Consider the following 72,089-nt stretch of genomic DNA (forward strand, 5'->3'; position numbering starts at 1 on the left):
AACATGTTATTTTTTAAGAAGCAACTTTCTGCTGTAATAGTTATTTCAATCGTCACAACTGTAGAATTGTGGGTCAGAACCACCTCATGAGGTTGCCAAGCACGAACTCAAAATTCAAAAAGTCAAAGTTTCGTGTGTTTTAATGCACTGCAGCTGTTTCGAGCTATTTTTTCCATAACCGTGTCCGGCATTTTCTGGATGACAAGTTTCAACATCGATGGATTGGGGATGTATTTTTTCTGGTCCAAGACCATCTTGTATTCAGAGATTATTACTACCTAAATAACCCACGAGGTTGGATAAGGGATTTTATTTCAAGAGTTACTCATGAAATGCAAAGAAATTTCTGACGGGATATTAAATATCGACTTGATACCTACAAAGCCTTGAGTACCACAGTACACAATTTTAGTTTTTCTATATGTGTGTACTAACATACATTTTAAATTATGTAAATAAATATTGATCTATTAGTGTGTTAGTTAATTTTGGACCTTTGGACCTCTCTTTGTTGCCATACCATTGTGATTTTAGTAATACTTTAAATAAATAAAACACCCTACTAATCTTAACATTTCATAATGTGTTAATTATACAAATATTTGATTGGAGGTAAATAAATTAACAATATAAAAAGGAAAGAAATAAAATTCATTATTTATATGCATGGTTACATTTATAGGGAAGAATGAATTGGTTTTCATTTAATGAAACACTGTTTTAAATATTTTTAAAAGGTAAAAGAGTACATAAAGGCTATTGGAAAGGGTTTGATCAAAACAAAAGCTTTGTTCTGATTTCTGATCAAGGAATAAAAGATACTTTAAAACATCATGTAACAGTGGAAAGTCGTTTTGTCCATTAAGAAATGACTTCCACTACCGTAACCAATGCTTGCTTTTTATTGGAACCATAAGAGGGAATGCCGGCTGTTTGAAATATTGGCTTTTTACATTTTTCCTTTCACATGGAGTTGGTTTATTTCCTTTTATTATGATTGATATTATCAGAGTAACGTAAAAATGTCTTTAAAATAAAATAAAAGTATTGTATATTTAACATTTAAGATTACATATATTGAAATATATCTAATGGGGACTCCCTTAGATAATTTTCTCTTTTATTAATGGTATTTTTAAGTTAGACAATCACCAAAAAATCTTTAACCTTACATAGCTAACGTTTGCTCTAAAAGGCTTTTGGTACTCAGACGTTGGAGCAATATTAAGCAATGAAATTTTGAGGAGCTAAGAGTATTGAACACAACTTTGCACCAATTTTGACATAAATCAAATCGTGTGATTATTCAGGTAAAGTTACCCTTAACATTGTTACCATTAATAAAATTACATATTTTATCAATTACTTTTGATAGTAAAAATAAAATCAGGCAATTATAAAATATTTCTAGAGCAATATAGCAATTTATTTTGCGTTCAGTAAATAAACTAAAATGAAATCTTTACCATTGTTTGAATGATAGTGAGTGAATTGGCGTTTGACCATCATGGAGATATATATATATATATATATTTATGCTCAATTTTGATATGCGGAAATCTTTCACTTTTTCTCAATCGTAAACATTTACATTTGGACAAATATATATGCATTTGGATATTTCATTCAATAGTGAATTTTTCATTTAAAATCGAGTCTGTAAAATGAAATTGCTCTAAGTCATTTTAATACTGTTTTGAATGGATTAATGGGAAAAGCTGCATGAATAGAAATAAAAAATATTTGCAATATAATATAATATTTTATTCTATACTAACCATTCCAACTAATTGCATTTATATTTAATTAGTAAGTAATAATACAGTATGAAGTGTGACTTACACCAATTTTCCTTCAACAATTACGTTGTGTAATATACTATAACACATTGTTGTTGTAGGGTGATCCCCAAGTTCTACAACACATCTTTACAAAATCTTTTGTTAGTTTAACTGCACTTATTTTTCTAGTTTGAATACTAACTAATTGTATACATTAGGAAAGCTAAAAAGTTGTGTACTACACTTATATTGCAAGTAACTTTAGACTAACATTAAAATTTAAAACTATACTCGAGCAATACTTGCAACTACCTATACCATCTTGAAAACTTTCGTTAATTGTTTAGTGGTTTCCATACTTCTTAAATCCCCTTTTATATCGAAATAATACAATATTCTTATTAAAAAGGGCTAACATTTGTCGATACGAAATTTCCCATATAAAAATTGTAATTCCTTTATAAAAAGCTTATTACGCGAAATCTCAGATTTTTAGTAGGCTTGGTATTGAAAAATGTGACAAGATAAAATCCGCAAAATACTCAAAAGACGCCAAGATGATCGTGTTGGAGGTTTTATACCAACCCCTTCCATAACCAAACTATCTAACTAGCGACGCCCTTGATGGGCATCCGACTGTCTAATCACAAGGCTAGAGAAATTAAATGTTCACTGAATAATCCCTATGGAATTCCGTTATCAAATTCGACTTCCATATATATACCGTTGTACCACTGCAACATTCCTACACTAGCGGCCTATTTCTTGCGAAATTGATCTATTAGTTTATTAGTTTTACGTATATTTTGAAAATTTATCAAATTCTTAAATATTTTCGTACATATTTCCTCCTTTCAAACTTTAGTAATAAAATTTTAATTTGCTTACGTAACAAATGTTACAGTTAGCATGAAACAGTAAGTGTAGTAGTAAAACAGAATCAGTAAAAATAGAGAGTGAACGCATTTAAACGAACTCAAATATATTATTATATATCGAAAAATAATCAATTTATGGTAATTATTAAATTTGATTAGGTTACTGATTCAGTGCTAATAACTGGGATTTTGTCGGACTGATTTTCAGACTGAAATAACCCACTCTGGATTATTGGTACGTATGGAATATCCAACTTATTCTTCGAGGAAATTTGACTTCACGAGGAGCTCAGTAAAGAGGTTCCTTAGACATTGGTCTATATTTGTAATATTCAAAACATAAGGGAAATCACAAACTAAAGAAACTTTTCGTTTAGTGTTTTAAAGACTTCACCATAATATGCCTATCTTGACTATTGGGTTTAGCGTTGAGCAAAGATACAGGTTTACCGATAGCATGGTTCTTTCTTGTAGTTAGTTATTGATTGAGTTGAACAAATTTGTGTGTGTGTTAAATTTCATTTACAAATTAAGCCAAAGTGTTTGCAACTCTCTCAAATTTTAGTAATTATTATCAAATAAACAGCCATTTTCTTAAAAAAACGGCCTGAAGAAACGTTTGACTAGTATAATACAATAATGTATCGCATGAGGGAGTTTAAAAACTTATAATTTGTATCTAACATTAACAAGAACATAAATTCTTTCTCAGAAGAAATATAACCTGTATACACTAACATTCTATGAGCATCTTGATTTAATCAAAATTAACGTTTTTATTTACTAAAATAAACAAAACTTATAGAGATATGCTAAAGAATAAAACGTATAAGATATGGTAAAAGAATCCATAAATATTCAATTTTTATCATATTTTCTCGATTTTTTAAAAAAGGCAGACTTAGTATTGGCGTCATAAATATAATTCACTAGAAGTATAAATGCACATACACGTTCAAATGCAACGAAATTACGTGCGGAGCTACGGATAACTGTAAACAAATTTCACGGCAAAAAATCCAACTCAACTTATCACACTGAAATATTTTAGACTGGAAGTAAATTGCATGACCTACAGTAATCACTGATAGATGTTTGTTTTTTTCTATATTGTTTCTTCATATCGACGCCAAAAAGGTCGATTAACCTATATAACTGGAAGTATCTTATACAAAGTAAATATAAACGGTTGTAGGTTGGCTCAAGTAGATTTCCGAGACCTTATATGTTTATATTTACTTGATCAGGGCATCAGAGCATACACACTGAACAGTGGGATCAGAACTGTCATTAATTGAACTGGTAATCCACAATATTACACGCAAAAATCTTGAAATACCAACAAAAATTATAAGAGTATTAAATATTGAATGGCTTATTCGAGGAAAGTGAATAAATGGTATCAGATCAGTGTCTATTTCATGTTTGAAAAAGATTATAGGGCTTCATTATGTTACACCATTAATACTTTGACTAAGAAGACTACGCCCTTCGATTTTGATTATCGTGTCCCAGGTCGTGGATAACTGCTAGTCATAATATAATATATTAATATTTTATAAGGTCTGTCTTAAACCTTTCTGAAATACCAATTTTGTATACAGTTCAACTAAACCTTTTGTTGTAAATAGTTCATCAAAAACAATTTTAATCCTATTTTTCTTCCTATTTTCTCCCTTTTTTGTAATTAAATTTTCTATGTGATTATAATGTGTGTTTAAAATATAACCGATGATTATTTAAAACAATCTTAAAATGCTAAATATCTTTTTTAATTACTTATGAAGCATTGTATAGTTTTCATTCACTAGTATAGTGAAACTAGTTCGGTCTATTAACGTCAGAGATCTTACCTTTTGTAGACCATTAAAGGTTTTCAAAGGGTAAAGACGATCAATATGGAATGTATGATGTGTCAGATTGAAACAATAATCTGTTAACGGGACGTTTACCTTTTTCTAGACCCATACATTTGTTCGTGTGAATAATAGGGAAAAGCTTCATTAATCTGGTTATTTATGTTGAACTGTCTACACATAGTTAGCCCCTGTGTTAAGTATTATTGCGTTAAATAACTTGTTTTTTATTGCTTAACTAGCAGTTACACACGGCTTCGCACGCGATTCCTACAGAAAAATTGGGACATAGGAGGCATATTTCTTTTTGAACGTCGTTATTGCCTTTCTGAGATAAATAGTAGTCAAAGATACTCCAAGCTCATCTGTTAAATCTGTTAAAGATTTAAATTTTAAAACAGTCTCAATATGCACATGTGAAATAACTGGAAATTTTCTCCAATATTCTACTATTTTTGTATATAATTGAACTATATTAGCCCAGCGTGGACAGGAGTCAAACTGTCGAATTCATTAGCGCACATACGATGTAATAAATGATGGCGCTCAATGTAATTTTGAAATGAAAATAGGCATATTGTAGGTACATATTATTACAGTCTAATGATTATGAGCTTCAGATGTTAAGCGAAATTGCGTACGGTTTTTATTTTAGGCTTTGCGCGTGTATCACTTCTGGATCGAATTAGTTATATCTCCGATGACATGATTGAGCTTGCTTTGTTGTCTCGATAGAGAGAATATGTACGCACGGAGTTCTAAAAACCAATTACTTTAAATGATGTAAACATATATTTCTTTGTCGCATTATATATGTTTACAAAGAACAGCTGATTAAATTTGAACAGGCTCTTTCACTTAATAACATATGTTTGCTGCAGTGCATTTCTTACGGGTATTTCCGTAACTTTTAGAGACCAGTGGGGGCGGAATCCTGACCACGAGAACTGGATAAAAAGTATCCTATGTCCTTATCCCAGTTCTTAGCTACCTCCCTACCAATTTTCAGCCAAATCGGTTCAGCCGTTCTTGAGTTGTAAATAGTGTAACTAACACGACTTTCTTTTATATAAATAGATATGAAAAGGCTACTTTTATTGAACAATAATTATGTATATATTTTTCTGGGCAATTTATACTCTATATTTGCCTTTATTTTACTACACTGTATATACTACATTAATTCTATATCTCTTTCTGCGGCCTAGTGCCTACAATACCATTCCTTACTGGATTAAAATATTCACGTACAGTGACAGACCAATGAACCATTGTTTCACGAATCAGCTGTTTACTGTACACTCACCAACCAATCACAACGGTTGACATCAAATTGCCCACCTTGCAAGCGACTGCACGCTTGCTCAGTGTACGCTCAGTCCCGCCTGGGGCACTTATATAGCACTCTAGCCATTGCTGACCATACTTACTCACACGTGACTTTATGCCCCATGTGTTACTCTCTCACTTAAATATTAGTTTATCTCTATTTGTTGTACATTTACATTAACATTAAAGTCAGCGCTCTGGATTAGCAATCTCTACCAGAACGTCTCTGTTCCCGGACACCCGCGTCTACCGTGCTCTACAGGACTGGCCACAGTGTTATGAACTATTCGTTCGCGGTCGTATTGTGCGTGAGTGAATCCGTGAAGGACATCTTCCGTCTTCACGCCTGCCTACAAGACAGCAGCCTATTTCCACACTTCCTGATCACAACCTGGCCCTCAACAACAGCAGACTACGGTTACCCCTCATGAAAACAAAGGTAACTGTTTATTTTCTGCACTTTATTTGAATATGCACTGTTCATAAACTCATTATGTGTAACCTGGTGAACTCTTGTTAAAATCAGTGTGTTCGGCGCCTTCACTGCCTAGTGTGAAGTGGTCCTTCTTAATCGAGCCTCTAAAATCTTATTTCATGGTTCTCATAACCAAAATCCTTTCTTTTCACCCTGTATGTTTTAACGATAAATATTTTCTATTATTTAAGTTGTAAACTCCACATTACAGGGTTATATTTATATTAGTATAAAATATAGTCAACTAAAATCTTTTTTTTAGTTACTTTATTGCCATACCGTGTTTATGTATTCAACTGTCATCAGTCTACCTGAAAGACGTGTATGGCAATAAAATAATTATAAAATGTCTTCTGAACAGTAGTTCACTATTCATTGCGTAATAAATAGAAACACATACATACATACACAGACAAATACATTATTTTTCTGCATGTACACTTTGTATCAGATAATTCATATACTTAATGTTTTAGTTAAACATCTCGCGTAATATATTACATTCTAATCAACAAAGGCCTTATTATAAGCCTTTCGCAATAGGTTAGTTAATACATTGTAAAAAAACTCATAATTTACACAGCAATAAAACCCAACGGACAAATAAAGCTGCCCTTATCCTGGACTGCAGCTTCCATAATCCTGCCTGTCCTCGCGCGGAACAAGTGAATACAAGACACACAGTCCTGGATTACTGAGGGTCCACATTAATGATACTAATGAATCATAAATCACGAGAGGTTATAATGCTAGGTCTCTTCATATCAGCAGACTACATGTTACTATGATTCAATTTATGACAAAAATAAAGTGCAATGTCTTTCATATTAATGGATAGAACTTTTTGTTGATAAAAAAACATCAGGGTGTAACATATATTATTTTTTATGATTAAAAGTATATATATATATATATATATATAAATAAATATATATATATATATATATAAATAAATATATATATATATATATAAATATATATATATATATATATATATATTTGGATAACACATAATGAAAATTTCATTTATACATATAAGACGAGATATAGGAATAAATTTAAATTGGGAACATTTTCGTAAATCAAATACATGCCTTATAACGAATTTAATCATTTTAACAACTATCAAATAATGTTACATTACTTTTTAAATTGATTGATGGTCTTCCTGAGGGGCTGAAAACTTTCACTTCTATCTGAATGTATGTATGCTTCAATGTAAACACGACGTCTCTTAAAAATGAAAATGAAATGAGGATTAAACTTCATTTCTGTAAAATCTTAAAATACCAGAGTAAATTACAATATTAACATATAATTTTTACAGATTTTCTTGATCGTGGCAAAAAGGAAAAGACAACATGATTCACTTCAACTAGAATCGCTTCTACATGTGGGGAGCTTACGAAAAAGCGGGTGAAGCCATGTGGCGAAAAAATACTTAATTTTTATTGTGTTGTATACTATTTTGTACTTTATTATATAATAGAATTGTAATACTAAAAAATTGTAAAATTATGTATATACCTTTTAGTAAATTGTATATACGTTTTACACTGCCACCGTTAATAATAATAATACTAGTATAGTAACAGTACGCATACGTTTTACATTATATTAATCGTATGGTTACCAAGGTATAGCGAAACTTGCCAGATCAGATAGTATCTATATTTATCTAAATTTTCCAAAAGATTGCGTTGGAAAAACAATAAGTGTTTTAAAAGTAGCCATAAATAATATTTGGTTTCAAATTGTTCACGATAGTTCTGAGAAACAAGTATCTGCACATAAAGTTCGACATTGAAAAAATTAATTAGAAAATTACGTCACACAAAATCGAGTTTAACACAGAAACAAAATTAAAGGAATTTGGAAATTTCAAATAAAGTAACTTTAAAATCTATTTAATAGATTATTAGTATATAAGGTCAATTTATATTACTTTTTCAAAATGTATTTCTTTGTCTGCTAACAAAATATTCCATATAAGAGTTAATTTAAAACCTGTTTTGAAAAGTTTATTTTATTTCCTGTTGAATTTAAATTTACACTACTGTACAATTATGCATAAAGATCTATATATTTATACTGTTGCAAAAGAGGAAACTAGAATTGGAATTAGAAGTTGTAATTAAAACACTGAAATAAGAGCTACATCCATTGTTTAACATATAATTATCCTGAAAACTTTTAAATGTCTACCTAATAGGTTTTATATACATATATATATGTGTGTGTGTGTGTGTGTGTGTGTGTGTGTGTGTGTGTGTGTGTGTGTGTGTGTGTGTGTACGTTAGGAAAATATAAGGGATTACGCTTGTGTGCCAGTGTGGTCTATAAGCCTCCGAACGTCCCTTATTTATTCTTTACTACTCTTTTCCATATCGTATTTATTGAATTTCTGTGTGAAGTCGAAGGGGTGATTTTTATGGGCCACTGTATTTCTCATCTTCTTGGAAACAATAAGCCGGAATTTAAGTATTTTATAAATCTCTTGGAATTTATAAACCTTGTTAAGATCGTCTACGAGCCAACCTGTGAAACGGATAATACCTCAGCCTAGATTGATCATCGTTAATAGTTCCCTGAGCAACATTTTACAAATATTCCTCAGTCTTTTAACAAAAACTGAGTTTCATGAAGATAATCCATTCATATGGATATACAAAGTGGTGCTGCTGATATAAGAACTACACTTTAAATCCCCACCGTCCTAAAAATGTGATATTTGACACACATGTTTAGCTTATTATGGAAAAAAATAAACTGAGGGAGACGGTCATACATTAGACTGGATGTAGATAATAATGCCCAGAGGTTTTTGAATTTTTACTGAAGTAGACGTTTCTTGGCTATCTATGTATATGCTTTTTTGATTATGGAACAAGAATAAAAACTTTACTATGGCACCGAGGGTACTTAAGACCGGGGGGGACTAAAATATTTAGAATTAGCCTTTTTCTAATTGAAGTGAACTGTTTAGTTGTATATATATATATTTCCTTGATTGGGCAAATATCGTAAATGCTCTTAATGCAGAAATACTTTAAAGCATCAAGAATTTTGGAAGAGCTGAACCTAGAAAATAGTTGAATAAATTAGGCTTCTCATACAGGTATATTAATTATTTTCACCATGAAACAAATTAAACTACACCGATACGAGTGAAATGTGATTGATTCAAACCTAAAATGCTTCTTCAATCGATGAACTTGAAATAATATTCATTTGCAATTCCGTTGCCTTTAACCTTTTAAAAATACCTCGCAATAATGTATGCATTAAAATATTTACTTTTCCTGAACTTTTTTATGATTCTATCATGTTATATCATAATTGCTCTCTCTCTCTCTAATATTATATGGAATTAGTAATCCTCCAATTTGGTCTAAAATAGTTATAGTGTTACTAAACTTGTTAGGGATATTCATTTATATATTACTGAGTGTTACAGAAAAATGTTTGTATCCATAAATTCGATTCAGTGCCGATTGAATCCTAATTAAAATATCATCACGTATTTAAAAGGGTATTAGGTATTCCATTTAAAAGGATATTTCTCCGAAGTACCTTTCATCCCACAGGAAATTGCTTCACCACCGCATGACACTGCTAGTATGTAAGTAAATGTTTGATTCAATTTGAAACTGAAACAGTTAATATAAGATAGGTACTTAAATCGTTCCTTAATATGTATTTTATCATGTTAAGTTTCAATTATTATGGTTGCTGCTAAGGTTATGGCAACTTTTATTCAGAAATTCTAAATTAATTAAAATAGCGTGTAATCGATAACATAACATTTCCATTTCAGAGTTTCCATTAACAAATTAATCAACTCATGCTAATTGATTGAACGATAAATCAACATCATCCATGTAGCACTCATGTATATACTGTATATGTACATGACGGCGGACACCATAAAACTGAATTTTGCGTTAGTTACATATGATTTCGTCACATTCTACGTAAAACTATGGGTTATTATTAGTTATTGTCATTTACACATCTACGTATCTCAACTTATGAGTCCACAATTCCATTATCGGGTTAGTAGGCAGCTCCAAAAAGTAACAGGCGTCTTGTAACGTCCTATCGTTCTTGGGGTTATATGGGGTAACTTTAATACCTCAACGGTGTGTTTAATTGTTGTGTATTTTGACTGAATAAAATTATTTTTCGTAATTTAAAAGTAAATTAAACAGGTAATGGCAAGATTTTCTATTCATATGAGATAAATCAAATATCTTCCTAACACGATGAAGTTTCTTTTAACGAGGAATTGCATCTTATGCGCAGTAACTCTGTGGTTTTTGTTGACGCCAAAAACTCAATAAAGATATATCACTTGGCTCGTGATGACCGTCATTTAAATTGATCGGGCATTCATCTTCCACTGAACGTAGTGCCTTTGGTGGTCAGCTCTGTGCTAAGTAGGAAGTCCTTTGACCCCTACTTCAACAAATACCGCAGCTATAGACATTGACCCTTTCAGCGAATGTTGTACCCCCAGTGGTCAGCTCTTTACAACCTTCTCTATCTCCTACTTTGTCGGAAAACGCAGTTACAGACCGTCATCTCTCAAAAGATTAGCCCATGTGTAAATCGTTCAGTTGGCACGAGGTTCAGTGAGCTCTGATCTGTGGTTGAGGATTTTGACTTTGATTTCCTGGTATTCTCAGAAACATGGCTCACCCCTTATAGGTATTAAGGTTGTCACTGTATGCAGGGCTATTCATTTTGGCGTTTTAATCGGATGAACGACTCTGGCTTGCTTTCAACTGAAGGCGGGGTTGCCATTTACTTCAAGGAAAGATTCGAAATGAAACCAACCTATCTTGATCACGTGAATAATAGACTGGAAAAGATAGGAACGATAGGAAAAGATCAGGGGTTACGCTTGTATGTCTGCGTGGTCTACCAGCTTTGGAAAGTCCCTTACTTGTTCTTTACTACTCTGTTTCATGTCCTATTTATTGAAATTCCCTGTGAAGTCGAAGAGGTGATTTTGACGGGCCACTGTATTTTTGACCTTCATGGAAACCATAAGCCGGAGTTTAAGTATTTTAGAAATCTCTAGGAATTTATAAACCTTGTTCAGATAGTCAACGAGCCAACCTGTGTAACGGGTAATACCACAGCCTAGATTGATCATATAATCGTTTATTATTACATGACTAACAATTCTGTTGGTGTGGTTGATTCGTCACAGATTTTGGATTGCCCTGGTAATCGTATCCCTGACCGCAAACTGATTTAATGTGAATTTCCTTGTCCTTGTGTGAAGAACAAAGAAAACATTTATTTTTAAATAATGCGTCTAATACGCATAAACATCAATTAATACAATATTTTAATGCTTCTAATTTTGTACTTGTAAATGCAGTACAATAGAGTATAGCAGTAAACTCAATTATGCCTTAGAAAGGCAAAAATGTGGTTTTTGCGGCAAAGTGAAAATGCAGTGACTCAAAATCGTTGTAAGCAACGTTGCGCGCAGGATATCTAAAAGTAGGCAATGGCATTTACATATCGGTGTATATTTCCCCGTATGACATTACCTGTAACTTTTTAGCTTGGAAGGCGATAATACTGAGAGCGCGGAAAGGATTGTACAGTATATTAAAAGAGCGCTATTTGAGAGAAGGTGCCGAATAAATTTCAGTTTCCGCAGGTGAGAGAGAGGGAGATTAAGAGAATTATCAACATTATCTCCACAGCAGACATTGGCAATGTGGGAATTCCAATCAACATGGCCAGAGCAGTTAGTCTGATCTGTATCGGGGGCCATCACCTATAAAAATTTATCTCACCCTCTCTTCTGGGCAACTCCCATCTGACTAGAAAAAGGCCTGATCCTCCCTCTCATATAAGTGTTCCTGAGCTTAGTCCAATTTCATTTTGCTCATTGTTCAAAAGGTATTGTAGATAGGAAAACCTTCTTATCCCATGGAAATGCTGCAGTACCACTGCTCGAGATGACCAGGCTCAGGCTAGATATGCGGAAGAATAGGTTTGGTTACGTTGGTCCCCTGATATAAAACAGTTTCAGCCATAGCGTGTGGATACGCCTTAATCCAAAAACAGTCTTTTACTGGCTTTTGAGGAAAAGTGTTTAGCTCCTGAATAATTCTTTTCTTTAACTATTTTTTATTAGCTATTTGTATTAACTATTGTAACTATTGTATATAACTATTGTATTAACTATATTTCATCACTCTGTGAACGTATATGTATGTGCCTTTATTTTAAAAATGAATAACATAATTTATCTTATCAATCAACGCATTGTGAATCAGCCGTTCTCTAGCAAGTACCTGCAACTTCGAACGCAATATTTGAAATGGAATGACGTAGCCTTCTTAGTGAAAGCATAAAGCATTATTGTGATGTAATATGATTGCCTCTATGAAAGGATATAAATATAATAAGATACATAAATATTATTTTATATAAATATATTTATAAATGTATATATATATATATATATATATATATATATATATATATATATATATATATATATATATATATATATATATATACATATACAGGGTGTACATAAAGTCCTGCACGGGTATAATATTTTATGTACACCCTGTATATTGCATGTTAATAATTATTTTTTTAATTTAACTTATTAACGTCCATCCAACAATCTTAATCTTTTAGCAAAACTTAAAATACAGATACTTGCAAAGAAATGTAAATTTGCCAAAGTTGATAGTAAGGTAGAATAAAATAAACTATAATTTTAAAAAACTACGTAAAAACATTTATTGTCTGGATTACTATCAATTGAATGTTGTAAAATACTCAATGAGGGTTTTGGGTTTCGTTATTTTGATATATTTGCATAGTTGCCATGCATTTACTTTAACCTTTAAACATTGTAAAAATTCTTACAATAAAATTTAATAAATATGCTTTATCATGCTATACTCGGCTGGTTTTAAAGACTAAACATTGCAAGTTTTTCTTATATTTACAAAAATTTTCAAAAATAAAACCTTTCATGCATAATTGGAAATCATAGTATGTTATATTCAACGCTACTTTTTTTGGTAATTTTAATATTCAAATTTGTTATTTTTCCTCTAACATGACCTTGCCGTCTTATAATTCCAATTGTAATAATATAATTTATCTTCAGTTATTATTATATACTGCTTTAGTATAGTTTAAAACGGCCTATAATCTAAACTAAGCTATGTTTTGCTCTATTCTTAGATCGAATCTCAGTAATCGACACCTTGGAAGGCGTAGGGTGAAATCCGTGGGATAAAGAGGCTTAGCAGAGGGTAAATGTGTGTGGGTGGGGGAGTGGGAGTGAAATGGCCCTATCATCACATCAGGCTGTATTGTATATCGGGTGAGTCCTATTGGAATGTAACTGCCATAGGTAATCTAACCCAACATCAATGAGTCCCATTCAATATTCAGTTATAGTATACCTACAGGTTTAGGTTTGTTGTACTACAAACTACCATTGGGCCTAGTTTCAGTTACTATATATCAATACCAATTTTCATTTATTCTGATACTCCGTCATTACTTAATATTTTAGGATATTAGGATTACTATCTCATAATAATTCTAATTCATAAAAAACCTATACAATTAGTTACATCAAATAATACGTAACCTTTTCAATATATTATTAGTTTTTTTTTTCTAAGAACAAAATCAGTAGAAAAATTTCATCAAACTTTTATCTACCTTTTCTACTAAGAAATATTTATTCAAAAGAAGTGTAGTTATAATTAATTCCTTAATTAAAATTAATAGAAGGTACAAAAGTGAATTCGGTTATAAGTGAGCAGACTAAACTATGCTATACACAAACCAATTTATGATTTTTCTAAGAATAAATAATACATTTGGCTAGCGTGTGTGTGCTTATTTTTGTCTTTTTTATATTTTACATTCCTGTTGATATCTTCCTGCCATCGTTTAAAAGTTGATAGGAAGAAGTTGTGATATTGAAATAGAGTCTAACAAACAGAGACTTTTTGACGAGCCCTGATAAATAGCTTTGTAACCGACGTTTTACTCTTGTGGATAATCCACAAAATCTCTTTCAAAACGCAAAAACAATATTTAAAAATTGAAGGTGATATTTATAATCTCTATAAGATAAAGCAGTATAGGTTAGATACTAGTAACGGTATACTTAACATTTTGACAGCCAAATGGCCATGATGTAAGGAAATCATCCTCTCTTTTATAAAATATACACCTTGTATTTGCATAAACAATACAATACAATTGTAGTTTTTATTTTTAGTGCAATGATTTTTTAATTTTGATTTAGTACATGTATTAAGTGTTCAATTAATTATAACCACATGCAACATGGAGGAATACGTTTTTATAGTTTGTAGTAGTCTATATATTTTATTTACTTTTGACAACAATCTAAGGAAACTTTTCTTTGCTCTGAGTCCTAAAAGGCTTATTTTACAAGCATTGCTAAGTTACGTACAGTTTTAGAAAAAGTGATGCTAGGAGACGATTGAATCCATGATGCTTTTATGCTTTCTTTTGGAGTGACAATATACTCATTATGGTAAGGTTGGGGGTAGTGGCCATCTACTGCATGATCCTATTATGAGAAGCAGCGATCTCTAGATCTCAGACCCGTTGGAAGAAAATGAGGCTAGGCCTGTTTCTGCCTCTTGCAGTCTATTTGGGTAGGAGACATAACTCCGTCAAGTTTATGCTAGGCACAGCATTTTATCACTATGGGAACTCAATCCATTCCAACAGTCATCTTTTGCAAATAAACTAGGCATATCGATCAAATTTTTTACTCCGATACGCCTTCATTCGCCCCACTATTGTATATCGTAAGGGTTGCCCATGTATATGTGACGCATAAGGTTTTGATTTAGCAATTGTAAGTTTAACTATAAGGTATAAACTAACCAGACGCCAACCCTTTTGGGAAAAATAGAATGGATATTTATTAGTATCGTAATGTAATAGACACGTGTGATTTATTTTTACTACAATGTAAAAGACACTTTACAAAAGTGCCAAAATTAACCCTAATGTACTATTAAATTACAAATATTTTGTAACAAAAAATGTATTATTCGATAGACTATTAAACACTATAAATTGTTCACGTATAAAATTAAATACAACAATTTAGTCACTAACGTAGTTAAATACATATGGCAATTTGGGTTGAATTATTTATTTACTTCATTTACCTTAACCTACACGTACATGATAATGAATTCGTTGAGTTCTAAATGTACATTGTACAAACAAATTCTATAAAACATTTTAAAATATCTATTATTGTATATGTATATTAAATACTTTTCGAGGCTACATTTCTAATATGTTTACTTTAATCAGTATTATGTTAAAGTGTAGAAAAGACACGTAGCGGTTTGTAACATTTTATATTATTTAATGCATGTGTAAATATATTAAGGTATCGAAAACAGTTTAAGTCTAAAAAACCACTTATGCAATCTACAACTGTCCTATCCCTGTATAGTCACAGATGAGAACCTCAATATAATTTCTTTTTTAGCATTACTCTTTTCTAATAATGATCGTACTTCTACTTTTTGTCCAAAAGATCCATTGTAATGTATTATTCCATGTGAAATTAATGGCTCTAATAAATCCTATGTATACATATAACGTACATACGGTAAGAAGGGTTGATTCTATCTGAAAGTTGAGTGCATCATTAGCGAAGTGTGAAATGGATCTGAAATCAAAAATTAAGGTTACTTTTCTTCCTGTTATGTGCGTATTTATTAAGGTATAATTTATTTTTTAGTTATATTTGAGGTCAGTTATTATATTGAGGAAGAGATCAGACTACATATATCGAAACGTAGTAATGAAAATTATTTGTATCACTGTATGATGGCAAATATCAGAAAAAAGATTTAATTTGCTATAAACTATCTATGTTCAAAATTTCATTTTACGATATTTGCTTATTGTTGTGAATGATTTATATGTACAAGTATATTTAAGTAAATAAATAAAAATATGGTAATTTTTAATTCAACATGTATTTTTATACCAGAGACGTATTTAAATAGGAACAGAAAAATTAATATCTTATTAGGAAAAATTGTAACTTAGATTTGCAAAAAGCTTTAAGATCTAGTTAAGTGAATTTAAGTGAAAAGAATATATAGAGAAACACAACAAACTGTAACGTTCAGCTTTTTGGAAAAATATACAGCCCTATTTTTTTTTTCTTAATCTACATCCTGATTAGCAGTTAATTTTAATTTATTTTTTTTCCTTCTTTTCCAGGGTAAGTTTTTAGATGTTACTATAGAACATTTTTAGAAAACGAACAATTACTGATGAATTTTATCACTGTACAGTGGAAAATGTCCGGAAAATCATGTTTCCTTCACAATAACTCTCTTGTCACAATAAGTTGTCATGTTTCTCTAGTTTTGACGTATTATTGTTCATTATTTAGATGTGTATAGTACTAAAAACAAAGATACAAATTATACAAAGAGATAAATTTGATTTTCCATCTTTTAATATATTATTAAACATGTATATAAATAGGTATACTAGATCATACTGAATCATAACATTTACATTCAATCAACTCTTCTCACCATAGGTACACTATACCGAGTGGATGGTATTATCAATAACTAATATTAAGGTCTTTAAAAGAATTATTTGCTCAATTTATATACAGTCAAATAAGAGGAGCACAGAGCAAGAAATGCCACAATCATAACGTAATAGAGAAATACATAACCATATTTCATCTTTCAATATTCATCCTAATTAGTGGGTTTTTCCTATTGTTTTCCTTTGCAGGATGAGATTGTAGATTTTACAATTGCAAATAAATATCCTTATTATATATAAGAATATTTATTTTCAATATTTTTTTTTCTCTTTCTCTAGGAGTTATCACGTCTTCTTATTTAGCTATTAACTACGTTAATTGTTATTGTTTTATCAATGCTCATTCTATTTTAGATTATTTGTACTTTGTACCAAAATAATTAGATTTGATATTATCCAGTATGTTACTAAGATTAAGAAAAAAGTTATAAAAATGTGATTGGAAGCAATAAAACCAATGATATATGAGGATTGAAGGTAATTGGGATGGTGAAAGTGCTTTAAATAAATTTTAAACAGGAATTTTCCTAAAATAGAATTTTGAGATACGGTATTGCTGGAGTTTTGCATTTTCATTCCAAATAGAAAAGAAATAATCAAGGCAGTTAAAGAGCTGAAATCCCAAAAAGCATCTAGAATTTGTGTCTCCATTAATATCCTCAAGTGTAATACTAAGAATGTAACATGTACATTTTGTTGATGCTATTTAAATAGTCTTGAGAAGAAGGAGATACCAAAACAATAAAAAAAATTTAATTATATAAATTCCAATAAAGGATACTTTCTTTAATGTGAAAATTATACAGGTATAATTCTGCTTTCTGAAAAAAGTATACTATTAACAAGAATCATTACACATTTCTTTAAGTAGAGAGTAGATAAGAAGGATCAAGCAGGTTTCCAGAAGACCTTCAATTGAAAAATATCTTTCAATTTATCATTGCACTACATACTTTTATATTATACACATTACTACATTCTGAACACCTTACTTTATAGTCACATATTAATAACATATTTATTTCCAAATTTATCATAAGGCTATGGAAATATTTTGGTTATATATTGAAAAATTAGTAAAATCTCAAATTCTTAAACATTCTATGATTAATTTCAGATTCAGTTAAAAACGGCAGTTAATTTCAAAATGTATAATGAAATCTCTTTAAGTCGTTGTTAATGCTCAGTATTATACATATTTTACAAACAGTAAAAGTAATTTTTGTAGCAGAGTAGTATTATTAGGCCTACTTTGATACCGAATATTATACTATGTTGCAAAGGAATTTATTGAATAGGAAAACTAGAAGCACGTACAGTTATCCTTAGAGGAAAAGTGAGTCCAGGATCATAGAGCCTTAGAAATGTAAGAGGGGAGAAGAGGCTTTTATTACTAGTATTGGATAAAGTGATTCCCACAATGTCTTTAAAATTATATTCGTACATAAAAACAATCACGTCATTATAATATTGATTTTAGAGGGCTATAGAATATATTTATTGCTGTCTAAGAACAAATATACAACAAAACTATCTAAGCGATTTTATTATAAATAATTAAAATAATCTAGTGTAATTCTAAATTCCATCAATACTACACGAGAATCTTAAGGCTTTAAACAGGATCGAAACTTCAAACTAATATATAAAGGCTATTTGAAGCTTTTAATATATCTAATTCGTTGAGCTTTAGAAAACTCTTTGGACTGCAAAAATCCATTTCTATCTCTATACATCTGAATGTCTGTGCCTTGTTTATATACCGAGCTGGCCTATAAACTTTAAATTGTGTATACGGCTTTATTTTTATATGAGTAGCACAGAGGTCAATGATAGTGCATGTCACTCAATGTAATTTGGCTAAGCGTAAGCGAATTATTTTACATGTGTCCTTTGGGTACCAATAATGGGAACGATAAAACATCAGAGTACATGAATCTGTAAAAAAACTTAACACACCCACAGGAGATTCAAACATGTGAAATTTTAAAATATATAGCCTAACTACCCTATGAAACCACTGTATTGGAAGTAAGTTTGTAGAATTTTAATATTTATACACGTATTAAAACAATATAATAATTAAAGTTGTGTATTATAACAACTGTCGAATTAAAACTTCTTTATGTTATGTTATGTCAATTTTTATAAGTTTACTAGCGGGCCCGGCGCGCTTTTGCTGCGCATTTCAATAATTTTTTGCAAAAGTTGCCCGCGGCTTCGCACGCAATTTCCCGTTGAAAACAGTACACTATATTCACTTATTCTTTTTCTATCACATTCTAAACATTGCTGAGATAATTGATAGTCGTTCCATCGTGAGCCTCTTGGGCGTATTATGAAGGTATGTACCATATTCCTGCCTCTATCTAGCTGTTACCCACGGCTTCGCACGCAAATCTTAAGAACCGAAGTCCTTATATTACTTAGTAAATTTTTTTTTTTACTATAATAAATTTTAGATTAAATTAGTTATATCTCCGATGCCACGATTGAGCTTGCTTTGTTGTCTCGATCGAGAGAATATGTACACACGGAGTTTTGAGAACCATACTTCTGTCAAAAAAAACAACTAAGGTTGATTTTATAACATTCTTTATATTTGTAGCCAACGTAAGATAGTAATTATGATATCTGCATTGCTCTTCTGATCAAGCATGAGCATGGTTTATATTAAATAAATATTGCAGTTAAAGGTGAATTTTTACGTCAAATTTGAATTGTATTATCTGGATAGTAAAGTCTATGTTTAACAGTGATTGCAGAAACAGTTTAAACAAAATTTGTCGTTTCTCTTAAGCTTACTCTATGCTTTAAAACTATAAGTGTAATATATGTTTACAAAGAACAGTGATTAAAAATTTGAAAAGACGTTAACATAAGTTTGCTGCAATGCATTTCTTATGGGTATTTCTGTAACCAGTGGGGCGGAATCCTGAATCGGGAAAGGGATGGGCATAGCTTATAAACCTTCTCCGTGGAAAAATACATATACGTACAAATTTTCATCATGATCGGTCCAATAGTTCACGATTCCATAAAGGACAAACATACAAACATTCATTTTTATATATATATAGATTTGTCTGTATAGTTTTCATAGCACATCTCGTAAACGAAAAGGGGTATAGATGCAATCTCTGCGAAGTCTATTGCGACACGTAGTGTGGCATACCTTGTAGGGGTTTTCCTCTGAAAGTACACTCTTTGTACAATTGATTACGTTTTCGTAGTTTTAACATAATTTTATTGGTTTTCATACACAGTAATCGATAAGGTTCATTGAACAGCAAGTGAAAGTTCAACTAAAACGAATCTATTAAGACATTCCATAACCTTTTTTAACATTTTCACTATCTTGTTTCTCCCATGTTTTTTGTTGCCCTCTGTTCGGTTTGAGTTGTTATTTAATGCATGCAGGTTTACTGTGACCTATTCTTTAGATCAGTTATTAATAGTTTCTATAGGTCTATATTCTAAGTATAATTAAGTGCTTGTCACACTTAGTGATGAATGAGTTTACACACTGCATTATTTACTTGATTCTTAACAGGTAAATCACAATGCTTTTGAATGATTTCTATATTAATTATGTATTATTAGGTTAGTTTATTTACCTAAGGAAGATGGCATATTGCTGATATCGAAACGTAGAGTTTCGGACGGTTGGTATCAATGAACGCTGGCAAATCTCTAAAAATCCTGTGAACATTCACAATCATTCCGTCTTAAGAAACGTATTGAAAACAAATAATTAGTTTATAATGTTCTATAAATACTGAAAAATATGTTATGCTGTTTAATAGACTTTTATATGGCATTGTGAGCTGAGTATATAAATCAATCTTTACATTAAGTAATATTTTCTTCCTTTAATGATTGTAAAATTCAAAAGGCAATGAAGGAGCGATATTTAAATCACATTTAACCTTCATATTACGGTTGAAAAAACTATAAGATATTGAAGTTCCTAGTATATATATATATATATACTAATAATTTTAATTTTATAATTTTGTAGTTTTAAATTTTTATAGTAAGAGTTGTGACTTTCGTATTTAAATACTTAGAATTTTGAATATTAGTTTAATATTTTTATTTTGTAACATATATTTTAAATTTAGCAAGTCACAGTTTTGGGATTTGTTTTGCTATACTCTTATTTACTTTAAAATATCTAAAATCTGCTTTGAGCTATAAAAATATAAAATAGAAAGCACTCTTCCGTCAGTGTGATAACGTAAGGATAAGGATATTCTGCTTAAACAAGAATTCTACTTCGATAATCCAGGACCTAAAATGAAAATCACTTGAAAGGGTTCGTAGTTAGATGGGAATAGAAGCATATCAAGTAGATCCTTAAAACAACCTTTGCTACATGCTGAAATTATTTTACTACGAAATATTACTGCATTGAGTAGTATGCTTTTTATGTCAATTATATTCCTTTATGCTTTGCTATTGTATTAGGGATTTTAGTGATGAGATAATCATACAAACGTTATGATAATGTGAAATAGAATTTTTTCTGGAACTGTCGCTGGAAAATCGATGTATAATTTGCTCCTTCAACTATTATTCAAGAATATGTGAAAATAAAAGTCTAGAAGAATTCTTAATCATTGTAATTTGTATAGAATGATTATGTTTCTTTGGTTTTCAAGGTACAGGTCATCCTAATTTATTGTGATAAGAAACTGTACAGATCATATCACTTAGCAAATACCGTACTTTTGGATCGACTATTTTTTATGTTCTTAATAAGTTTACTAAACGATGAAATTTTGAAAGGCTTACTCAGGTTTAAACTTTTATGAAAATAATGAAAGAGATTCTAGAAACTTTTTATATACAAATACTATACATGACATATCAGTACTATCTGATAAGTGTAGCATACCACCTTTATGACTAATGGTTGGTTATAAGTCTGCTTAAAAAGTGGAAAATGTCAAGTGGAGTGTAATATGAATGTAGTAATTGATAAGGTGGTATTTAAAGTAATGGGTATAGTGTATGTGTTTGACATTTAACAGCACGTTCTGTATGATCTACGCTTGTAATCATTAACGCACATAAACTAGATTTACCACGTACGTGGCGGCAGGTTACAGTTGTTCTATTTCTGCCGCTTTATATTTTAAATTTATAAAAATAAGTAGTACATAAGTGCTTACATGCATTGAAGGATTGACACAATTGTAAGTTATATATGAATGAGTTATATTAAATGTATTATGTTCAAATTGTGCTTCCTACATTTTGAATGAGTACTATTGATTTCAGGTGCATATTCCCTCCAAAAGGAATGCTCCTATATTTTATAATATCTCAAAGCACATTATTCCAAAATTCCAACTGTACTATACTCCGGACAGATTACTTCGTTTTCATTTCAATTTTGAATTGAAAGTCTACTATTGCTAAATTCTATCTTGTACTGTACGTATGGAATTTTGGAATTGATATGTAATAGGAACTTATCAAGGGCCTACAAAAGCAAAGCACAACAGAATGCATTAATTTTATTTTAATATTTGACGTGGTACGAGGAGAAAATCAAACCATTATAACATCCTTAGCCTTATCCTACTGACAAATGTAATATTTATGTACATTGTTTTTTGTTCTCTTAGGTCAAGAAGCTCATTAATTGAACTATAAGAACCTTAGTGCTGTTTCCGGAGTGACAGGATATTCAGGATGGGTAAGAATAGGGGGTAGGGGCCGCCTCCTATCGAGATCCATAAGGAAGAAATAATTCACTAAATCTCAAAGTCATGTCTCCCTGGAAGAAGGGGAGCCTAGCTCTGAACCTAGTTGAGGCAAAGTAGGCAGGGTATGGCCAGCCCTTGTTGAGGCTTGCAAGAACCTCTGAGGTTAGGGACGAACCCCACCTACTCCAACAGTCATCTCCCGCAGTAGACTAGACCTATCGAATCGCCCTTGAACTCCAGAATTTCGACATTTATTTAGTAAAAATAGAAATAAACTGTAAATGGAAATAAATTAAATAAACTATGTTAAAATATTGATAAAATTGTAAACGAATTTTAAACCTAGAAAATAGTTTCGAAAATTATTTAATTTCAATACTATATTACAATATTGATATTACGGAAAATTTTAGAAAATATTTAATTGTTATTGATTTATTATTACCCAAGAACCTGATTAATCCTATCATTTGACTTATTTCTCGTAGGTCTTATGCGCTGCTACAAGTTGAGGGAAGGTACCGCACTCTGCCTGATCCATGTAACATTACAGGTATGTGGGATAACAGAAACTATATAATTTTCATTTCATCTTGCAAGACGGGGAAGTGACGACAGTGTTAGCTTCAAGCAGTCAAAGATGGTGGAGGAGGTACTTATGGTGCCTCACCTACATCAACTTCCGCATTCCAACTTTCCAAATTAATAGTAATTTATCGATCAAGCGTTTTTTCCGAATACCTTAAAATTTCTGATTTGTGATATGTGTAAAGTTATACGTCCCATTTTTGCTGCACCGTTACAGTGACGTTATTTCTTTTTTAAATATATTAAATGTTTGGTAACGTAGATTGCTAACCAGAAATTATGTTACCGGTTCCGTAATACACAAATTATTGCCTGCGGGGTTTCATGAATAATGAACTTTACTTGGAGGAATAATATTACCTCTGGAGTTAAAGGGATTGAGTGCGTCAAATCTTCATCTATCTATTCTTAGCGAGGAAGTTGATCGGATTGTAAAGGTCTTCTGTTGCACATATAATTTCCACTTTTATTCTTCCCGGGTACCATTGTGTATTAATTTGTTTATTATTCTATGTGTCCACAAAATTATACTTTATAGTAACATTATACACTTACCATAACATCCATTCCAAGGTGATTAGACACAATAATTGTATAGATATGCAAATCTGATATTTACAGTTGAAATAGGAGGTTCAAAGCCTCCTAATTAACCGATATCTCGTATTTTGGATAAATTCAGTTTATATTCTTGTTATCATTTATTAATCATCCATTATCACATTATCATTTCTGCGGTTGTTATTTGGTTTTAATCTTGTAATCTTATTGTCAAACACTTGCTTTGTTGTAGCTATGAAGTATTTGTTTTTTCTTATATTACGAGCATACAAAAGTTGCATTTCATGTTGTCATTACGTTGTTTTTCCATACGAAGATTTACGTTACTTTTTATGTTGATGAGTACACATTCATGCTGCTGATTGCGTCTCGATCTCCACACACAGGCTATGCCCATGTGGAGATCATTTCCTGTTTTTGCATGTATGTTGAGATCGTTGTAACTATGAGAGAGGAAATAAATAAATATTCATTTATTCATTCATTCATTCATAAATAAATGAATTTAACTTAAAAATTGAAAGATTTAAATATAATAACAAAAAGGTCACGTCGCCTTGAGTCGAGGCGTTCTTTTAGAACGTATTTCTCCTTTTAGCAAGTCTTATACAAAAGACTTCGCTATAAGATTACTTTATCGAATTGAAGCACAAGTACTCCAATCAGGCTAATATATAGCCGTCGCTGATTTGAGAAACACATAATAATATAAATGGCTTTAATTACAATACGTAATTGCCCTGAAAAAAAGACTAAAACTAAGGAAACTAAAACCTGAGATCAACTACAGTAAAGGCACCACCTACAAGGTAACTGAGCTATGTCACATTCATCGTAAAATAATTACTGAAAGTGGTAATTATTTTCTTACCAACTAGAAATCTCAAATTACTAATTCAATGTGATTATTTAAGTCCATGTTGACTATCTTTAGTAATTTAGTAAATGGAGCGTTCTTTATAGACGGTGTTTTAAATGCAAATAAAGCACTTGTATGTAACCATTAATAGTAAAGCGTCATAACTTATCATCGTATTTAATGGTATTTAAGGTTTTTGACCTAACCATCACTGAAGAGAGTAAGGGAGTTTAATACAGTTGCCAATTGAATGTGTATTGAGCAATATAATACGTAAACCACATTGAAATCAACCCTATATGCAGACTAATAAGTTTAATAATTTATTCTCTAAAAAATTGATTGATATGGGTAAATCATGCCAACTCGTTTATTAAAATATTCACAAACACGATGTTGTGTTTAATGTTGAGGTGGTTGGTTTAACAGCTTCAGCACCGTGAGCTTTTGTTAATTAAAAAAGTTAAGTTTTGTTAGTTTAAATTAATGATATCACATATTTTGTCTTTTAATGGAATTGTGTATGCACATATACTGTTAAAAAATTAAATGAAATATAGAGTGCCCAAAATTTATCTACAGTATATATTTATAGAGTAATATAAAACAAATATATATATATATATATATATATATATATATATATATATATATATATATATATATATATATATATAAGTTTTGTGTTTTTATATGCTAGTCGTTAATGCTAGTTTTAAACATATGAGATTGAATTATATCGCAACTCATTGCGATTAAGGACTCGACGGAGCTATCCGGAAATCGTGTATGTTATCCGTCCGTCTTAGGCAGAGTAATACTATAATCCCAAAATGAGTATAGAATATATAGAAACTTTTTTGTTTGTTGTTGTTGTTGTTTGTTTGTAACCAATATCTGAAAATTATTAGTATGTTAAGAATTATCGCGTTTCAAATCTGTTGCTTCCCGTCTTACAGAAGTATCTACGAATATCAACTTAATAAATTGTCTAGATTTATCACCTACTGAATTATATCTAAAACAATAAACCACAGAATAATTTATGTATTTCTCATAACTACTTGGATAAGTGTTTTCATTCTTTGTCTGAAGTTTGTTTTTGACGATGGAAGGATTTTGAAGGATACAGGACACTTCAAGATGTGCAATTTGATCCCTTCTTCAAGGGAATAACTAACCTAACACATAAATACGATGTAGGATAAAATAAACAAATCATACCAGATTGTTGTGATACTCATAACTTAGATGTTTAATATGATCATAATTAGAACAACCATGTTGTGTTTTAACTCCACGCGCACAAACTCTAAAATATGCATTTAATAAAAAAAAAACACAACACATATGTTTTGTTTATTTATAGCGATTATATAATCTAATAATCAATTCTGTTAGAATTTTATAGATATCAATAAATCAATCACAAGTGAAAAATTTTAGATAAATATATATTATTTATTACATTTTTTATTGCGCTAAAGCATAAATTTTTAAGAAAAGTCTATATTCTATTATGCATAGTACATAAATAATGTTTTAAAAATGAACACAAACTCATTTAGCAATAAATAATTGTATAAAAAACGAGAATTAGATTTCATTATTTTACACACAAAATATAATTCATTACTTTAATTTATCCAATACATGAAACTACAAAGTAAAATTCAATTAGATTTAATTGCAATCACGAAGTTTTTGTGTGGCTCAGGTTGAAAATATAACAAACCAGTGTTCTGCAATAATGCCAATTTAATTAGTTAATGTATTTTTTTTGTTATTTTAACTACCGTTATGTATGAAGTGGAAAATTGGTAGTTTACTAATATTCATAAAAAATATATAACAATTTCCTTTTAAATATTTCATTGATCTATATATAGTTACTGAAATAAAATCCACCTAAATCATATCTAACCTGCTGGAGGAGGTAGCCTACTTATGGTGCCTCACCTACATCAACCTCCGCATTCCAACTTTCCAAAATAAAAGTAATTTATCAATCAAGACTTTTGTCTGAATATCTTAAAATTTCTGATTTGTGATATATGTATAGTTATACGTCCAATTTTTCTGCACCGTTACACTGACGTTATATAAGTTTTTAAATATATTAAATGTTTGCTAACGTAGATTGATAAACTGAAATTATGTTTCCGGTTCCGTAATACACTAATTATTGCCTGTGGAGTGTCATGAATAATGAACTTTACTTGTAGGAATAATATTACCTCTGGAGTTACAGGGATTGAATGCGTCGAATCTTCATCTAACTATTCTTTGCGAGGGAGTTGATCGGATTGAAAACGTCTTGTACTGCACATATCATTGCAACTTTTATTATTCCCAGGTACCATTATGTATTACATTTGTTTAATATTGTATGCGTCCATATAATTATAGTTTATAAATATTGAGAGATCAATAAAAAAAGAACAATAAGGTCACGTCGTCTTGAGTCTATGCGTTGTTGTAGAACGTGTTTCTCCTTTTAGCACGTCTTACACTAAAGACTTCGCTATGCATTAATTTAGAGAATTGAAGCACAAGTGCTCCAATGAGGCTAATAAATAACGTCGCTGATTTGAGAAACGGAAATTAATATAAATGGCTTTAAATACAATATGAGAATGCCCTGAAAAAAGAATAAAACTAAGGAAACTAAAACTTACGATCAAATACAGTAAAGACACCACCTACAAGGTAAACGAAATATATCACATTCATCGAAGTGTTTGTGTGGCTCAGGTTTAAAGTATAACAAACCAGTGTTCTGCAATAATGCCAATTTAATCAGTTAATGTATTTTTGTTGTTATTTTGACTACCGTTATGTATGAAGTGGAAAATTGGTAGTTTACTAATATTTATAAAAATATATATAACAATTTCCTTTTAAATATTTCATTGATCTATATAGTTACTGAAGTAAAATCCGCCTAAATCATATCTAACCTGGCGGAAACATAGCAGAAACTTAGTGCAATACCTATATACAAAATCGATCAATGTGCATGTCTATTTAATACTCCTATATACTGATTTCCAAAAATTTAATATTTTAATTTAGTTAGAGATTCGTCCTAAGATTCTAATTCAACGCATATATATTGTACTGAAGCTCACCCATGAAGCAAAGTGTAATACATTATCTTACGAACATTATATGAAAGCAATTTTAAATGTTAGATTCAATAATGAATGCCTCCTTAAACTACATCCTTTAGTCATTATATATATACAATAACTAATATATTAATAAACTAATATAGATTTTCTTTAAATGCCTATTTTAAAACAGAGAATATAATGTATTAGCCATAAAATTTCAAGTGGTAAAGTTAAGAAAAAAGTAAGCAATTTTTAAAAGTTTTCACTATAAATTAACTAAACAATTCGAATAAATACAAACGATTATATTTAAAAGTATATTTACAAATCCTTTAATGTGTAAAATGAAGTGTGTAACGATATGCAAATGACAAAAATTTTCCTTCCCAAAACAATGTCAGAATTTCAGATACTATGGAAATACTAAAATGGTATTCAAAAATTTTGCCCAAATTTGTTAACATGAACTTGTTACCGTCATTTGGTAAGATGTATCAAGATTGTTTCTCGGTAACATAACTATCGATCATCTTGCAAACATCTATGCGTACAGTTTAACGTCACAGTCTGGATTGGCTGCTTTGACTACAATGTGTACCAGTTAGCTAATACAAAATTAGTGTGATTAACTAACATGAACTTTACACATATTAGTTACAATCAATTATGGCTGTCTTCAAATGAAATAACTGGCAGTAAAGCATCATTTTATCAACCATCCTAGTCAATATTATACTAAATTTTAATAACATAATTTCATTTGTTATCTGTTTACTAAATTAAAGACTTTGTTAATTTTAAATATTTAACTAGGATATTTTACTCTAAGAGAGTTGAAGCTTAGATCTTCAAACAAGTACGCTGTAACAGAGTGACATCTGGAACTTAATTTTTATGTTTTAAATGTCTAAAGATGTTGATAAAGCTTCAGTAGAAGTATCTACTCGTTTGCTTGCACAGACAGCCAGGAAAGTAGAACAGGAGTGGTGCCTCTGAGCCATAGCAGACAAAATAGTTAGTGGATGGCATAGTTTTTAACACATTTTCAGATTAATGTTGTGATATAACACAAAAGAAAATTTCGGAGAAACACTCCCATTACTCAGCAAGAGTTGCTTGATAACGAACGGACAGGAAGCTCAACCTACTGTGGTAGATAATGTCCATAGAAGAAGATAGATAGTATCAGGCCTCAAAATATTGTGATTCTTTATTCAATGTGACGAGGGAAAGTGTCTTAATACAATTATAACAGTTCTTAACATTCAGTCCAAACAACTTACGGACACTTTAATATATCGCGGTTGTTTTAAGTAATTTATTGGTCTATGGTAATCAAGCAACAACAAAATTATTTGATTCCTTAGTATATATGTATGAAATGTAATAATCCTGAGAAGGTAAATTTACAGTTTATACTCTTTCTGATATGTTTATACCTTATTCTAAATCTGCATTCAATGAAAGATAAGCAGAGGGCAAACTTTAACCAAAACCTACCACGTGTATCAAAGTTTTTATCCTTTTTTCATACATTTCTAAGTAATGGTATTTACATTCCTGTCGTACTTAGTAATTTCTTCTGTTTAACCTAGCGTAATTTTTAAATATCTAGTACATTTTTATAAAACAGTTATAAAACATTATAATATTAAAATTTCCAACTATTTAAAGGAATGGCGCTAAATGTGTATTTTCAATCCCTTAGGTGACAATTTTAATTCTATGAATGTTGTGTTTTTAGGACATTTGGCAACTACGTAAACTAATTAAAATTTGCAGATTTTTAATCTGGTAGAATTACATGTACCATCCTTGATTTAGATGTTAGAAATTGAAGTGTATTTATAACTATTGACATCATATTTATTATATAAATTATTTAATTATAATAATAACATGTACAACGTGTTTGTTTATGTCAAATTTCTAAATATAGTTTCATAATTTAGTGATACAATGTTAAATACGAGATGGATGTAATGGAATTTTTATTTTGTATGTAAAGTCAATCTTGAATAAAAAAATTAAGATAGAGTATACATATACTGATAGAATGAAATTTTAATCCATTTGCTGATACAAAGAAAAATTTAAATTTGTTAAAAAATCTTCTAGAACAATGTAAATATTACTTACAATAAAACTTTTACCCAAAAATAATACATTTACAAAATCTTCGCATGTATGAATTTTATAAATACATGGATAATTTATATAAGAATAAGCCCTTGCAACCGCTTATTCATTGGAAATATATATTTTTCTGAACCTTTATATTAGTTCACATTTATTAACGCTACTGTACCGTATATCCTATTTTCATGTTTAAAATAGTAATAATAATACATTTTGATAGAAATGTAAGGAAACTCCAACTAAAATATAGTGTAGATTGGAGTAAACATATTCGACATTAGATCTGAAAAGCTGAATCAAGGGTATCCGGCTAGAGATGTGAATGCACAGCGCGGCACTGCGTCATATTGAAGTTCCGTATGATATATCACCCAGAATCTAGGTACTGGTTCGTTGTTTTTGCCATTGCTTATTTCACGCGATACAGTTGTAATATAGTTGAATAATGTCCTAAGGGTAATTTCCCTGTACATTTAGATTGGTTGAAATCTTTAAGTTCTGTATCAAACTATGCATACAAATTTACTGTTTCACAATATAATAATTTTGTATAGCTGAGGAACTCAAAAACATTATTAGTAGTTTGAAAGTATTTATTTTTACGTATAATTCACATATATCATAACAATTTTTAAGTTCTCTATAAATTACTAGATAGAGTAACTTTACATGTCCATACAAACTATGTGAAAGCCTTTTATTTTGAAACCTATGTACTTTTTGGGTCTTAAATGGGGAATAAAAATATTTGTATATCAAATCGTTTTTTATGACTTGTGTTGAGCGTTATTTTACGAAGGCTTATAAAAGGAACAGGTTTAAAAACTATAATTTTTTCTAAAATTCAAATTCAAAATATCAGCTCTTGAATTAGTAATAATTAGAAGCATTATAAAACAGTTAATATTGTTCTTAGGGTAGTATGTGGAACTATACTAAAAAAATTATTAAAATATGTTATTTATAAAAGGAATAAAATATGTTATTTTAAACGTCCTAATATTACTTTATGAATTAATTATTTTGCAATGAAAATTTAATAAAACATGTTAGATTGTATTTTTTTCTGTATGGTAAAACCCATTATTTGCTACACGGAGCAACAGTATCCTTAGGTGCTTAAACGCATTTCCAACCACGTATTTGCCAAATCTTTCGTCTCACTGAAGGGAAAAACATAACTTTTGTTCTTAATGATGACAATTACTATTTCAAATCGCATTTATTTTTACATACCACCTGATATTATCTTGGTAAATGGAATAAGAATAGTTCAAACAAAGAATGTGTTTTAATCATTAGCTGTTTTATATTAACCGAAAAAAGTCATAGGATTAAACTTTCTAATTTAAAAATGTGTTTAAAATCCAAAAAGGTACATATAAGTGTAAGAGCCGTTCATTAATACCAAATAGGTGTTTATAATAATAATTTGAAACTCATAAAACCACCCCGTGAAAATAAAAAACCCATTTAATAAGTAAAATATTTATTTAGTTTTAAGTGACTGTCCAATTATTGTTGAAGCAGATTTTATTTATATCAATAGGATCCTAAACATACTTGTCTAGCTAAAGTTTTTCTGCACTTGCTAGCTTGTAAAGGCTTGTAAACGTTGTACTGTCCATTTTCAACCGGATAACTAAATACATACAAACACTAGATATTATACTACTACTACTAGATACATGATTTTCTCGGAAAGGGTTCTTGACGTTAAGATGAACAAAAAAGATGATATAATAAATTAAATTGGAAGAAGCGTTGACTACCGATAATCTAATTCAAGTAATTACGAACTTGTTAAGAGGTAAATGATAAATGGAAAGGACGACAGTACCATAGTTGTAGCTGACAACAATTGGTGTCAGCATTTTCTTTGTTGTTTAGGACTCAGTTCTCGTCCATGGTCACAGAAAGAATCCTCATAACAATACCTAGTGTGTCACGTAAGGATAGGGTCTTGAACTAGAGTTGAGGAGCAATCTTTTATGAATTATCCTTATACCCGCTATACCAATGGCGTAGTGTAGCGGGTACAACGGTTATCGCAAGAAAATCGGATCAAGCAACGCCGAGCGTGGCTGCTACTTGGATGGGTGACCGCTAAGCGATCCTGTTCTTGCAAGCAGCCCGCCTGCGCGGCCATTGGTGGTGGTTCGGAAGTCACCTTTAAGCCCTTGGTCCCCAGGCTGTGTTAGAGAGGGCTTCCCCTAACTTCGCCTAATAAAATAAGAATACTTCAATTTACTTTAATTTTACTTTATACCTAGCTCGATACATTTCTAAAGGAGTTTAATTAGAATGTTGAAAAGTTGAAAAACAGACCATTGTAAACAGTATAATTTGTATTTTGATCTGTAAAAAAGTGTCTCTAGTTAGATTGGTCTTATTAATAACATTATTGTAGACCTACGCCATAGTTTTAGTTTGGTAATATTGGTAAAGAAAAAACAAAAAATAAACGAATCACTAAATAGAGTTTATTGTAAAGACAACTTTTCAGTATCATATTTTTTTAAGTAATTTTGTTACATGTTTACATGTAAATATCAAATAAGGAGACGGAAAAGTGGGAGAATATTTGCATATTAAAATATTAGACAAGTTGTAAGGATGCCACTAACCTATGTTAGTGGCATCGGTACCTATGTACCGATAAAGCTATTTCAATTTTAGTGAGTTTTACTACACTTTTTTATTCATAGGAACTCGCATAGCTTGCTGGTGGTTCTGTCGTTACTTTTTCGCTATTCAGTCACAAATTTCCTTCTTATATATTTTTTAATTTAGCTACTTATTTTTATATCAACCGATTTTGTTTTTCATTTGAAATTTAATAAACCTGTTGCCTTGTACTTTTGTAAAAGTACTCATACTAGTTTCACAAAATGTTTAACTGAAGCCCAGGCTGGGCTCCGCCACGTGTATATTTGAAAGGACCATGTTGACGGACGAACGTGTTAGCGGTGGAGGAACATGAATAGCTTTTTACGCGCCCTGGTGAGAATAATATTCAATTCTTGAAACCAAATGTAATGAATAGTATGAATTTATTCGTAAAAATTTTTATTTGTATTTTAATTTGATACGACCTTGACTATTGCAAATAGATGTGGTCCATTTGCAGTTTTAAATATTTTTACGTATGATTACGTTATTACGCACAGAAAGCGTTCTGTAAAAATGAACATCTTGATATTTTCTTTGTATATCCAAACCGTGACTGCTTATTTAGTAGCAATAAATTTAGCATTGTATCAATTATTTATTGCAGTTTCAGAATAAGAAATTATCTATTTGCTTGTAAATTGGCCGTTTTAAGACACCATTTTACATTTAAATAGGAATTAAAAATAATCAGGCAATTTAATTTTTTAATTAATTGTAATAAAGTGCAATTTTATCCAAAAACAATTATTAACTGTTACATGATCTCAACCGAGAAACAATAACTTAATTACCTGGAAAGACCTATTTATAGATTTATTCTTATCAAAATGACAAAGTTATATAGAGAGTAGATGATGATACAATGCAATAAATGGGATATACATAATTTAATATTACACAAACACGTGCAATCTGTGTATATACATTTAAAAAAATAAACCTTCATTATTCAAATATATTCCTTGTCTTAGGGTAAGTTGTAATATACGCTAACTTACCACGTAGCTTCCACGATCATTTTAATGTTACTTCCATTACTAGAGATTTTAAAAAGCGTTTTAATTAGAGCAGTAGATTGCATCATTTAGGTTTTTAATGCTTACATTAAAAATAGGACACTCTTATCAGGTTTCAAAACAAAGACTGGCCACTTCACTCTGCATGTTTTTTTCTTACTTTACGAATTGGAAGCTCTTCTACAAACTTCTACAAACAAAAGTGCCATGAGCCGTAGATGCCTTAATTGATTAGATTAATTTAAGATATTAAAATGGGATCCGCCACTATCTTTTTACCGATTTTGTAATTTTGTAAACTTTTTCCAAAAAGTGGATTTTTTGGTTAAGTATATAGTTCTGAACATGTGGGTGAAATTTTAACTCAATATGAAAATTTTTTCATGCATTTTTTAAACTAAAATGTAAAACAGTGCACCTCTCTGTTTTAGCAGTTTTTCAATCACGTTTTGGTGTATTCACCAATTATTATTATTTTCTTTACTGTAAATTTATTTTGATGAAATAGAACCATTGTAACAAAGTATAAAGCACATTTTGACAAAAAAAAAAATAAAAATATTCATGTTTTTATATGTACATTATGTATTTTACATAAAAATAATAAAAAGTGGTGAACAATTTGTGAATCAAAAGTTGCATCACGGCTGGTTGCTTCTTGAGTTTATAATCATTGTTTATTGTTATTGGAGGTTATGTTTAACTGTTAGTAAACAGAGTGACAACTAATAACAGCTAACTAAAGCTTATATAGTTTTTATTCAGTGAATTTTGAGTGGTGCTTTAGGTTTTTTGACTTAGGCTAGGCATACCTTTTTTGCTTACTTTGTGCTCATATGGTAAGTAAATATGGGAAGAGTAAAATTAGGCAAGAAAATCAGAAGCAATTTGAAAAGAAAGTCAGTTTCTTCAAGGATTTGTCTACAGATGATCTTCTAAAAAGATGCTCCTCAGGAAAAACTCAAAACGCAAACGAGTCCCTACATGGAGTTATATGGAAAAAACTCCAAAATAATTTTTACTGCCAAAAGGAAGCTTGATGCCTTGGTGGCAGAGGGAATTAGCTTGTACAATGAGGGACATGCCTTGACAATGACCAAGCTCTTTTCTAAGGCTGGTATTTCACCGGGGAGTAACACAGTGCGACCCAAAAGGCGGACTATCATCGTCTTCGCCTTCGGAAAGAAAGAGACACAGAAAAATACAAGAAGTACAGGAAACTAGTGAAAAGTGCCCAGCTGAGAGAGAAAAAAAATAAAAGAAACTGGAGGGTGTTACATATGGTGCAGGAGAGTTTTAAAGCCACTAAAAACAAATGTTAACTTTTACGGCCGTTTTCTCAAAACTTAGATTTAGAGGAACTTGCTTCACGTAAGTTTGAATAACTTTGTTACTATGATAGATATAGCTGTCAAATTTTTACCATCGTACCTTGACATTATGAAGAAAGTTTGTGTGTATAGGCAATGCAATACAAGCATTATTTCTATAAAAGTAGGAGAACAAAATAAAATTAGAAAAACTGAGGGATTTTTTTATAATTTTGTAAAATATTTCATAAGTAAGTTATTTTTTAAGTTACCAAGTTGAACATACCCAGGGACATTCTTAGTAGTGTTAAAAACAAACTAATATCCAACTTTTTAATATAGGTTTGTAAATAAAAAAGTAATTTAGAATAAAAAAAAAACTAAAAATCTTGTAAAAATTTTTGAAAAGCTTCATAAAAACAAAATTATTTGTTGAGTTTTTGGTTTCAATGCATAAATCCTCTAATTAAGTCCTATTTAAAAAAAAAGTTTAAACACCTAAAAAAGTCAAGATAAAAAAAGTGTGAGATAGTGGCGGATCTCCTTTTACTTCATACCAAAATTTGCGACAAGATAGGATAATTCTAAAAGTAAATATATATATATATATATATATATTTAGTTACACAAATCAAACAGGTTTCATGAATTTCTAATATATCGTTTATTTTAGATATACTTTGTTTTCTAGGCTAAACAATATTTTCGATCATGAATGCGCTACATAATACTATTAGCCTATGTGCTAACATACACATCACACTTATACGACTAAGCCTTCCAGCCAACATAAATTAATTATTTTGAGGTTTATAAGCTAAAAAACATAAAATAACTAATTCACATAGAAGGATAATTTTGTTAATTGCACAACTGACACTCAGCTAGTTCTCAAGTGTGGATTCTGTTTATAGCAGATGTTATTGGAACTGAATTATTAGTGTGATAAAAATTACGTTTGCTAAATATTTTTTACTTTTATGAGGAGGATGTTAGAATTTTTTATTATCAATAACTTATTACTATTACAAAAGTAAGATTATTACCAAATAATTTTAAATACAAAATTAATACCTTTTAAGAAAATTCAAATTTTAAACAAACCTTATGTAAATTTATCGTTACGTTTTTTGTAAATCATTGTTATACAGTAATCATGTTTGCATTTTCTAGGCATATTGAAACACTCATGTCAGTATACTCTTAAAACAATTGTTTATTATAGCACTAGTATTCAGTTCTGAGCTATTTTGTATTTTATGAAAATAGTTCAGTGCTAATTTGATTAGAACTAATAAAATATTTATGCTGAAACAGTTTAAGTTTAGTTTATAAAAACTAACGAACAAATGTTTGGAAAAATGTGAACCGTCTTTTTGTCACTAAACCGATATCAGAAGTAGACAAGGGAATAGTTTCAAACATTTAAGTAAACTCGTTTCACAGTGGTCGAGTGGAAAGACAGGAATAAATTGGATCGTGTCTTCAAACTGGCGGAGTAGTATTCTCTGTTGATAAACCAGTAGTTATATCGTATGGATTAACATTTTACAGGTTAAAATCATTCCAAATCTCTGAGCAAAGTGAATTTTTAGAGATTTGTAAGAAATGTACCTAATGCAAGGAATATTGTAGCAGAATACTCTGAAAGAAATTAGGTATTATTAGAGTATTTATATATTTCGATTGTGCTAGGGCTAAGTTACCGTTTATATTTGTCTACATTGATCCTTAGATCTTAAAATCACATCTGTTTGAAAATGTACACACGCGCATGCACACGCTAGTACACATAGACCCACTTGCTTTAACAATATTCTGTACGCCTGGTTCCCATAAATTCTTTAGGATAATTCACCTTAGTAAGAACTGTTAGAATAACCATTATGGAAACAGTATAATAGTATTTATAGCAGTTATTGATGACACATTTACAATGTTAAATGACATCATGTGTATTTTGATAATATAATGAATTTTATAATATAAATGAGCAAATCTCTGTAAATATTTTATGGCTGTACATAGTGTTGATATTGTTTTATATCATGGTTTAAAAAGTGACAAAATCGTGACCTATTTTAATGTATTTATTAAGGTTCAGAACAATAAAAAAATTATCATTCTATTGTACCGTATGTTTACTTCCTGTCTTTTAAAATTGTACGATGTAAACCGTTTTAATAGTAAAACTTTTTTAGCCTATCGCTGCCTCTCATGCATATTCTTACCCAAGAGCATACTTCTGTCTGTTGCAGTGTAAAAAATGTGGTCTTTAGTGATAGTCCTGAGTCTCGGCTTGATAATGACGGAGGTTATGCCCATACCGCAACATATTTTTGACGGCGGTGAAGTATCTGCTATTCAAGATGGACAATCAGGAGATGGGCCGCCTGGTAAAAGAGATGTGAATGACGGTAGGTACCCAAATTATTAATATTAAATAGATATTTTTACTTAAATAATTGATAGTATTTATTTGAATTATATTTGTCTTTTTCACGTTTTTTCCTCAATAACTCATACCTACGTTTTCTGTGTATAATGCATTGACAGTTACACTAACTTACTCTGTAAATGTTGAGTGACACAAACAAAATATAAAGTGACATACTTAATTATTCCTGTATGATCAATTTTTATTTTATTTATTAAATTCAATATTAAATTGAAATTTGAGTTTAAATTAATGCGGTAAGTATAAACATAGTTTATTAAAATATAAGATTCATCTTATTGATATTAATTATACAGCTTCAACAAACCCACACAAAGACCAAATTTCATAGCTGACAGTATTGTCGATTTCGACCTCATGGATTTGATAAGTAATAAGGAGGTACAACAGGTAAGTATAAATCAAATATTAAAAGTTCAAGAAAAGGCTTGCTTCTCAGTTCCATTATACTCGTACAAAAATATGGCTGTTGTTATTTTTACAAGCCAGTTTAGTTAGTAAAATAACTTTTTATACTTGGAGGCATAAGGTATACTGTACAACCGTAGTAGAAACGGAACGACTCACCGCCATATAACAATCAAGAACCAAAGATTGTAGAACACCCTAAGTGTCGTTTGCTTTATGTGTGCTAGTACCCCTAAACTGACCACAATATTTCACAGTCCTAGCCTATCTTTTGCTTGTATTATAATAATGTACAAATGCATCGAATCGCCGCCACGAATAGTTGTAGGTCCTCCAAAAACTCGTAGGTATTGACTTTGGCCATCGTGATAATAATATATCTGTATAGTATATATTACCTCAACACAGGCCATTAGTTCGAGGAACTTATGAGTGTTGGTCTCCTCCAAGTGCATTCTACATGGCCAACAGTATTATAGTACATCAAGGTTGACCTTGTTACGTCGCTGTTGTATACCCACCTTCTGCCTGTTTGTACTGTGCCTTGTTCCGTCTGCTTTGTAAATAATACTAAATAATAATCACGATGAAATGTTGCAGGAATGGGAATAATCTCCGCCATGAACAGTCTAGACTCACCTGTTCGAGGAACTCACGAATGTTGGCCTCCTCCAGAATACATATGTTCAACACAATTATAGTACATCAAGGTTGACCTTGTTATGTCGCTGCTGTATACCCACCTTCTGCTTGTTTGTACTGTGCCTTGTTCCGTGTGCTTTGTAAATAATATAAATAATAATCACGATGAAATGTTGTAGGAATGGGAATAATCTCCGCCATGAACAGTCCAGAGTCACTTGTTCGAGGAGCTCACGAATGTTGGCCTCCTCCAGAATACATATGTTCAACACTATTATAGTACATCAAGGTTGACCTTGTTATGTCGCTGCTGTATACCCAACTTCTGCTTGTTTGTACAGTGTCTGGTTCCATGTGCTTTGTAAATAATACTAAATAATAATTATGATAAAATGTTGTAGGAATGGATATAATCTCCGCCATGAACAGTCTAGAGTCACCTGTTCGAGGAACTCACGAATGTTGGCCTCCTCCAGAATACATATGTTCAACACTATAATAGTACATCAAGGTTGACCTTGTTATGTCGCTGCTGTATACCCACCTTCTGCTTGTTTGTACTGTGCATTGTTCCGTCTGCTTTGTACACAATACTAAATAATAATCACGATGAAATGTTGTAGGAATGGGACTAATCTCCGCCATGAACAGTCTAGACTCACCTGTTCGAGGAACCCATGAATGTTGGCCTCCTCCAGAATACATATGTTCAACACAATTATAGTACATCAAGGTTGACCTTGTTATGTCGCTGCTGTATACCCACCTTCTGCTTGTTTGTACAGTGTCTGATTCCATGTGCTTTGTAAATAATACTAAATAATAATTATGATAAAATGTTGTAGGAATGGAAATAATCTCCGCCATGAACGGTCTAGAGTCAATAGCTCGAGTAGCTCACGCATGTGTGCCATATCCAGATTGTACATGGTCAAAACCACCACCATCATTTTGATCTTCAAGTTTGACCTTGCTGTATCGCGGCTCTAGACCCATCTTTTGCTTGACTTTACTTTGCCATGTAACATTAACTTTGTAAATAATATTGTTTATTATCTGTTGGATCTTTATTTTCCTGAAAATAACAATTATTATAAGATTTTATGACGGGCATGATAATCGAGACACTATCTTTTGGTTGTCTATATTGGTTGTTGTATATATATATATATATATATATATATATATATATATATATATACAAATAATATACAAAATATATATACAAAAATAATTTCACTCTGTACAATCTGTATGAATTAGACCGGTGAGCAAGGAATAATATAATCTCGATAGCTCTATGCCTAATACACTAACGGGGTTGAAACCGATTCCCATACTCTTAAAGGTTATATCGCCCGAAAATTGGTTGTTTTTGACAAAATTTTAGTTCGCCGTGTTTCCTTAAAACCGGTAGAAAAAATGGTTAGGGCGTTATCAAACATGACAGAATTATTCTACGCGGTCAACAGTTAAGTTGTTTATTGCTTGTATTTATAGATTTTAAAAATTAACTTTTTGTGTTCATAATTGATTCGTTACGTTGTTTAAAACTAATTATATCTTAATTATTTTTAAGTTAATAATTAATCCATTGTTAAATGTACGTTGTCGCAAGTTTAGTGAACGAAAGCGGACCTTTACCTGTTGTCAATTCGACAGGCAAGTGACAAGTAATGGTTATGGCTAATTATTTTTAAACCTATGTTGTTTGTGAATTATTCACTGTCATTTGTTAATTCTGTATGTAGGTATTAGGTATTCTGTTTGCTAATTTTGAAAAATTTGTAATTGGTCAGTTTACATTATTTGTAAATTTTTTAATTAAAATTCCATTTAAACATTTATTAATGGTATGAAGTAACAATCACTACTAGAATATTTACATACACATCCTTACATCAAACTTATAAACGTAAGTTTTTGACATAAAGCCTGTGTACTTTTAAATGCATAAAATTTTAATTTGATTGAACACTTATTATTCATGAATATTTACTAAAATAATATACAATAGTATGAAGTTAGGTCTAGAGATTTTCCATCTAATCTCTCTCTTTATTTATGATTTATTAGTATCATTAACGTGGACCCTCGTAATCCAGGACTATATTGTGTCTTGTATTCACTTGCCCCGCGCGAGGACAGGCAGGGGTTTGGGAAACTGTAGTCCAGGATAAGGGCAGCTTACGTGTCCGTTGGCTTTTAATGCTCTGTAAATTATGAGTTCGTTTACAATGTATTAATTAACCTCTTGAGAAAGGCTTACAATAAGAAACTTACTCTCACTGACGGACTAATAAGAAACAGTAAACATCATATCGTATAGAAAAATATTACCCAAATGGTTCAATATACCTATACCTTAAAATTAAGAAGTCTTTGTTCATTCCTGTACAAACCGAAAGTGAATGTATATGTCGAAATGGTGTAGTTGGCTCCTTATCACACTACTACTATTATAACACGTATAAATTCCCTTCCCTGCCCCTACAAAAACCGCATATTAATCATCTTTGGTCTATGTAGGTAAGCCATTGGCGGTACACCAAAGGAGAGATCTATGGAAGTCAATATTCTAAACCAAAATCACTTAGCTGGTAAAATATATTGGAAATATATCTATTATAAAATGGAAACACATGTTTCACACATCGGTTTCTGAATGGTATTAAGAAGTCTCACACCCTATAGTTATGGGAAAGTTGGTCCAAATTAGGGGAAATTGAGTATTTTTAACCTAATAAATGACCTTATCAAATAATATTTTAAAAATGAGGTCATACTTGTATGAAATGTATACGTTATATACACAAAAATTTAATAATAATAATGTATATCTTTGCCTTAATTTGCAATATTATTAAATATAAAATCATAAGTGAAATACAAAACGAAAACGATTATCATGAAACATTTATTACTCAATTCCTATAATTATTTGTATGCACTATCCTAAATTCTTAATGAAGATTAAGCATTGTTTTTAATTGCATATATCAGGTATTTAACACATAGAATTAAACACTTGGACGGAGTATGTCACTAAAATATAATTTCAAGGACCAATAAACCGGTGGAATTTTTAAACGTTACATAAACTTATACTTAAATTAGTTTACAATCATTAAGTTGTAATGTAAGTTGTATTACTGCAAAACTATTAAAAAGGCTGCAATCATCGGTTTGCATACCTTTCAGGATACCTTAAACTAGTTTCCTTACTTTATCAGTGCATTGAAGTGTAGACTATGGGGAAATATGTTATATAAGGAGCTTTAAATATAGAAAAACTATTTATCCGTTAGATCACAAATATCTAAAGAAGGAATGACCCTTTATTTAATTGCTATAAAATAACGATATCTTAATAAACTGTATACGTAACCATAAATACGAGAAACTATGCTGCATGAAAAGTCGCTGGCCTGTGCTTTTGAACTAATGTACTATTTAGAGCTCTAAATGTTCTAAAATATTAATAATGTTTTTATTTTGAAAAGAAAACAAACGCGTAGAGTCATTGTTAACGTACTTTTAGCTGAGCATTTTAATCAAACATTAGGTATTACATCTAAAAGATAATGTTACTATCTATCAAAGTAAATTAAAATAGCGATAAATACTCATATAAACTTTTAACGTATTTTATTGATCGTGGTAACAAGGAAAACTCAGTATTGGCGTCGGAAATAAAATTCACTCAAACCCGTAGTGGTCATACACGTGCAACGCCTACTAAATTGCGTGCATAAGATCGGGCAACTGCTAGAAGTGCAGATATAAGAAACAATGTAGTCTGACATTTACTTTACTTTTTAACATTTTAATTAAACCTAAATGTTTTGTCTTTTTACAAAAGTGAGGTTATCAGAGCTTTGTATGTATATATCTTTTTATGATAAAAGAGGCAAAATCAGCAATGGAAAAAACACTAATATGAAATTAAATTAAAATACCATAAATAAACCAGTTTAACATTTTTTTCTAGATCTAGTGAAGAAGGGGAACTCAAAATTAATTAACAGTCGGAATTAAGTGTTAAGTCGGAAATATAATTAACACGAACCAGAAGTATTCATGCAGGTTTGCACCTTAGGTTGTAGGAAAGCATCCGTGTAGAAGTATTGCTTTTTGCTAGAGAAATTATATGTGGCTTGCTCTCGAGTGGGCAAACCATTCAGTTTCTTTGTGTTAGCTAAATATTGGCTAACAAAAAGTATTGTAGAATCCATTGCAATATGGAGTTGATGTTGTAATTAGTAAGGTTATCATATATTAGAATTATCTCAACAGAATAGATTATATTAAATGAGAAAATATGAATGTATAATGTGTTATAAATTTTTATATTTCGTCTTCGTTAACAGCGCTCTGTGCTTATTCTACTTATTCACCACATTCGCACATAGTAATAATAATTTATATATCAAAACAACGTTTTCCGGGTCAGCTAGTATATTTTACAACAAAATATATATACAAAAACACATACTACAAAACAAATACTATATATACTATAGTATTTGTTTTGTATGTGCTGAATATAGTTGACATTTTAACTGTATACATCATATTTTTAAAATAAGGCTGGAACCAATTCAGATGTTAACTAACAACCCCAATGCCTTCCAGTGCCTCCGCTATTTAGCAATTATAAATGGTATCAAATGCCTTTAATAAATATGCACAGTACTTCAAATCATTTACATAGTTATTATTTAGTATTTATCATTCGAAAGATATTCCGGACCTTTGCTTTTTTTAAAAGTAAATTGGTTTTAACTAAGTAACTGCATTAAATAAAATATTTTTTTTAATTTTCCAACGATAAACTTCTCAGTATTTTCTTTATGTGCTTGAAAACAAGGAAATTGGACGATAAGTAGTACATGCCTCTCTGGTCACTTTTGATATATTAGTCTTACAATGGATGTTTTTAAATTCTTTAGAAATACCCCTGATGAAATCGGTTAATTTATAGATTTAGTGAGAGCAGGAGCCAAGGATGCAGATATCCATTTCAGATATTTATCCTGGCCAATCCAGTCTATTGTGCTGGAGCTTTGTGGACATTGCAAGCATCAATAATACAATTATATCTCTTTACCGTACCTTAGGTGAAGAGGTGTTATGTTTGGTATTTTTAAACGTACGTGTAATACCTTTATTTTTTAATTTGCACCACTTCTGTATATATATATATATATATATATATATATATATATATATATATATATATATATGTATATTGTAACTATGTTCACTTCAGGAAAATAAAGAGATCTAACAGTTAATATACAATATTATTCACAAAGTTCATGTAACATGGCAACTTTATCTTTAGAGTTGAGATAAAGCTAGGTTAAACTTGAAGTTCTATAATAGTGTTGGCCATGCACATTCTGGAGGGAGGCCAACACCCGTGAGCTCCTCGAACAAGTGATTCTAGACTGTCCATGGCGACTAGTCCAATTCCTATAACATTTCATAGTGATCATACAGTATTATTTACAAAGCACAGGACACAAGGCACAGTACAAACAAGCAGAAGGTGCGTTTACAGCTGGGACACAAAAAGTTCTATCTTCATGTACTATAATAGGTTGTATAATAGTGTTGGCTATATGCATCCTTAAAGAGAGCAACACTTATGAGGACCTCGAACTAATGGCCAGTTTTGAGCTACTATATACTGTACAGGTATTCTTATCACGGTGGCCAAGGCCAACATTAACGAGGTCCTGGAGAACTATAACTGTTCGTGACGGCGTTTCTTTTCATTTCTACATCATTTATTCATTATTATAAAACAAGCATATAATAGACTGGAACTGTGACATATCGTGTCAGTTTTGAGATAGAAGCAACACAAGCTCAACAAAACTTAGGGTGTTCTGAAAACTTTAGCTCTCGACTTTTTTATGCGGGTGCTTCTTTGCATTTATATAACAGTTGTACAGTATACCTTGTACCTACATGTATAAAAATTATTTTAGTATCCAGTATGGTTCCTAAAAATAACAACAGCCATTTTTTTATAATGGAACTGAGAAGCATGCCTTTTTTGGACTTTTAGTCCTAGATTTATACTTACTTGTTGTAACTTCTTATTACTTGACAAATCAACAAGGTCGGAAATAATTATACTGACAGTATAACTATGAAAATTGGTCCCTGTTAATGCATCCATATTTGTTGCAGCTGTATAGTGAATATCAATAAGAGAAATCTCATATTTTAATAATCTGTGTTGATACTTATCGTATTGCTTTGAATTCAAATTGTAATTTAATATTGAATTGAATAAATAAGGTAAAAATTGATCAGACACGAGTAATTAACTATGTATGTCACTTTTACATTTTGTTCACGTCACTCAACATTTACAGAGTAATTTAGTGTAACTATCAATGCATTTACACACAGAAAAGTAGGTGTGAGTTATTGAGGAACAAATCTAAAAAAAGACAAATAAAATTTAAATAAATACTAAAAATTAATTAAGTGAAAAAGAACGTGTTTTACATATGTATTAATAGAATATATTGATTTTTCAATTGCGCATTTGGTGAACCAACAATTACGCAGCTCTCTTTTCTCTCTATAACGACGCATTTAATATATATAATATTTTTGACGATTCTTTAACATTCCATTTAAATACTAAAGAATATCCACAACGTTTAACACGCTGGGTCCTCCTTTACAACTTATTGCGTCTTTTTCCCAATGCCTCTGATTACCATATCTAAAACTATCTACTTCCTGAATTCGTATTTATCATTCTAAACCGATAAACCAGATTGGTTTTTATTGGATTTTAATCAAATACTTTGTTTTGATGCTCAGTATTAAAACGTTTGATGTTCTATTAACCAATAGCTAAAACTTGCATTGAAATTTGTGCAATTTTTAGCACTGGTAAATCAGCAGCGGCCATCAGCTACGTGTCAATGTATCTTCACGATATCTGAATCAGCGTAACGCCAAGCTTTCCTTGAGGAATGGGGGCTTAAGTGACAGACGCGTGATTAGCAACACCCATCTCATTCCCATTAATAAGGATTTTTTCGTACTACTGTCAAATATATATTTAAATATAGTATATAATAAAGACTAATATACATGTTCACAAAAGTTGTATTGTCAAAATATACATAGCCGATTTTTTCTTAGAAATATAACACTATTCAGGACCCTTCCTCACCTTTTAGTCCAGTTCTGATAACAAATCAATTCTTGAGGTGATATTGATCTATATCTTGTTAACATAATTCAATTTAATTTCTTTTATCAGGTTATAGATGATTTAATATTACTAATTTGAGTACCTACCTTCATTCACATCTCTTTTACCAGGCGGCCCATCTCCTGATTGTCCATCTGGAATGGCAGATACTTCACCTTCAAAAACATTTTGCGGTATGGGCATAACCTCCGTCATTAACATGCCGAGACTCACGACTATCACTACAGACCACATCATTTTTGCACTGCAACAGACAGAAGTATGTCGCGAGTAAGAATATGCATGAGAGGCAGCGGTATGTTTAAAATGTTTTCTATTACAACGGTTTAAATCGTATAGTTTTAAAAGACAGAAAATAAAAATACGGTACAATAGAAGAATCATATTTATATTGCTCTAAACCATAATAAATGCATTTAAAATTTAAATTTACAATTTAAATTTTTTGCTTTTTAAACCATGATATAAAACAATATGTACCGCCATCAACGATTTACAGAGTTTTGCTCAGAATACAAAAACAACAAAGACGATTCAGCATATAGCTATACAAATTCTTTGTCTGCTCTAACTGAAATATTTGTATTCTGTCTTTAAGACATTTAAATCTTTTCTCTAGTAATGAAAAACAGATATCTAGCATTGAACACTAGCTGATACACCTACACCTTCCCACGTAATTTTCGAAACCCTTAGTCTACTTAGTTAAAGCACCTAAGATATAAAGTGATGCACTATGATACCTGTAATTTTAAAAGTAAGTAGGCTGACGATCAGGTAGGCCTACATATTATTTCAGCAATAGCTGAGATACTGACTCTTATATAAAATTGTACGCGTACAGGAGCAGTTCTGGTTCACATGACTTCTGACGTCACAGCTAAGATTGCCTTGTTTCTCCGATCGAGAAAGTATGCATAGGTCACAGAATCGTAATTCTGTCAATAAGGGCCTACTTATGGCTCTCGTAAACTTCTTTCTGACTAAGATGCTTCAATTGTCATGGCTATTACATTGCTAACACTAGAAGAAAATATGCATACATACCAAAGGCTAAGAAGTCTACTATAAAACATCTACTCCCTTTATACAGTAAGTCCTTAGTAAGCTTATGCAACATTTCTATTTTCAATACATGTTGAGTTAAGCGGTTTAATTCATTTTAGAAATGCCGCGATAAGTTACAGTAAAGCACGTGGTCGGGTGGTTGTATAATTTACAAACTACTTAAATATCCTTAGAAGTATCATGATATGACCGTTCTTCAGCCAGCCTTAATGATAAATTTAATGTAATTAAAGTATTGCAAAATCCCGGCTGCTGTGGCTATGCAAGCATTACGTAAACAGCCCAGTCAAGTCCCCAAATACTCCTAACCTGCCCTGAACTTAACATTGAAAGGAATATATTACAGTTTACAAATACTAAAATATTAATAAATTATAAGTGTACTCAGCCAATCCTTTTGTTGTGGAAAAACCTCTGTCCGCACACGTCTGTAATCAGTACACATCTCCCCGGTTGCGGACTCCCTCAATATACCCTTGATTCTAGACGAGGTGGTTTATTAGCTTAGAGTAAATTTGGCTAGATAACACGGCCCTAAATTGCTACTTCCGGCTGTTATCTGAACTGTATTACCACAAGTAATAATAGTAATAATAATCTTTATTACATCGAAAATTTTAATCTTGCGTGCGTGCTTGAGGCACATACATAGATGAAGCTATTTAATTGTATAACAGAACTTGGGTTTTTATTTTATTCTTTTTTCAATAGCTTTTAATAATTTTCATCCCGGGAACGCAACATGAATATTCAACGCAATCAGGAACTATTCAACGGAATAAAATACACTACGAGGTGTTTTAATCAAGATTTTAATTGTTTGAAAACATTGAGATTTTTAATTCTTCAGGCAGTTTGTTTATAAGTTTCACACCAACTTGGGACGGCAAGTGTTCAAATGTCATCGTTCTATGTTGTACAATCCAAAAGTTTTCCCTGTTTCTTGTCCCGTATTGGTTGATGTCACTACCTTGGACCAACTCGCATTAGAGTAGATAGTAAGAACCACGTCAAGAATATAGAGACGGGGTAAAGAAGTCTAGAAGTCTAGTTATTCGGACTGTAGTATAGGCAAGGATGGCTCGTAGATGAATGTTAGTGTAAAGATATCCCATCACAATTTTAAGGAAGCTAACCAGTATTGAATGTCTTATTTGCAAACATCCACAGCAGTTTTTTAACAGTATTTAAAAGGTGTGTTTAATTCCTTACGAGATGAAACTGGAATGAAAATTAGACGGTAAAGTTGTCTTCGTGTCCTTCATTATAGTACTAATCAGGCAATGCGTACTGAATTTTATAAAATTACATTTAAACGTTAACAAATGTTTCAGTTTGTATGACATACTTCAGCCGTAACGGTAAAGAACGTTGAAAAGTGTCAAAAGTTAATGCTAGGTGGGGCATTTCGCGTAGGGTATTCGAAATAGGAATATGCATATGTAGTCCATATCCATATGCATATGTAATCCAGTGGCCAAAAATTTCAATCTACACTTTCAGTACCTACAACCTGTGTAGTACGTTTTACGTATCGAGCTTACACACTCACAAAAACACACATACACACAAACACACACACACACACACAGAAAGAAAGACAGAGAGGGAGAGAGAGACCATTACATTTTTAAATAATAGTATGTTCATAGGTGTCATTTTACATGGTGAATTATACATTTCTTTATAGCTAATTATTTTCTTTATTTTCTTAAACTTACTTCTTACTAACATAAATGTTTTATAAATTACTGCTATCATTACAATTCTCACTAAGGAGAATTGTACTAAAGAATTTATGGAAGCCTATTGTAAAGAATATAGCAGGTGGAATATTCTTCTATGTGTCTTACCGTGTGGATTAGCGAAGGTCAATTTTCAAACAGATGGGATTATAAGATCTAAGGATTATTATAGGCAAACATAGACGGTAACTTTGACCTCGTACAATCAAATAATCGAAATACTCGAACAATAACTAATTTATTTCAAAGTATCCTGGTACAATATTGCTTAAATTAGGTAAATTTCTATTAGAATCTCTAAAACTGCACTTTGATCAGAGAAAGGGACAGATTTTACATAAGACATTTTAATCCATCCGATATAACTACTGGTTTAGCATTAGAGAAGACTACTCCGCCAGTTTGAAGACACGATCCAATTACTGTCTGTCTTTCCACTCGACAATTGTGGAACGAGTTTACTAAAATGTTTGAAACTATTCCCTTGTCTACTTCTTGTCTCGGTTTAATAACAAAACATGAGGTGGTCGGGTCTTATTTATTCCAAACATTTGTTCCTTAGTTTCTTCTACCTAAAATTACACCGTTTCAGCTCATATATTTTATTAGTTTGTAACAACTTTGCACTGAAAATGTGGTAAATTTGAAAATAGTTTAGAACTGAATTTTAGTTTAAAAATAGTTCTATAATATGCAATTTTTACTAGTATACTTCCATGAGTGTTTCCATGCTTTAAATAATGCAAACTTGAAAGCTGTACACCAAACATGTACAAAAAACCTAACAATAAATGAAAATAAATATTTTTAATTTGAGTTATCTCTTAAAAGGATTTTATTTTTTATTCAGAATTAGTTGGTACGAATTTTATTTTTGTAATAATAATAAGTTATTGATATTAAAAAAAATTCTAAGAGACTTCTTATAAAAAATAACAACATATTTATCAAAATAATTGTTATAACACTAAAACTTTTGGTCAAGTAACATCTGCTATACACAGAATCTACACTTCAGAACTGGCTGAGGGTCAGGTGAGCAATTTAAAAAATTATCCAACTTTGTGAATTGCTTGTTTTATGCTTTTATTGCTTATACACGCCAAATTAATTTACTCAAAATAATTATGTTATGGCTGGTGGGCTTGGTCGTATATGTGTGATGTGTAGGTAACACATAGGATAATTGTATCATGTAGCGCATTCTTGATAGAAAATATTGTTTAGCTTAGAAAACTATCTAAAGTAAACGATGTATTACAAATTCATGAAATATATTTAATGTATTTAACATATCTAACGTGTACATTAAAGTAACAACAATTGTAAAAAAATAGAAAATATTTTCGCCTACTCGTATTTAATGATGTTTCTAAATATATACTTAATTTTAGAATTATCCAATCTTATCCAAAACATTGGCATATAGTTAATATCTTAAATTAATATTATCGCTTAAGTTATTTACGGCTTACGGTACTTTTTGAGAATGTAGAAGAATTTCCAATTTGGAAAGTAAGAAAAAGCATTCAGAGCGAAGTGGCCAGTCTTTGTTTTGAAACCCAATAGGAATGACATTTTTTAATTTAAGCATTCAAAAACTAAATTAGGCAAATTTACAGTTATAATTAAAACACTTTTTAAAGTCTCTAGTAATGAAAGTAACATTAAAATTATCATAGAAGCTACGTGGTAAGTTAGCCTATATTAATACTTACCCTAAGACAAGGAATATAGTTGAATAATGAACGTTTCATTTTTTACAGCTTTATATACACAGATTGCACGTGTATGTGTAGTTTTAAATTATCTATATCCCATTTATTACAGTTCATCAAAATCATCTATTCTCTATTTAGATTTATTATCACTAACAATAAGATTAAATACTATAAATAAGTTTTTCCAGGTTATTAAGTTATTGTTTATCGGTTGAGGTCATTTTGCAGTTATTAATTGTTTTCGGCTTAAACTGCACTTTACTACAATTCCAAAAACGTAATCGCCCGATTATTTTCTATGCTTAGTTAAAGGTGAAACAGTGGCCATAAAACGGCAATTTTACAAGCAAATAGATCGCTTCCTATTCTGAAACTGCCGTAAATAATAGATACAAAGCGAATTTTATTGCCGTGAAATATGCAATGGTGCGTTGGATGTATTCAGCTAAAATATCACGATGTTAATTTAAACAGAACGCTTTCTGTGCGGGTTAATGTAATGATACAAGGTATTATTAAAACTGTAAATGGACCAAATGTATTTGTAATAGTCAAGGTTGTATTATATTAAATGTGGTTTAACCACTCAGTTCTGTATTATACATTACATTTTTTTACAAGAAAATATAAATTGAATATTTCTCTTACCAGGGCTGCAGTCAGTTTTGGTGGGCCCGAAAAAGATATTCGACTGACCCCGTTATGTACCGCTACCGCTAACACGTCCGTCCGTCGACATGGACCTTTCGAATTGACACGTGGTTGAGCCCAGCCCGGGCTATGGTAAAATTGTCCAAAAAACTAGTCTAAGTACGGGATTGGACTTTTAATAGAATACCAGGCTAAAAGTTGAGAAGATTTCACATGAAAAACAAAATCGAATGGTTTAAAAATTTTAAAATAAAACTTGGTAGCTAAATTAAACAAATTTATAAGCGAGCCATTTAGGCTGAATACAGAGAATGTAACGACAAAACCACCAGCATGCGATGCGAGTTTCTATAAATAAAAATGTATAGTAAACCTCACTTAACTTTACTTGGTTGTTTGTGGTACCTATCTCACATAGCATCCACATGGCATCCTTACAACTTACCTAATCTTTTTATATGCGAATATTCTCCCACTAACCTTTCGTTTCACCCCGTTACCTTTTTTGATCGTTGCGTCGTGCGCTTTCCATTCCATGACATATAAATTTTTTTTTCGTTGATATGTCTAAATCCATGTAATGAAAATCTTTATCAGTTAACTTAGTCACCTAGTTTAACTTAGTGGCTTTCAAGTTATTCACCAGCCATCAGTGGATCGTATTTTAATAACTGCATGATTTTAAGTTTTTATATATAGAACTGATTCAGCATTATTTAAGTTTTCATACATGACAGTAAACCGTACTAATTTCAATAAAGACTGATTCTCAAAGTGTACTTGTTTAAAATTAAAAAAATTACAAGTATCATATATCCTCTACAAAAATCAAATATTCCACCAATATTAAATTAGAAAAGTCCAGTCTATACATTTATTTGGATATACATTAAATTCTCCACGTCATTGCTCGCTGGAGAAATTAGAGATTCAACACTTGCGTGTTTCCATGTAACAATCTTGTGATTTACTCCAATCCACTCTGCCGTTCGGATTGGTTGAAAGACACTTTTACTTCCTCCGCTTTAACAAAAAATTCGGCACCCTCTAGGGCTGTAGAGGTATTTTTGGCATCACCTCGCTACTATGCCCTTGCTCGTCTTAGGAAAGCTTGGCTAAGAGTAAAGACAGATATCCCGCTTAGTGGGGTAATTTTGTCGTTATTATATCTAATCAGCTAAAGACAGACATTATATTCCAGCTTTCAATGTACTACAGCGTTTTCAGTTGAAGATTGAGAGATTTACTCTCTCTTCGAGAACCATCCCAGCCGGTCTAGGAAATGAACTGAACTATTAAGTTTCTGTTATTATATATAGTTATTTCTTTCATAACGTTTACATCCTTGCGTATTGCCTTCATCGCAACTTTTTATGTGACATATTATAAAGAATAATTCTTTCGACCATAGAAAGTGGAGGAGTATTAACCTGTGAAGAAACATTCATCCAGTTTATTTCTGAAGCTGTCTAATCATATACTCGAGAAATTTCTACTTGGTTGTCTAACATCGCCTAAGTGATGTAAAGCCATTAAAGTTTAAACAGGCAACAAAATGAAGTGAGCTACTTTTAAAAGGCTCGTTTATATGTATTAATATAAGGTGGGATTTCTTAATAACGGTCACGTCCATTGGTGATCTCACAGTCTATCAAGCATGAGGAAATAAACCATTCATTTGTAGATTTATGTGCGATCTCCATCACACCGTCTGCCACATTCATATCTCGAAAATAGCCCTGACAAGGAGTTTTGTTTTAATTAATGGCTGAATATCGGATTCTTTAAATTAATACCGGTAAAGGAAATATAGTAACATGACATTTCTTAGAAAACCCAACAGCAATACTTGCAATTTACTGGTTCAATTTCTTTTAAATTTTCAATATTTTATTGACTATTGCCAAAAAATATACATTATAATCTTTTATTTTATACTAGTAACAAACCATAAACTTTACAATAAAAAAACAAAAATCTATCTTTATTAGTTATATATTTAAAACGAGAATGAGACATCTGCCATGTTTCTACTGCTACAATTATGCGCAGGCATTTTCTGAAGATAAATATTATTCTTATAGAGTAAAGTACTATGTCCGTTTTAGTGGCTTTATTCATATATATATATATATATATATATATATATATATATATATCATATATATATAAAATAATTTTCCCAAAACAACCTGATACATTTAAACAACCCCTTAAAAATAGATTTCTGCTTTATAGGGATAAACTTTGCTTTATGGATAAACAGAAAATTTAAACGTCTGCTGAAAACTACAAATAAAATAAATATTTATTCTAAGAGGTGTATATAGAATAAAAAAACGTTTAAATACTGGTAATGTCCTATTGTAATCATGATACATGATACAGTATACAACTTTTATACGTAAATTGAACGCTTTATAGCTTGCGTAATCTCATGTACTGATAGAATTTACTTTACGTACTATTTTTCTATTGAGGGATAATTTTCACCATGTAGTGGATAAGACTATTGATGGATTACATTTACCTGACGTTTTTATAAAGTTAACAATATTATATTTCTTATATAATGAAAACATGCATTTCAGAGTACCAGTTAAAATAAAATACATATAAATTTTAAACACAAAATATGTAAATGCCAAATTATTATCAACAACCAATGACACATAATAGTATACCCTACACTCTGCAGCTGGTTCTAATTTATAATCTCACTTAAGCTTAACATTATATTATTTATTTACTTTGAGAAAACATATTTGTTGGGTATAAGTAATAAAACAAGGGAGTGTAAGACATTACTTTAAGGCATACCAAACTAAGTGTTGATCTTATCTAGAGGAACGTAATAGCTTACAGGAGAGAGCACAATCCCAGGGGCAACGTCAAGACACAAAGGCCTCACAACAATGGTCGGTATAGCCAGTGATGCAAATCTCGACTTGCGTTGTATCAAGCTGAAACACTTTTTATTTTTTTGTTAAAGTGCTTTAAAATCAGGATAATTTGTAACAACCAAACAGAATGATTGGATTAGAGGTGAGCCACTCCCTTCTATTGTCATATTTCCGTTCCTACGTAAATTTTAAAATTTAATATTTAATGTTTATTCATATTTCCCTTTGATGCATTATTTGTACTCAGTTTGTACATAGTTGAGTTTAAATGTATTAATAAATTAAGGGGAAATTAAATGGCTAACAATAAGTAGTTAAAAACAGTTTGATATTAATTACAATATACACATAGAAAAGAATTCTCGTTAATTCATTCAGCCCATGCTATGACAGTGATGTAAATAAATTGAATTAACGTAATGTTTTACTACATTTTTAGGAACGCTACCAAATATGCCTATTCAAATAGTATAAAAGAAAGTAATTCATGCTTATCTAAAAAGAGATAAGTCCTATATATTTCGTAATGGTACTAATTAATTGCATCGTGATATTGTAATTTCGGTCACCAAAATGTATGTATATTCATAACTTTAAGAGTCTCTTTCAAAAGCACAATAAATGTAGTCCATTACAAGCATTTTTAATTTGTGAAAATACTTGTTTTAATAAATGCACCACTCGAAGGTTATGGTAAACATGGTTTAATTGGTGAACACAAAATGTCTGTGAAATTATATGTCCTCTATATGGAGGGAGGAAAGTTTCGAAACTTTTAAATGAATTTGATCGCAACGATAACATACACTCTCGCAAACGTTATATATGAAACGAAAGAAATTATTATGTCACACTTTTATACCTTAATAACATTGTTACGAGAATGTGGATTGATGATCCAGATAAAGAGATCAACCAAACACGACCGAACATCGAGACCCCTGACATTAACAAGAAAGATATAATAAATTAATAACACCGTCGGCGCTCAGGGGGTTGTGTTTGTTTCTTTGATCCAGCCGGGGAAGACCTTCCATGTACAAGCGTTGGGTTGGCACTGTGACTCTTCTCCACTTCTCTAGCAGTTTCTGGAATTTGAACGTTCTAGAAGCGCCAATAATTTTGTGAAGACTTGTAGTGAGGCAGCGAGCAAGTTGAGCTTCAGAAGTGAAATTTTGAAGTGGAAAAATTAGTGGTAATATTATTGATACCATTTTGAATTGTTTTAATAATTATTGACAGTTTGAGTATCAAAGGTAATCGTTATAAAATACAGTTAATAGTGGATTGTGACAGAATAAATTAGTGACAATTAGGTTTTGTAAACGAGTAATTTACTTAGAGCCTAGTTTTAGGCCAACGTTAAATTTAGATTTATTTTCATGATTAATACATACTTAGTGTATTCAATATTCGCCGAGTGTTTCATTTAGACAATTTAAACGCTCTTGAGAGAAGCGTTCCATTTTGTAGTGGTACGCTGAGTAAAGCCACGTTTATAGTAATGACTATAAAAATTTACAAAATGCTATTTTGAATATATAAGGTTGTTGTGAAATGATTATCGTAAATCCTAATATAATATTTAGTAAGTATTTATTACATAAAATTACCCTATTGTATTAAACTAAAGTAATACATTATTTCGAACCCCCTAAAATTTGATCAGAATCTAGTTTATGTGCCCTTTTATTTATGCGGCCTTTGATGTTTACAAGAGTAGTTGAATACATAATGAGGGGTTTAATGCCAAACATTCGGACTATATCCATTAATTTTAATTCATCTCATCAATAACAGCATTAAAATTCCACTCCAAATGACATTGACAATGGCTTTTGCTGTTTCAGTAAATTTATAACCAGCCATTAAACACAAATTTGTTGTTCGAAGCTTATCAGATAATACTTATACGTTTATAATATTCATAATGAACGGTATTTGCTAGTATTTTTTGAATACTTCTATGGTACATATAAGAAGTGATGATTGAGTAGATACAATTGAGTTTTCCACTGAAATGGATGAGAGAGAGAGAGAGAGAGAGTGAGAGAGAGAGAGAGAGAGAGAGAGAGAGAGAGAGAGAGAGAGAGAGAGAGAGAGAGAGAGAGAGAGAGAGAGAGAGAGAGAGAGAGAGAGAGAGAGACCACGAACAAATGTCTATGCACGTCTTGTCCTGGTATCAATACTGTTAATTTAATAATCGCTGATAGTGAGGAATAGTGATATGCAAAGTATTTCCTTCTGTACTAAATCAATAATTTAGGTTTTACCTAATTATCAATTACATACTAACTTGACACACTAATAAGATCCCCACTTAAATATTCTATGAACTCTAAAAGCATATCTTCAATATTTGAAAAATGTTTTTAACTATTTTCTCTACATAGTTTACTCTATTTGTGATCAAATAAATTATTTAAGCTAAGGCAAACTTGCATAATTATCCTTAAAATAGCAGCACCTCTGGAAGGAGAGTGAAGAATCTGGATCCTGCGTACGATGGCTTCTTCGCAAACAGCACTGTATGATGAGAGGGAAGGAAATCATTCGCATTGTTGGTTTGGTGCTGGTAGATAGATGAATTTATCGGTGGGCTGCTAGTTCATGATACCCTTATATGTCACTCAATTATAGTACCAATCCTTCCTATTTCATTAATTTATGATGGATACCATCGATACCATTACGGGTAACATCAAAACCTTAGTAAGAGCATTAAATGATGTTATAATGATGTAAAAAATAGTCATTGACACAAAGAATCATCTAGACTATTTAGTGTATACGATTTCTTTACCTTATGTTATGCTTGTAAGAACTACTAGAGGAGCATCATCTCAAACTCTGACATATACAGGGAATTTTACAAATGTATTTTTTCTGAAAAGTTATTTAAATTTGGTCAATTCCATTATATTTATTCTATCCTATGACAAAAAAAAAATTTTCCAAAATTTTCCATCGGTCAGGGATTCTAAAAATCAGTATCACTCTGTTCAGAGTTCTACAATATGATCTTTTCCTTACATACACCTAAAACCAGCAGCTAATAATTAAAACCCAACTATCAAATAAAACGCTACAAAATTGGTCTATATTGAACGACCATCCACTGTCTACTGGTGATTTATACAAATTACTGATTTTAATTACTGATTTATACAAAGGAATCAAGAATCAAGATGGTGGAAAAACAGGAAGCGGGGTTATTGTGTCATTTATAGTAGATGAATTTCTCAAAACCATGTTGTGACTTCGAAATTGTATATTCCACATATTTCATGTATTTGATACTGTAAGTTTCCTATTTATTTAATTTTTCTAAACTAAAAGCAACTTAATTTTGAATTATCGTTGACTCATTCACTAATTTAACACACATACTTAAAAGGAGGCTTTTTAGGACTTTCACTTTTATTGTGAGACAAATTGGAAAAGTAATTCTATTAACATAATTCAAAAACTCAATTATTTTTAACGTCACTACAAAGAAAAATAATAAAGTTGCAATCGCATAACTCCACTAAATCTTCGGACTATTCTTTTTTTGATATTCATTAATAAATATACTAGCAAAAATTGAGGACAGTATAGAACACCCTGATATTTCAAAATTTTCAGAACATTTGACCCTGTAACTAAAATTTATTAAAATTATTGCATACTTACCAAAGGGCCAAATTTACTGATTATTTGTGAAGTTACCTTCTTTTATTACAATTTTGTTATTTTTAAGATAAAACTAAATTGTTTTGATAATTTCTTGAACTATTAAATTTTCCCCTATAATTCCAACGTAGAAATTTAGTAGCCTGACAGTTTCAGTGAAATTAAGGAATTTTAAAGTTTGTTCAAAATTCCTAGAGATTTTTATAAAAAATATTTTTCACCACCAATGGAGTTAAAGCACTAGTTATAGGTCGGAGAGGAATGCCGGGTTTGTGGATTTTATGAGGGTGATACATGTGGTAGATTTTTAAATAGTGAAACGTAAAATTATTCCTTAATTTATCTGAAGATGAATTTTCTATTTTCTTATTTTTTCCTATTTTACGGTTAAAGGAATAAATTGTGTCTTATAAACTTATATTGCTTAATTAAAGCTTCATAAATATTTTATTTGTGTGCTATTGTGTCAATCAGAAATTAAAATTAATTTAAAATTTACTTTATTTTTTAAGTTATGATGTTTTACTTTTCTATTCTATTTCAGAACATTTCTTATATCTTAATGACATTCTTGAAAGTATCCTAAACAGATATAACGATTACCTTTGATACTCAAACTGTCAATAATTATTAAAGCAATTCAAAATGGTATCAATAATATGTACCACTAATTTTTTCCACTTCAAAATTTCACTTCTGAAGCTCAACTTGCTCGCTGCCTCAGTACAAGTCTTCACAAAATTATTGGCGCTTCTAGAACGTTCAAAATTCCAGAAACTGCTAGAGAAGTGGAGAAGAGTCACAGTGCCCACCCAAAGCTTATACATGGAAGGTGTTCCCCCCGGCTGGATCAAAGAAACAAACGCAACTCCCTGAGCGCCCGACGGTGTTATTAATTTATTATATCTTTCTTGTTAATGTCAGGGGTCTCGATGTTCGGTCGTGTTTGGTTGATCTCTTTATCTGGATCATCAATCCACATTCTCGTAACAATGTTATTAAGGTATAAAAGTGTGACATAATAATTTCTTTCGTGGCATATATAACGTTTGCGAAAGTGTATGTTATTCGTTGCGATCAAATTCATTTAAAAGTTTCGAAACTTTCCTCCCTCCATATAGAGGACATATAATTTCACAGACATTTTGTGTTCACCAATTAAACCATGTTTACCATAACCTTCGAGTGGTTCATTTATTAAAACGAGTATTTTTGCAAATTAAAAATTGATTTTTATGGACTACAGTTACTGTACTTTTGAAAGAGACTCTTAAAGTTATGAATATACATACATTTTGGTGACCGATATTACAATATCACGATGCAATTAATTAGTACCATTACGTAATATATAGGACTTATCTCTTTTTAGATAAGCATGAATTACTTTCTTTTGTACTATTTGAATAGGCATATTTGGTAGCGTTCCTAAAAATGTAGTAAAACATTACGTTAATTCAATTTATTTACATCACTGTCATAGCATGGGCTGAATGAATGAATTCTTTCTATGTGTATATTGTAACTAATATCAAACTGCTTTAACTACTTATTGTTAGCCATTTAATTTCCCCTTAATTTATTAATACATTTAAACTCAACTATGTACAAACTGAGTACCAAATAATGCATCAAAGGAAAATATGAAAAAAACATCAAATATTAAACATCACCTCTAAGCCAATCATCTCTGTTTGGTTGTTACAAATTATCCTGATTTTAAAGCACTTTAATAAAAAAATAAAAAGTGTTTCAGCTTGATACAACGCAAGTCGAGATTTTGCATCACTGGCTATACTAACCATTGTTGTGAGGCCTTTGTGTCTTGACGTTGCCCCTGGGGTTGTGCTCTCTCCTGTAAGCTATTACATTCCTCTAGATAAGATCAACACTTAGTTTGGTATGCCTTAAAGTAATGTCTTACACTCCCTTCTTTTTATTACTTATACCCAACAAATATGTTTTCTCAAAGTAAATAAATAATATAATGTTAAGCTTAAGTGAGATAATAAATTAGAGAACCAGCTGCAGAGTGTAGGGTATAACATTATGTGTCATTGCTTGTTGATATTAATTTGACATTTCAAAATTTTCTATTTAAAATTGATATGTATTTTATTTTAACTAATACTCTGAAATGCATGTTTTCATTAGATAAAAAAAATTATATTGTTAACTTTATAAAAACGCCAGGTAAAATGTAATCCATCAATGTTCTTATCCACTAAATTGTGAAAAAATCCCTCAACAAAAATATCAGCCTCAACAAATCTTTTTGCATGATGCGCAGTTCAATGTAAACTTACGTAGAATATAATCAAAGCCAATGCCCTCAAATCTGCGAAACCGAATTTCATTTAGTAACAGAAGGAAGACTTTTTTTAAACATTTATGTGTATTAACTATTAATATAGATAAGTCATGTAATATTTCTAAATGAAAAAGTGTAATTATTTACTTTTTATTATTTAATACACATATATGATAAAAATGTCTACAGTTTTAACACTATTTTACTTAAAAGGACAATCAAATATTTCTTCCTTTTCAATGTGTATTGAAAAAAACGTACAAACTCAGGTAATCTAATGCAATTACGTAATTTGTTAAATGTTTTAGTTACTGCTATTGCATACGTGAAGAGAAAGTGAATTTGGTTTAAATGTAAACCAAATACTGGTTTTAAAAATGATTGCATTAAAATTAACATCATTGAGTCTCTCAAGGTTACATTAAACAATATCAAAGAGTTTACGGTTGCCTTTTATTTAAAAATTTTAAGCTAAAAAGTTTATACCTATATTTTTCAATGTATCAGTTGCCCAATCACACGTTTTTACAATATTTATTTTTTTGCGAGGGCTTTCCAAATCAAACATTTTATCTTCAGGATAACTCTTCCGTTAATAGCCTCAAGATGCTAGGTTAACGTGATAGATATAACAGGAAACCGTCTGGTTGTGGTTACATATAAAATGTTAAACACATATTTAACAACAACAGCAGTTTTTAAATAATACCTGGATATTTATTTTTGTTATTTAATTTTGTATGGCATTGTTTTGTTTAAGAATGGTTTTAATCTCTTATTGTCTAGATGTTTTTATCTGTAATTATATTTAATGTATCTCGAAATGTTTACCAATGTATGTGTAAGAAACCTCGTTACTGTTTCTATGAATTTTTACTCGATTAAACAATTATTTTATTATATGGTGTTAGGCTAGGTGTTTATAAATAACTATTATCTCAAACACAAATTCTCTCGACACTTAGACGAAATATAAATCCTTGGAATGTAGACCATAAATATATTATTGACAATCTTTAAAAGGTAAATAAATCATGACGGAATATTTTCTTATATGAATAATCCTGTTCTTTAATTACTATGTAATGTAGAGAATGACATGTCTTCTGATATATGAGTCAATAATAATAGTTTTTTATGAACAGGATGCTTTTTTAGTTTATACTTTTATGGTATACTGAACTAAGATATAAAAAATTATTTGGTACTATGATACCACAGATAAACATACCACCCAAATTGGGGTACATAATAGAACACATTTATTTTCTAAAACTTATATTTAAGGATAATTTTATATCGATTGGCTGAAAAATATTCTACTTTTTTTTTCGTAATTATTTATAATATTGTAGTTGATTTAGGCCTTAAAACGTTAGATTTATAGTTAGTTGTAGGAAATACAGTAAGGCAAGGAATTGCTAAACAGAGATCATTCTGATATTTATGAAATTTTAAGTGAAAATAATAAATCGATTCCTACATTTCTAGTAGGTTATGCAATTTAAGATTTTTACAACAATTTATACGAATAATACACTTTTTCAGTTGCATTTATAAATACAATAATGTTTTTTTATAATTATGTTATTTATTATAGTTTTTTTGTATTCTATACATATTTCGTAATATTGCTTGTTATGGCATTGTACAATGTACAGACAAACTATTTCTTCTATACCTAAAAAAGTTTTTTATGCTTCAAAAATAATCAAGTTATTCAATAATTATAGTTTCTAGCGTACAACATATTATCTTATAAAGTCTTATACATGATTAAAATGAGATATTTTAATTTCTTTTCAAAAGAAAGCGTCCTTTAGTTAAGATCATTACGATAAAATAGAAAAGATTTTTTCCATCAGTTTTGGTTTATGATTAAGTAAGGATATAAATATTCTATTCAAGTAAGAGTGGTGGTTCGATAATCCAGGCCCTGAGATTAAAAAAGCTTAAAAGTGTTCTTAAACTGGGAAACAGAGCACGTCCAGCAAATCCTTCTAACAACAAGCTTTACCTTATTTAACATCGTGAACTGCAGTGTAGTAAGCCTATTGTAATGTAATGTATAGATATTGTAAAATGGTACTTTTAAATTATAGGAAAATTCATAAGCATATAGTTTTTAATTTTTGTAATACTAATACAATTAACATTTTGTTTTTTTAAATATCGTTTCACATGGAATATAGACAGTTTTTTTTATAAAAGTAGATTCGAAACACTCATTCACTTATTTAATTTAACAAAGAATGTAAAATTATCTTAACCCATTCATATTGCTCTTTTATATCATGTTAAACAATCACTTTAATATACTGCCTCTAATGTCTGATTCTTAATGAAAAGTGTCATGTTATAAGTGATTTGCTGTCGTTTATTTAAATTAAAAACTCTACACTCTACAGTTTTTAATTGCTTTGCTATTTATTCAAAAATGTTCTCAAACAGGGATATCAAACGAAAGGCTATTCCATGAGCAGCTAAATTTTTATGGCATCTATAAGGAAAGTCTTTATCATTAACGTACAAGAAAACTACGCGACAGTAACCCACTTCGTAGTGTTAATTCTTATCTTGTTTAAAAAGCTTAATTGAAGCAAATTTCCCATATTTTCTCGGTAAATATTGAAACCTGAACAGTAGAGAGCTTCGTAAATTCCTTGAAAGCATCCTAAATTATGAATAAATTCAGTTACGGCATCGATGGTCGATTTGTCTTTCCTAAACCCGAACTGTTCCGGACACACAATTTCGAAGCGGTCATGGAATTTTTCAAGCTGGTTGAGGAAAGCTATTTCAAACACTTTGCTAAGAACTGGGAGGATAGAAATTGGACGATAGTTGCTTGAGGTGCAAGGATCATCTTTTTTGTAAACTGGAATCACAGTGGATATCTTCAGTACAGACGGAAAGACACCCTGTGCAAACGAGAGATTGATTAATTTTGTGGTGGTGTCAAAATATGCTTAAAGCACTTTTTGATTAACCACATAGACATTCAATTAATGTCACAAGACCTCTTAGGTTTGAGATCCTGCATGATACGGGCCACCTCCACCTCACTCACAGGACGAAGAAACATGGACGAGGCCGATCTAGTCAATAACCCCCCGCAGGGTATATTCTGATTCAAAGAACTGTCTGATCCAGCAACAGTTGAAAAGAAATCATTAAACGCAATTGCCACTTTGAATGGATCATCAATAATTTTAGTCCTATTGTAGTGTAATGTATAGATATTGTAAAATGGTACTTTTAAATTATAGGAAAATCATACGCATATAGTTTTTAATATTTTTAATACTAATAAAAATAAAATTTTGTTTTTTTAAAAATATCGTTTCACATGGAATATAGACAGTTTCTTTTATAAAAGTAGATTAGACACACTCATTTACTTATTTAATTTAACAAAGATTGTAAAATTATCTTAACCCATTCACATTGCTCTTTTATATCATGTTAAACAATCACTTTAATATACTGCCCTAATGTCTGATTCTTAAAGAAAAAGTTTCATGTTATAAGTGATTCGCTGTCGTTTATTGAAATTGAAAACTCTGCACTCAACAATTTTTTAATTGATTTGCTATTTATTCAAAAACGTTCTTAAACAGAGATATCAAAAGAAACGCTATGCCATGAGCAGCTTAATCTTTATTAATAAGGAAAGTCTTTGTCATTAACGTACAAGAAAACTGCAAAAATTTCCTATATTTTCTCGGTAAATATTGAAACCTGAACAGTACATAGTTTCATAAATTCTCAAATCATCCTAAACAGATTAAAGAAACTTTCTGATATATAGATAAGAAAACATGTAAACTAAAAACAAGATCAAATCTTTTATTGATAACAGACTTTAAATATGGGTAAGACGACACGGTCAAAATCCTACCAATTGATCAAGGCAATAATACTGTTCTAATTCCGCACAAATAAAATATTGCGGAAGCTTTTATTATTAGCAACATATAAAGTTATAACAAAGACACAATTTTGTTCCTTGAAATTAAATCTCGAAAAAATTAGGAAATACAAAAAGCATACTGAGATAAATTAGGATCAAAATTATCCTCTCATAATTCAAAACTCTAACATATATATTGCTCTCCCAAAAACAACAATTCTAGCATTCCTTTTTGAAATATAATTAGTGTTTTTGGACACTTTAAAACGTAATTGTTGGAAAAAACTGACCTTTTTATAAAAAATTCTAAGAATTGTTTGAATAGGTCAAAATTCCTTAACTTGACCAAAACTATAAATTTAGTAAGTTTTTACGTTAAAAGTAAGTACATTCACAGATTTAATAGTTACATAAATTCTCTAATAATGGAATTAAGTCTAAAAAATAAACAAAACTTACATTAAAGAAGGTAAATTCACAGACCAGTAATCATGGACCTTTGAAAACTATGTAATAAGTGTAATTATTTTGAGTTATAGAGTAAAATGTACCGAAACATTTTGAGTAGCAGTGAGTTCTGTTCTGTCTGAAATCTTTTCCAATATATTTATGAATGAATTTGACCCAAAAGAATAGGCCGAAAAATTTGAATAATGTAGATCACCATTTTTTGTTTTTATTCATGGTGACATTAAAATTGAATGCGTTTTAGAATTTAAATCATACTAATTGAATTTGTTTATGAGTAAATACGTCTGGTTATGGTTGTTTTACGAATGTTCTCAGCTAAAACCACTGCACAGGTAACCAATCTCACATGAAGTACAAACCAATCTCCTTTTTGAAAGAGTTAAGCTTGTTAAAACAGCAAAAGTAAAACTTAGATTATATATGGAGAATAAGTAGTCCATTTTATGGTTCTCAAAACATGTTTTACGTCATATAAGCTGAAGTATATTACCTAAAATTTAAGAGCGATTAGAGGTTGTAACAACCACGTGCATGCATAAAACACGCGCTGAACATGCGTTAAAAAATACACCCACATTAGGTGTAAGACTGTCAAAAATCAATACGGCGACTTTCGGCGTCAACGCGGAACTAGCTCTAAAACAAAACGTACAGCATTTATTCTGAAGAGAAGAGATTTTAGGCCCAAATATTTATTTATGAAATACTAAGTTGACGTCGTCCCACTTCATGTGATGATTTTTGAGCCAACTATATTGAGAAAACAAAAACTTTCATTTTAGTCCCTTATTAACAGAAAAGGCTACCAAGAAAGGAAATTTTCTATATAAAATTTTTTGTTTTTAGCATATTTAGGAGTGTACAGAATTGTTACTGATTCAGGGCTCGGTAATAATCAATTGCGATTAAATGATCAAGACTACTTTTGTTATAGGTGATTTCTCTCTACTATCCAACATTTTTCAATTAAATGTTTCTAAGCAAATTCACACTAATTTAGAAACTGACTGGGTTTGTCTCAGTCTTTCAGATAGTTAAGTAGTAAATTATGTTATTTTTTTCTTAAATGTTTTACTGTATTAGAACACAATGTACACGTCTGTTGCGTAGGTATGATGGATTAAACATATAATATATTTTTTTCTTGCCAAGTAATTGATTGCACATATTAAAATATCCTAATACATAAAAAATTAAAGAGGAATTCTAACGGGTAATGATTAATGTTTGATTTCTTGCTGGCAAGATTTTGAAGTGTTATTATACATAAAACATATAATATGTGATTTTTCATAAGATGAACCACTCATATAATTAGAATAAATTGATATTTATGACACCATATATATAATTAAACTTACTTCAGATTCATAAAATACTGTTATTTTATTAATAGCCACTAAATACTATTCCCTGAAAAGCAGTTTTATTGGTAAAAAAACTGTAATAATGTAGTTTTTTCAACTACTTTAATTAAAATATCAATTAAAACAGTAATACTATTGATACGTTGGTTATCAATGTATGTGTGTTTAAACTACACGGAAAATATATATAATCTTATAAAATATTTCTTTTACTTTCAAAAGGTATTATTCAAAGCTAAAATATAACTAAATCGCGTTGGTCCTGCTAATATTAGAAGAAATGTATAAGTAAAATAATATGTATATAACGTTCTAGGTTGTTGCAGATTACAAAACATAAAGTTAGGCTATTGTTTACATAAAATAAATACATGTTAAAATTCAGTAAAATATGCTTTTATTTTCGCTGGATATAAATAATAAACCGTTCTAAACGTTTTGAGCAAAATGAATAAAAATATTTTTTTGACTACGCAAAATCAAAATGCATGACTTTTAAAACATAGATATAAAGAAGAAAGAGAATTTTATAAACATTAAAAAACCTTTTAAAGCGATTTTACTCATAAAATGTGAGAGAAAATTATTGCTAAGAACTCCATCATTACAAAAGCTTTTTCTGTTTTCTGATCATAATGTACCAAATACCTACTTTAGGACATATTACTCATAACAGAGCAAAACTGGTTATTTAATTGAAAAATTTAGTTCTTGCTCTATAAAATGCTCTTAATAATAGACGTTAGAAAGAATTTTGCCCAACCTAGAAGTTTTTTGTATTCAAACACATAACTGAAGACAAAAACACTAATGTCTGAATTGGTAAAAATTTCCTTAACTATGCAAACACTAACTAAATGGTATAATATATATATATATATATATATATATGAATTAAATCTATTGTGGCATTTTATATCAGCATATATAAATAAATAAATAAATATATATATATATATATATATATATATATATATATATATATATATATTGAATTGATTTTTATCTTTCAATCTGCCCAATAGTTTTATTTACTCCTTTCCATAGTTTCCTAGGGTCACTTTTAGTGTTCTGAAAATAATGTTTATAGTACTCATTTTTTCTTTTTGAAATTTCACTATTTACTCTATTTCGAAAGCAATTGTAGTTCCTCCTATAAACTAGATTTGTAGGATTCGCCTTCGATTTTCTGGTTTATTTATAACCTTACATTTATCGTATAATGCTTTCAGATTGTTGATTATATAGTTATAGGCCATATCTGAGTTCTCTATAGGCATATTTAATAAATCAATGTTACCTAATTCTAATTTCAATCTAGTTTCATTTATATTATCTATTTTGGGCAAAGATGCACTAAAGTTTGTGATGGATTGACCTCTAAATTCTTCCCTAGTATTGTCGTAAATTACTCTATCCAGTCCCTTCGACAATAACATCGTTAAATAATCTAAAGCAGAATTCTCCAGGTTACCATTAATATTAATGTTTGTGTCCCCAATCATAATTATATTCCCATTATGATAAATTTTATCCAACTTAATTGATAATTCGTTCACAAAATAATCCTATATATACTAGCAGATCCGACAGACGTTGTCCTGTACACACGTCTTTAATTCGAAAATTTTAAACTTTGATTAATATGTAACAATCTGGGCTGTTTTGATAAAAATGTCTATTAAAAAGTTATTACAATATCTAACTTCATTACATGTACATTTAATCACACTTCAACCAACCGATAGTGTGTGAGTACAACATGAGTGATGTGAAATGTAGAGGATGTTTCAAATAAAAATTTAAACTTATTAATGTGAAGGTAAAAAAGTTGAAACAAACTATTTTATAACAAGTATATGTTTTAAATTTACAACTTAATTTATCGTAAAGCCATTGAATGTACAATATTTTTTTGTTAATCCTTCAGGAGTATACACAAATTAGATGGTTTTCCGATAGGGCTGAAGTATAATAAGTGGCCTCCATCGAATTATTGATATTTCTGAACAGCCTATTTACTACTATCCAAATTTAGATTAGTTATGTAAAGGCTGACGTTTAATTAGCGGTCAGCATCACAGTTGAATTATTGATATTTCTGATTAGTCTATCTAAACTACCGAATTTCTTTATAGTAATTTAAAATTACAGTAAAGTATCGGAACTGGCCAACAGAATTTAATTTATCTAAAATACAAAATAAGTACTCCCTATAGGGCTGAAGTATAATAAGTGGCCACCATCACAATCGAATTATTGATATTTCTGAATAGCTTATCTAAACTACTAAAATGACGATTCAAATTAGATTATAGCTATTTAAAGGCTGAAGTATAATAAGCGGCCACCATCACAATCAAATTATTGATATTTTTAATTAGTCTATTTAAACTACCGAATTTCATTATCTTAATATTTATATTTCTTGTGTGCGAGTGTATGGAGCAGAACTCCTCCTAAACGGGTGGACCATCTTGGAATGTTTTACATTGGATCCAGCAGAATGCGCTACGATTGGAGTTTAAAATGTTTTTCTATTTTAATTCCAGGTTTTACCGACAGTTTGTGCTGCTATCAAATTTGTGTGTTGTTTTGTAACATCGTGTAATTATTGTGTGAGTGCTAATTGTAATATTACATAAATAGAGATTGAAGATGTTTGAAGTACATAAAAAAACTATAGTTACTTGAACTCATTTTGCAAATTTTTTGAAGTGAGTATATTGGTCGCATAACCTCAAATAACCTAAGTAGCATAGAAATCAAAAGGTTGTGTTTCTATATGTGAATAACTATTGTTAACAGTTTAGATAATCAAGCTTTAAACTAATTGGATTTAAAATAATTTATTGTAATTTACATTTTTAATCTGCAATCAAAATTGGTCACATAAGTTCAAATTAAGTAGCATACAAATCACATGTGTGAATAACTATTGTTAATAGTGTAAGAATTGGTTGTAATTAATTTCTGTTGGCCTATTCCGATACTATACTGTAATTTTAAATAACTATAATGAAATTCTGTAGTTTAAATAGGCTAATCAGACATATCGATAATTCGATTGTGATGGTGGCCGCTTATTATACTTCAGCCTTTAAATAACTATACTCTGGGATAGTCATTTTAGTAGTTTTGATAGGCTATTCAGAAATATCAATAATTCGATTGTGATAGTGGCCACTTATACTTCAGCCCTATAGGGAATAATTATTTAGTATTTAAGATTAATTAAATTCTTTTGTCCAGTTCCGATAATATACTGTAATTTTTAAATAACTATAAGAAATTCTGTAGTTTAGATAGACTAATCAAAAATACCAATAATTCGATTGTGATGGTAGCCGCTTATTATACTTCAGCTTTTAAATAACTATAATCTAATTCGGATCTATTAATGTATTATTACAATTAGCACTCACACAATAATTAAACGGTTACAACACAACACACAAATTTGATAGCAGCACAAACTGTCGGGAAAACATGGAATTAAGAAAGAAAAACATTTGAAACTGCGATCGTAGCGCATTCTTCTGGATTCAATGTAGAACATTCCAAGATCAACAACAATTTATTTATAAATAAAAACTTAACTGATCAATCGCTGCACACTTAATATTTACTACGAAATTCAGTTAAAAGTGTATTATACTAAAACTTCCAATTTTATATCTGGATAACCTCTATTGATAAATTTCTGATTAGCCTATCTAAAATACCGAGGATAACCTCTATTGATATTTCAGATTAGCCTATCTAAACAACCGAATTTCATTATAGTTATTTAAAATTATAGTATAGTATCAGAACTGGCCAACAGAATTTAATTTAAAAACAATTCCTATACTATTAACAATAGTTATTCACACATCCGATTTGTATGCTACTTAATTTGAAATTTTGTGACCAATTTTGAATGCAGATTAAAAATGTAAATTACAACAAATTTTTTGAAATCCAATTAGTTTAAAACTTGATTATCTAAACTGTTAACAATATAGTTATTCACACATAGAAACACAACCTTTTGATTTGTATGCTTCTTAGGTTATTTGAGGTTATGCGACCAATATACACACTTCAAATAATTTGCAACATAAGTACAATAACTTCAATAAATAACTATAGTTTTTTATGCACTTCAAACATCTTCAATCACTAATAATGTATTATTACAATTAGCACTTAGGACAATAATTACACGATGTTACAAAACAACACACAAATTTGATAGCAGCACAAACTGTCGGGACAACGTGGAATTAAAATAGAAAAACATTATTGCTGTGTTTTAATATTATAATGTTTACATAGAACAATTGGTGAAACTTCATCTTTACAATCTGCATTACACTACTGATCAAGCACTTTACAATAACAATAAAATTGTCTAAATTTTAAATGTAAAAAAATATTTCTGCCTCTTTGATGAACTACAGCTGAAAGTATTAACAGCTGTTAAGTAACAGTTCACTTTGTATTACGTTTCGTAGCGCAGTCTGGCGGGTCCAATGTAAAACACTCCAACATTAACAACAATTTATGATTAAAAAATTAATTAAATAAACTATTTAAATTGGACCGAATTGTGAATCTAAACCATTCTCGGATCCACCTGAAGATACACAAACAGTTTCATTAATATCGGTCTACCCGTTTAGGAGGAGTTCAGCCCCATACACACGCACACAAGAAATATATATATATAATATATATATATATATATACGAGGTGTGTTAGAAAAGTAATGAGATTGGTAACACTGCGGGAGATCTGGCAACGTTGTGTCTACCGGCTGACGCTAAACCTGTTTATTTATCCCTTCCACTTCCTCAGTCCGAGTTACAACTCCCGTACAGTTAACACATTAGTTTTGACAGCGCCATTAGTAAAGTTGTGTTTTAATTGTGCGTCACAGAAATGGAGCATCGAAATTTAGAGCAACGTTGTGCAATAAAGTTTTGTGCTAAACTTGGTGAATCCGCGAGTGTGACTTTTGAAAAGTTGAAACAGGTCTATGGGAAACAGTGCTTATCGAGAGCACAAGTTTTCCGCTGGCACAAATCATTTTTGGAAGGCCGAGAACACGTTGAAGATGAACCTCGCTCAGGGAGACCTTTGACTTCAAGAACGGACGAAAACATGGATCGTGTGAGGGCGCTTGTGAGATCAGACCGTCGTTTAACAATAAAGATGATCAGTGAACAGCTAAATTTAAACACTTTCACCGTGCATCAAATTGTGACAGATGATTTGAACATGCGAAAGGTTTGTGCCAAATTGGTGCCGAAAAAATCTCACAACTGAACAGAAGGACAATCGAAAAAAATGTGTGCGTTGATCTTCTTGAGAGGATTGCTAATGACCAAGAATTCTTCAATTGTGTGATCACTGGTGATGAATCCTGGATATTTGAGTACGATCCTGAAACAAAGCGGCAAAGTAAAGAATGGCACACTTCGTCATCTCCTCGGCCGAAGAAATGTCGAATGAGCAAATCAAAGATCAAGACCATGCTAATTTGTTTTTTTGACAGGAAAGGTATCGTACACAAAGAATTTGTTCCACCAGGACAAACTGTCACCAAGTGTTTTATAAAAGTGTCCTTGAAAATTTGAGGAAAAGAGTGATCCGTGTGAGACCGGAAATTGCAGACAAGTGGATGCTTCATCATGACAATGCTCCATGTCACACGGCCATTTCCATCTGTGAATTTTTGAACTCAAAACGCATTACTGTTGTTCCTCAACCCCCCTATTCACCTGATTTAAGTCCTTGTGACTTTTTCCTCTTCACGAAATTGAAACATGTCCTAAAAGGACGTCATTTTGGAACTCTGGAGAACATTCAAAAGACTGTGACCGACCAGTTAAAAGCCATACCAATTGAAGACTTCCAGCGCTGCTACCAAGAGTGGGAACGACGACTCCGCCGATGTATAGCTGCCCAAGGAAACTACTTTGAAGGGGATAACATTGTTGTTTGAAAAATAATAAAAACTTTGGTTAGTATGAAATCAGTCTCATTATTTTTCTAACACACCTCGTATATACAGGGTGTATATTATGTCTGGAAAACACCCAAATATATCCTTTAAATATAAATTTGAAACCTCTTACAATCGTGATAGAGATTGGGCATCTACTTTTTGGAACAATGTTTTGTTATGTCACACCAACGGGGGACGTTCCTGCCGAGGGTATCGTGAATATTCTTAATGGAAGCCTATACCTTGTGATACATAATTTTAAAGGTAATAGCTTTACTGAATTGAATGCCACAAACCGCATCTCAAGGGAATTATTCTATCAGAAAATAGAGCATTTTTAGTATTGAAAATTTACTGATGTTCAACAATGTAATTTTAACATGGTTCTTGCCACAAAAATGTGTTACACTAATTTTTTAGCATTTTTTTAAATGTTCAATTAAATAAAACAAAAATTTCATTTTAAGCTGGTTCTATTAGCACAAATTTGCCAGTTTTTATTACAGTACAATTATGGAAATACTTATGTTATTGATTTCTTATTACAAATAAAAAATAATGTAT

General features: G+C 30.6%; 1 protein-coding gene across 2 annotated transcripts; it reads right to left on the reverse strand.

Moving 5' to 3' along the window:
- Window positions 1-43,740: 43,740 nt before the first annotated feature.
- On the reverse strand, window positions 43,741-50,288 carry LOC124365279. 2 transcript variants are annotated; one of them, XM_046821241.1, is made up of 3 exons: window positions 50,237-50,288; window positions 45,792-45,949; window positions 43,741-43,931 (listed from the first exon to the last, which is right to left on the reverse strand). In XM_046821241.1, exons 2-3 carry the CDS (start codon window positions 45,940-45,942, stop codon window positions 43,819-43,821), a joined length of 264 nt encoding a protein of 87 aa, XP_046677197.1. In that variant the 5' UTR covers window positions 45,943-45,949; window positions 50,237-50,288; the 3' UTR covers window positions 43,741-43,818. The 2 variants fall into 2 exon arrangements, with proteins under 2 accessions (XP_046677197.1, XP_046677196.1); XM_046821240.1 differs by lacking the exon at window positions 50,237-50,288 and adding an exon at window positions 49,999-50,111.
- Window positions 50,289-72,089: the final 21,801 nt, after the last annotated feature.

This window comes from Homalodisca vitripennis, chromosome 6 (assembly GCF_021130785.1).
Source record: "Homalodisca vitripennis isolate AUS2020 chromosome 6, UT_GWSS_2.1, whole genome shotgun sequence".
Lineage (NCBI taxonomy): Eukaryota > Metazoa > Arthropoda > Insecta > Hemiptera > Cicadellidae > Homalodisca > Homalodisca vitripennis.

Bases quoted from the DNA above. Each gene is read 5' to 3' on its own strand.
- LOC124365279 (XM_046821240.1), bottom strand. From the start codon at position 50,096: ATGTCATTCCTATTGGGTTTCAAAACAAAGACTGGCCACTTCGCTCTG. The intron at 45,950-49,998 runs GTACCGTAAGCC...TGTCTGTTGCAG, and splicing joins TTCTTCTACATTCTCAAAAA to TGCAAAAATGATGTGGTCTG. The intron at 43,932-45,791 runs GTAGGTACTCAA...GAAATGTTATAG, and splicing joins TAAAAGAGATGTGAATGAAG to GAATTGGACTAGTCGCCATG.